The 72,089-nt window shown below is 42.2% G+C and overlaps 3 protein-coding genes across 3 annotated transcripts; all 3 read right to left on the reverse strand.

Annotated features, from left to right (window-relative positions):
• Positions 1 to 28,454: 28,454 nt before the first annotated feature.
• Positions 28,455 to 29,381, reverse strand: LOC137527241 (olfactory receptor 2AP1-like). Its single transcript, XM_068247747.1, has one exon. It carries the CDS (start codon positions 29,379 to 29,381, stop codon positions 28,455 to 28,457), a length of 927 nt encoding a protein of 308 aa, XP_068103848.1.
• A 12,329-nt stretch (positions 29,382 to 41,710) lies between these two features.
• Positions 41,711 to 42,658, reverse strand: LOC137527242 (olfactory receptor 6C3-like). Its single transcript, XM_068247749.1, has one exon. The coding sequence runs from the start codon at positions 42,656 to 42,658 to the stop codon at positions 41,711 to 41,713; it is 948 nt and encodes a 315-aa protein (XP_068103850.1).
• A 12,219-nt stretch (positions 42,659 to 54,877) lies between these two features.
• On the reverse strand, positions 54,878 to 55,795 carry LOC137527244 (olfactory receptor 6C1-like). Its single transcript, XM_068247750.1, has one exon. The coding sequence runs from the start codon at positions 55,793 to 55,795 to the stop codon at positions 54,878 to 54,880; it is 918 nt and encodes a 305-aa protein (XP_068103851.1).
• Between the last annotated feature and the right edge of the window lie 16,294 nt (positions 55,796 to 72,089).

Genomic DNA, 72,089 nt, shown 5'->3' on the forward strand with positions numbered 1-72,089 from the left:
GCCCAGTAATGTAGCCAGGAGTATATGTGCCCAGTATATGTAGGCAGGGGTATATGTGCCCAGTATATGTAGCCAGGGGTATATGTGCCCAGTATATGTAGCCAGAGGTATATGTGCCCAGTATATGAAGCCAGAGGTATATGTCCCAGTATATGTAGGCAGGGGTATATGTGCCCAGTATATGTAGCCAGGGGTATATGTGCCCAGTATATGTAGCCAGGGGTATATGTGCCCAGTATATGTAGGCAGAGGTATATGTGCCCAGTATATGTAGTCAGGGGTATATGTGCCCAGTATATGAAGCCAGAGGTATATGTAGCCAGAGGTATATGTGCCTAGTATATGTAGCCAGGGGTATATGTGCCCAGTATATGTAGCCAGGGGTATATGTGCCCAGTATATGTAGCCAGGGGTATATGTGCCCAGTATATGTAGCCATGGGTATATGTGCCCAGTATATGTAGCCAGGGGTATATGTGCCCAGTATATGTAGCCAGGGTTATATGTGCCCAGTATATGTAGCCAGGGTTATATGTGCCCAGTATATGTAGGCAGGGTTATATGTGCCCAGTATACAGTATGTAGGCAGGAGAAGGGTATATGTCCCCAGAATAAGTAGCCAGGTGTGCCCCTAGCAGGATAGGAGCAGCGCAGAGAAGAGGGAGAGCTATGGGCACAGTGGGGAAGGGCGGACGTCTCCCCCCCTTCCCTCACCTTAGGGGGCTCTCCCTCCCTTGCTGACCCCTCTGGAACGAAGTGTTGTGCAGTAGCTGGGCAGCGGGCGGAACTTACCTCCGTCTCGTTCAGGCGCCGGATGGATTTGCCGCTAGTCTGGTCTGGAACAGACCAGACAGCGGCACCAGAACTTCCGGCGCTGGATTGAGACGGAGGTGAGTTCCACCCGCTGCCCAGCTGCTGCACAACACTTTGTTCTGGAGGGGACAGCGAGGCAGTGAGAGCCCCCTAAGGTGAGGGAAGGGGGGGAGACGTCCGCCCTTCCCCACTGTGCCCATAGCTCTCCCTCTTCTCTGCGCTGCTCCTATCCTGCTGGCCGCACGAGCATGCGGCCAGGGGGGAGGGGGGCAGCGGGCGGCCAGGGTAGGGCAGACACCCGAATTTGCCATATTTTCGGACACCCATGGCCTGGGTGTGAAGGATAGTTGTCGATCTACTATGCTCTGGAGCACAGTCTGGTGCCGTAGAGGAGGTCCAGAGGGGAAGTGGTTTCCTGATGATATCCACCCTGATCTGATGGCCCTTTGTAGTTTGTGTCTGTCGCTGGTGGTGGAGGCAGCGTAGTAGACCAGGGTGGAAGAACAGAGGACAGATTCATTTGTGGCAGAGTAGAAGCTCACCAGAAGTTTCTGGCCCATTCCAACTTTTTCAGTTGGCGGAGGAAGAATAGCCTGAGCCCTGCAAAGCCCTGCAAACCTTTGGAAATAACTCACTGTGTCCATCTTGTGGAAAAATAAGGGAAGTACATATTTGGAAAGAACTAAAAGGGAATCCAATGCACAAAACCTGCAATCTATAAATATAGGAACAAAGGGAAATAGATATTTTTTATATACATACTGTATATTAATAGATTTTTTTACTGTTCAAAATATCATTTTAATTTGAAAAAGTCGCTGCCATACTGCCCCTCCTACAACGAATATGTATACTGTATCACTCTTCCTTACAAATATATATACAGTGGCGTGAAAAACTATTTGCCCCCTTCCTGATTTCTTATTCTTTTGCATGTTTGTCACAATTAAATGTTTCTTCTCATCAAAAACTGTTAACTATTAGTCAAAGATAACATAATTGAACACAAAATGCAGTTTTAAATGATGGTTTATATTATTTAGTTAGAAAAAAAACTCAAAACCTACATGGCCCTGTGTGAAAAAGAAATTGCCCCCTGAACCTAATAACTGGTTGGGCCACCCTTAGCAGCAATAACTGCAATCAAGTGTTTGCGATAACTTGCAACAAGTCTTTTACAGCGCTCTTGAGGAATTTTGGTCCACTCATCTTTGCAGAATTGTTGTAATTCAGCTTTAATTGAGGGTTTTCTAGCATGAACCGCCTTTTTAAGGTCATGCCACAACATCTCAATAGGATTCAGGTCAGGACTTTGACTAGGCCACTCCAAAGTCTTCATTTTGTTTTTCTTCAGCCATTCAGAGGTGTATTTGCTGGTGTGTTTTGGGTCATTGTCCTGCTGCAGCACCCAAGATCGCTTCAGCTTGAGTTGACGAACAGATGGTTGGACATTCTCCTTCAGGATTTTTTGGTAGACAGTAGAATTCATGGTTCCATCTATCACAGCAAGCCTTCCAGGTCCTGAAGCAGCAAAACAACCCCAGACCATCACACTACCACCACCATATTTTACTGTTGGTATGATGTTCTTTTGCTGAAATGCTGTGTTACTTCTACGCCAGATGTAACGGGACACGCACCTTCCAAAAAGTTCAACTTTTGTCTCGTCGGTCCACAAGATATTTTCCCAAATGTCTTGGCAATCATTGAGATGTTTTTTTTAGCAAAATTGAGACAAGCCTTAATGTTCTTTTTGCTTAAAAGTGGTTTGTGCCTTGGATATCTGCCATGCAGGCTGTTTTTTGCCCAGTCTCTTTCTTATGGTGGAGTCGTGAACACTGACCTTAATTGAGGCAAGTGAGGCCTGCAGTTCTTTAGATGTTGTCCTGGGGTCTTTTGTGGCCTCTCGGATGAGTTTTCTCTGCGCTCTTGGGGTAATTTTGGTCGGCCGGCCACTCCTGGGAAGGTTCATCACTGTTCCATGTTTTTGCCATTTGTGGATAATGGCTCTCACTGTGGTTTGCTGGAGTCCAAAAGCTTTAGAAATGGCTTTATAACCTTTACCAGACTGATAGATCTCAATTACAGTACTTTTGTTCTGATTTGTTCTTGAATTTCTTTGGATCTTGGCATGATGTCTAGCTTTTGAGGTGCTTTTGGTCTACTTCTCTGTGTCAGATAGCTCCTATTTAAGTGATTTCTTGATTGAAACAGGTGTGGCAGTAATCAGGCCTGGGGGTGACTACAGAAATTGAACTCAGGTGTGATAAACCACAGTTAAGTTATTTTTTAACAAGGGGGGCAATCACTTTTTCACACAGGGCCATGTAGATTTTGGGTTTTTTTTTCTCACTAAATAATAAAAACCATCATTTAAAACTGCATTTTGTGTTCAATTATGTTATCTTTGACTAATAGTTAACGTTTTTTGATGAGCAGAAACATTTAAGTGTGACAAACATGCAAAAGAATAAGAAATCAGTAAGGGGGCAAATCGTTTTTCACACCACTGTATAAAGACAATACTTCCTAAGGTGCAGCCTTCAATCCCCACCCCTTCTCAAAATGTGGCAAGCTTACTAAGGTACCCAGCATATCAACATGCTCTGCTGGTGCTGCCACGATAGCCTCTCTTTATAATCTTTCCACAAGATGGCCACAGTGAGTTATTTCCAAAGGTTTGGGATACATTGTGCACATATTGGTTTTTAATAACGTTTTTGGCCTCTTGGAACATACGGTTTTCAAAACTTTGAGCAGTGGTTTTGGTTAGGACCTTGGTTGCAACGCAACCACATGCAGATACATTAGCCGACGTACGTACCCTGCAGTGACGCTACACGTGCCTTTGTTGACACGCACTGCTAGTAGAAGCCAGAATTTTAATATGCAGTATAACGCTAGTGGGCTATTAGCTACACTATTGGTTGGAGGTGCAATGATGCACACCAACCAGGAAGTTCCTTGACACGCAGTTTCGTGGGTGGCGTAATGTGACGCAACTTGTTGGAGAGAATACAGGGTATAAATACACCCATTCTGTTGGTAATAGACAATGAGTTTTTTCAGCAGACTTACTACTCGATTGATTTTACGATTGATTTTCTGTTCACTTCAATGAGAAAATAAATCAGAAAAACGATTGAAATCAGATCGGATCTGTCAGAAATTATCTTTCAAGCCATCTATCTGCCAAAAAAGCTCATGGTGTATTCCCAGCATTAGGAATCATGTCCCACGCTGCAAAACCTTTAAAGAGGAACTCCAGTGAAAATAATGTAGTAAAAAAAGTGCTTCATTTTTTACCATAATTATGTATAAATGATTTAGTCAGTGTTTGCTCATTGTAAAATCTTTCCTCTGCCCGATTTACATTCTGACATGTATCACACGGTGACATTTTTACTGTGGGCAGGTTATGTAGCTGCTCCTAGCTGTTTTGGCTGTTAGAAACAGCTGTAAACAGCTAATTCCTGTCTGTGAACCTTGTTACATTGTAACAAACTGACAAAAGTACCGCGGTCCTCAGAGCTTCTTGTGGGAGGGGTTTCAGCACAAAATCGGTCATACAGCGCCCCCTGATGGTCTATTTGTGAAAAGCATTATATTTCTCATGTAAAAGGGGGTATCAGCTACTGATTGGGATACAGTTCAATTCTAGGTTGGAGTTTCTCTTTAAAGTCGCGGGACATGTGAAACATTTGTTATACAGGCCCACGCTGCCATGCTGCCCCACAGCCATATCGTTACATCTGATATGTCTACCCGTTTTTATGGATTTGTTGTACAGAATTATCAGCACTAAGCAGTATATAAAATAAAGCAGTTTTATGAGATCTGCGATGGTGCCAGACAGCTTTCTCTTTTGAATTTGTATTGATGCTTGTTTGCTGTTGTTTGCTGTCCTGAGCACATTCAACAACTCATTTATCTATATAGACTGCCAGATTACTGACTCCCTCCATCTAGTCCATTTTGGTTGTTGTTTTTTATGTTTATTGCAGTGCCAGCTTTGTGCTTCTTCTACAAAATGTATATGCTATTCGCTTACTATATGCCAGCGTTTCTGTATGTGTGTTTGACTTTTAGGAGCATAAAGAGATTATTTGCATGTTTGGTGGTGATAGAAGAAACCACACTTGCTCACTTCAAGCTGAATTATTGTAAACTAGTCGACCCATGCCGTTTAAAAACGGGCTCAAGGTCTGTTGTTTGACGTACGCCAGCACCCACCGCTCGTGCGCTCCCGTCCGCTGTGCACACGCACGCCTGCTTTACTGGCCCCATCCTCAAGTCCCAACGGCTGTCTGGGTCCGTGCTGTGCACATGCGCAGTAGCAAAAAGCATGGACCCAGCGACACAGAGACAGTGTACGCAGGGACACTTGTCTCTTATTAGGTAGGATATCTTCTGTTTCATAAAGACAATATTATATTCAACATTCCTGATTGTCTGTTTGCTGTATCTTCTTTAATTCACAACCTTTCCAAAATTAAACATGAGTAAAACAGAATTGATAACTTTTTCACCATCTCTATCTACTTTTTCTGCTTGATATAATGATTCATGTAAAGACAGTAAAACAAAACATGAAAAAAAAACCTTCAGTTTTCCAAGCACATTGCTTAAATTTGACTACTAATTCTCAGTTACTCCAGACATTCCCTCTCTAACCACAATCTGTCATCTCCAACTCAAGAACTTATCTTGCATACGAACATTTCTCAAACAGGACACCCCTAAAATGCTTCCGCTTTGACCACTTTAGTACCCTGCTCTTTGACCTATAAACCAACTGACAGCTATACTAAACTCATCTGCTCCACTCATCAAACTCTGTTTTCACTCTTCAACTTCTGTTCCTTTCTCTATTATATAATTAATGCGAGCAGAACTCTTATGTCAGCACAACTCCAAGGAGGAGGACTCACTGGAAAGCAAATTTAGAACAGCTTTATAAAGTACCAGTGAGTCCTGCATGTGCTTCGAAAAATTGTTTATTGATACAGACCCCCCCCCCCCACAGCAGCTGTTTATCCCCTTATCTAAAATCTTAAACACATAATGAGAACCGGAAGGAGCGCTCCTTCACACATTACCACCAATCCCCATTGGGTTATTGCAGACCACAGTCGCCCAGCCGAAGCCTATGCTAACTGCATCTGCCACCCTAATGGTTGGACTGTGTTTGGTCCCACCACTAACGCACACCAATGAGGCCTCTTGTAGAAAAAGCTGCAGCCGCTTGTGTGAATTGGAATCAGGTCCTCTCACCGTACATCTCCTCACTAGTTGTCAGATACCACCTCAACTATGACCTCCAATCTGCACACAATCTTCTCTCCTAGAATTACATTTTTGCACCTCCCATCCTCTGGATTTCCCTACCAAATGCATCCATCATTCTCATACCCTGGCAACATTTAAATGCAATCTTAAATACTTAACATCCGCCTCACGCCAATAGGAGTGAGCGGAGCGGCAGCCCCAGGACCACCTAATGCTGATTGGCGTGCAGTCCTGGGGGTGTGTTTTGCTGGGGATCGCACGCACCAATGCTCCGCTCTGTCATCAGTCTCCCAGCGGCGATCACCTGGTCAAGAGCGTCTTATAGTCCGAAAAATATGGTATATGACAGCACAGGAGTAATTTTTTTATGTGTAAAAAAAATCTGGCAAAAGAAGTTGGATAAAACTAGCAAGTGGTCTGATGTTTATAACTCTGATTTTGCATAGTTACATTTTAAATATCAAAATGATGTGTTGGTGGAAAACCTGTAATGGAAAAGATGAGTTATTTATATTTGAAGCACAAAATATTTACTTAATGGAAAGCTTATAAATTTAACCCTATCTGGGATACTGTACATGGAAAAACAGAACTCAATTCCCAATACCAGTTTAATTTCATAAATCGTTGTCTGTCCATTGCTATGGAAAATGTGCCTTTAGAACATGTTCTTAAAATATTTCATCTTTCGCCGTAGAGCTGTCTTCACATCATTATTTTTCAGGCTGTAGATGAAGGGGTTTAGCATGGGAACCACAGCTGTGTTGAGCAGAGACAAAAGCTTGGTGGACTTGAAGGTCCCACTTGGTGTGAGATATTGACATGTAAGACTTGTGTAGAGTAGAACAACAACAGTGAGGTGAGAGGAACATGTGTAGAAAGCTTTAGACCTCCCAGAACTAGACTTAATTCTCATTATGGTGGCAATTATGTGGACATAGGAGATAAAGGTGAGGAGAAAGGGAATTAAAAATGAAAGGGTCGCCAATGTGAAGATCTCCAGTTCTAAAATTGAGGTATCATTGCAAGTGATATTTTTTAAAATCATAATGTCACACAAGAAGTGGTTAATTGCGTTGGAAGTATAGCAAGAGAATTGTGATATAATTATCATTATAGGAAGAAACTCTAAAAGACCACTTGACCAGGAGAAAGTGGCCAAGCCAACACACACTCTACTGTTCATGACAGATGAATAATTCAACGGAATACAGATGGCAACATAACGGTCGTAGCCCATGGCTGTAAGCAATACCAGCTCATTACCACAAAACCACCCAAAACAAAGTACCTGTACTATGCAGTCTGTAAAATAAACTACATGATTTCCTGTTACAAAAATAACAAAGATTTTTTGTAGTGTAACCGTGGGAGTAAACATGTTTAAAATGGACAGGTTACACAGAAAGAAGTACATGGGAGTGTGGAGATGAGAGTCCAGGCAAACCAGGAGTAGTATGGCCATGTTACCACCGAGAGTGATGAGATAAATGAGAAGAACCAGGAGAGAGATCAGAAACTGCTCCTCTGGAACATCTGAAACTCCTTTAAGAATGAAATAGGTCACCATTGTGTTGTTTTTCATCTTATCCTCATTTATGTTCACCTGTGTATGCTGTAAAAATAAAATCACATGCCTTTTATGACAAACTAATCCTGGATTTGTACTCATTTATGTGAGTATACAAGTAAGGAAAATGTAGTGGTTTGTTTTATATATCATTATAAGGGACTGCATTAGATTTTAGATTAGTGATGAGTAGAAATTACGCCTATGCGTAATTACGCATCGTAATTCGCAATAACGCATCGTAGTCGTAATGCAAAATTTTGGGGTAAAGAGTAATTCATTTCATATGTAATTGTAAGCATTCGTAATTACGTATGAATTTACACGTCATTTTGTGCCGATTTTGGCTGTGAATAGCAAGGCGCCCATACATGCTATTTTTACCAAAATTGCTACACATGTTAAAGAGAATAGAGAGTACAATTTTAAAAATAGTTGTTCAAAAAGACCCTGTAGTTTTTGAGAAAATTGATTTTAAAAATACAAGAAAAATGGTTTTTAAACTGCCATGTTTCAGAGTTTAAAATAACATTTTTTTTTTGGGCATTTTTAAAATCGATTTTCTCAAAAACGACAAGGTCTTTTTGAAAAATTATGTAGCGATTTTGGTAGCAATAGCCTGTATGGGGGCTTTGCTATTCACTGCCAATGTTGGCACTCATAAATTACGCGTAAATTCAGCGTAATTGAGAATCATTTTACAAAATCAATTGAATTTAAGGGATACTTAAGTAAAAAAAAATGATTTTTACTCACCTGGGGCATCCCTCAGCCCCCTGGAGCTGTATGGTGCCCTCGCAGCCTCGCTCCAATCCTCCTGTCCCCGCCGGCGGCTACTTCTGGGTTCAGCGACAGCTGCCGACAAGCTGGGAACGCGAGTGATTCTCCGCGTTCCCAGCTGCTATTTCACCCTCTATGCTGCTATAGCGTATAACATATACGCTATAGCAGCATACAAGCTTATATAGCGGCTGGGAACGCAGAGAATCACTCGCGTTCCCAGCCTGTCGGCGGCTGTCGCCGAACTCAGAAGTATCCACCGGCGGGGACAGGAGGATCGGAGCGAGGCTGCGAGGGCACCATACAGCTCCAGGGGGCTGAGGGATGCCCAAGGTGAGTAAAAATCATTTTTTTACTTAAGTATCCCCTTAACAATTTGTAATTACGTATAGGCTTAATTGCAAAACTTTACGCAAAAGTTTGAGTAATCGCAATTTGTTGATTACAATCATCACTGTTTTAAATAAGCAGGACACCAGGTATACAGCAGTGACATGGTGAATTATTCAAGAGTATGTTATGAAAAACAGGTCGTTTTCAATGTGTTTTTTTTAATTCGGGCACCTTCTTAATAGAAGACTTCTCCTCAGTCCTAACCAATGTTGTTATTCCAGGATTATTTACAATATTACCGTATTTTTCGGACCATAAGACGCACACAGGTTTAGAGGACAAAAAACGGGGAAAAAATATTTACAAAACCTGGTGCAACCATGGTGCAGGGGCATCTTGTGGAGCTTCACCCCCTTGAGCCTTCTGTGTCTAAGCTACACTGCCCAGCTGTTTCAGCCCCTGCTGTCCCCACCAGCTTTACTAACTACCCTACACTTACCCCTGCTGCCCCAAAAGCTACACTTACTACCCTGCACTAATCCCTGGTGCCCCACCAGCTACACTAACTACCCGACATTAATCCCTACTGCTCCACCACCTACACTAACTACCCTACACAAATCCCTACTATCCCACCAGCAACACTATACTACAGTAACCTCTGCTGCCCCACCAGCTACAGTAAGACATGCTGCCCCTCATCTACACTAACACCTGCAGCTACACTAACCATTGCTGCCCCCACTACCTACACTAACTACCAGTGCGAAAGCCCTCACCTATCCTGGTGCGCTCTCTGTCCTCCAACTCCATCTCAATCCAGGTGTTCTCCATCTGCTCCTCTGTCTCTGGCGGAAGTGCTTTTTCCTCCACCGAGATTCACAGTCAGGAAAAGGGTCCCAGCATATACAGGTCAGTCCAGCTGATCAGCAAGGGCTTCCAGTGCTGGGGGATCAGTGCAGAGCATGCAGAATGCACATAGATGTCAGGTGTTCTAGTGCAGGCATGCAGTGCAGCACTGTGGCATTGGCACAGCTGTATCCTCCGGGTTCTTGAGTGGTGGAGGCTGCCTGCCCACCCCATGGGCAAAGCACCGAGAACATCATGGTCAAGGGGGGCACCTTGCGCTTGCAGGCAGTAGTAGTTCCAGGACTCATGGGGATGGCAGCGGCGACATCCAGAACTCCACGTGGGTGGCGGTAAACTGCCAAGTGCATGGAGGAAGACATGCTAGAGCACATGGACGGCGATGAAGTACAGGCAGCGGCGGCATCCAGAGCTCCACGTGGGTGGCCAAGTGCAATCAGAGACACTGGAGCATGTGGATGGCGATTCTGGTGGAGGGCTGAGTCTTGATCCTATGACAGGAGCACAGCGGGGCAAGCTGATTCTGAGCTGGTTGGAGCCGGAGCTTCCCGTGGGCGGCGTCTTACAGCAGTGACTGACGGGAGCCGACGGGAGCACTGATGGGAGCTGAGCTGGGTCACCTGTTCAGATTTGCTGAACCCGAAGTAGGAGTGCCGCTAGGCTGCGAGGCGGGCAGCCTGAACCTCAGGTTAGGGTCCCGATGTCAGGGGAGCCGGCCAGGGAACCACATGGGTAGTGGACTCAGGGCTCCCCACGTCAGGTGACATCACACAGTCTGGATGAGTGGCAGAGAGTCAGCCAATCCCTGGGTTGCTGAGGCCTGGCATGTCAGGGTGCGGGGATGCTGGAGCGTGATTGACGCCTTCTTGAGCCAATCACTAGAGTTCCGATAGCACCTCGGGCAGGCTCATCAAAGTCTGCTTTGTCTGTCACTATTGGTCACTAGACAGAGCACAGATCGTGACTGGAGTGTAGAGTAGACAGGTCTTAGAGCGCAGCAGGCTAAATAAGGGTTTCCCAGTGGACACTGCAGACTTACATTTGGACTATTAGATGCACTGACTTTTCCCCCCCTCTTTTGGGGGAGAAAAAGTGCATCTTATAGTCCGAAAAATACGGGATATCCAGGAAGTCAGAATACTTGGGTTCCTGTGGTAACAGACTACTACACAGCTTTCTAACCTGATTTAAAACTACTCCCAAATATTATCTGATAGCTGCATAGCTTTCAAGAGTTGGTCAACATTTCAATCTGCTGATAACTTATCTTACATTAAAAAAATTACCAAATCGTCAAAAGCTTTCCCCAGACGCACTCTTTGGCATTAGGTTGAGGGGAAACACACAGTCGGCCCACATTTAGTGCACATTTTGGCTTGAAGACGGGTGTAACTGCCTAAAACAGCTCCTGGCCAGTGTCTGTTGTTATTTAAAGGACACATGGGGCTTGTTTCACAAAGCGGTGCTAACCCAGTTAGCACGCCTAAAGACTTTGGGTGTGATAACTAGGGTGCTAACTGGGTTAGCACCGTTTTGAAAATCTGATCGCGTGCAAAGTCCAAAGCGCAAAACTTTGCATGCGCAAGGTGCGGTGCGCACGAAATGTCGCATCACGGTGCGACAGAAACAACGCACCCGATGCATGGTGTGACGTTAAGTTCGCACCCAATGCGACTTTATAGGTGCATCAGGAGCGCTGTTTTCATGCGCACCACGCCCTGCGCGCGCAAAGTTTTTTGCGCGTGGGACTTTGTGCGCGATCTCTATTTATCACGCCCAAACTGACTTTGGGCGTGATAAGGGCCTTTTCACAAGCGTGCTAACAGTTAGCACACTTTTGTGAATCAAGCCCATGGACTGTATGTTATAATTACGGGACTCATTAGCAACCACTTATCGCTTAATATATCCAGTTGGGCTCGGTGTATTGAATTGACTCTGGTTGCCATTGCTAACTATCTTTTTGCCAGGTTGCCCACTGGTTTGTCACTATTGTAAATTGTATTTGAAAATTTACTGGATGAAGTGAAATTTACTTTTCAGTTATAATATGAGCATACTGGTCTCTACCAAGCAAATAATAATAAAAAAAATAGCAATACAATTTAATTGAAAAAGTAAATGGATATATTCTTTTGGAGAGAAAATATGGAATAAAGTATTGGTCCATTATCCGGTTAAATTCATTCTTCCTATGCCAGCTGTAACAATTATGCAGTAACATCAGTTGCAACTGAACGTTGGCTGTAATATTATAGGATGTGCCTGTAACAGTGCAGGGGCTGCATTTAATAATCACAGATCCTTGAAGTAGATGAATGGTTTATATTCTCTTTGAAGGCCTGATAATACTGTAATTCCTTTGTGACCTCCCTTCCTTGAAGATCCTCCTGTGGTTGTTAATAATCATTTTCATTAATATTATTTGTCATTATCCTTATGGAATTCAGTGCAATGCTGTACACAGTGTTACTTAAAGTGGGATAAAACTCGGACAAAACATTCAATACAAATGTGTTTTCCTCCTTTTTATTACCCATACAGTTATCACATTTGCTTTTGTGCACAAGTAATATTGGCCTCAATTCACTAAGCTTATCTCCTGTCTTTAATAATGTTTCTAGAGTTATCACCATGGTGATGAGGCATGTAGTATTCAGGAAACATTTTACCTCAGGCAAACCTAAAGTTAACTCTTCTGTCTTTAAGTTAACTCTCCAATCCTTAAAATAATTCCAGAGTTAAAGACAGGCTGTTTATTAACTGCGTGTGAAAATAACTACAGAGGAGGTAACTTAACTACAGAGGAGGTAACTTAAAGGACTTAAGAGCCCAAATAGCGAAAAAAAGATAAGTACCTTAATCAGTTTTAAATGCACGGAGGACGCCGTCCGCGCCCTCCGTGCAGTTCCGCCGGGTCCCCGCAGTCTGATTGCCCCCCGTGCCGCAACCGACCCTACTGTGCGTGGATCGGGGGGAGGGTCCTAGAGCTGCGCAGCCGCACTAACGCGTATGCGGACTGCGCAGCCACGGCCGGCTCCGGCGGCCATCTTAGAGGAAGGGGAGCCTGACCCTGTCCGTGGGGTCGGGAGCGGCACGGGGGGCGATCAGACTGCGGGACCCGGCGGAACTGCACGGAGGGCGCGGACGGCGTCCTCCGTGCATTTAAAACTGATTAAGGTACTTATCTTTTTTTCGCTATATGGGCTCGTAAGTCCTTTAAGGAATGAAGAGATAAGATAACTTTCTTACTGTGTGGAGGTAAGTTTTCTCTTGCCTTATTATCTCCAGCATGATCTTAGTGAATTGAGGCCATTGTCTGCTTACAAATTACAAATTCCCAAGTACAATTTATCTGCTCTGAAAGCTGCCATTGCATTTAACTGCATAATTGCTGTATTTATATACAGGGTGAAACTCAAAAAATTAGAACATCATGCAAAAATCCATTTATTTTAGTAATTCAATTTATAAAGTGAATCCAATATATAAAATAGACTCACTACATGCAAAATGAGATACCCAAATTTTCTGGTGTATAAGACGACCCCCAACTTCTCCAGTTAAAATATACATTTTGGGATATACTTGCCATGTAAGACTATCTCTCTTGACTGTTGGACATTTGTATACTGTACAGTATGTACTGGTGCTATACTGTATAAACAGATACTGGTGCTATACCGTATGTGGTACCCAGTATACAACAACCAGCCAATCATGGCAAGCGATGTACATTACTGGTGATTGGCTGGTTGATGTATATGTTACTGGTCGGTCACCTGCAGCTTGCTCCGCCCTTCACCCACACCTCCCCAGTGAGGTGCCCCCTCACCTGGTCATCGAGACCATGTTAAGTCACTTCTTTTCAGGAATCCTGGTGAATGGATTTTCTTCTAGCATACTTGTACAGCACCGCCCTTTCTGCTTTCATACAGTCACTGCATACGGCAGGGATGCGGCCATGAACATTATTAAGCTCCCCCACAATATGTGGCAACTGCAGATACTCCAGTCCGGCTCGGAACTTTCAGCACCCGCCCTATAAGACGACGCCCTGCGTATAAAACGAATCCCAACTTTTAAGGAAATTTTCCTGGGTTAAAAAGTAGTCTTATATGCTAGAAAATACGTATTTCAAGCCTTTATTTGTTATTCTTTTGATGATTATGGCTTGTCAGCTTATGAGAATCCTAAGATCAAAATCTCGGACCATCCGACTATTCTTAAAATGTTCATTATTCTAGGTTTAAAGTGTCAGATTTTAATCAGCTAGTTCATCCAAAACACCTGCAAAGGGTTACTATTTCATATATTAGTTTCACCTTTTAAGCTGAATTACTAAAATAAATGGACTTTTGCATGATATTCTAATTTTTCGAGTTTCATCTGTATTATAATGTAGCCAGTGATCACTTCTCAGCTCTTTCTGGTTCTACAATGTGTGCAGTTCAGTGTCAGAATGCTGCTGGCTGGATACTATTTGTAGCAAACAGAGAAATGTAAACAAAAGACAATGTTATTACCTTTTTTGGATACAGCCAGAATGTAAGGGCCCATTCACACTAGCAATCACAAAATGCTAGAGCTTAGTGCTAGTGTTTTGCGTCTGTGATTTTACTGCGATTAGCTTGTAAAACCACTGTACACTATTGCGATTCTGGGGCAATCACGATCAGCGCATTTTTAAGCACTGTGTCACAATCTCTCCAGAGTCGCGGCAAAATGCTGCATGCAAAATGTTTTGCAATTGTCACTAATCGCAAATCACCCGCGATCAGCGGCAATTGCGGCAGTGAGATAACTGCCATTAAGTTTGCATTGTGCTAGCACTTTAAAAAGCGCTAGCACTTTCACCGATTAGTGGGATTCACCCGCTAATCGCCCAAGTGAGAACAGACCCTTAAGGAGCAAAGTGCTGTGTTTAACTGTTTGAATGCTGTTCTGCTACTTTTTTTGCTGCAGTAGATTTTATGCTGTAAATAATCTTTTAGAACAAAGAGGAAATCCAGGGTTTCATATCGCTTTCATGCATGTGGAATTGCAGTGTAGTAAATGATGGACATTGGGGAAGAAGACAATGAATGTTTATAATAATATTGACCCACACCTGGATTGAGAATAATAAAGTTTAGAGCTAGAGTCTAGTTGCAAATACCAGACAAATATTTAATCATCCAGATATTTTTCACAGATATAAGATTCCAATCATCTCTTCAGCACCTTACAGCTGCCTGCTTACTGCCAAATAGTCTCATCTGCTCCCACTTTAATTTAAAGAAACACTATCAATTAACATGTTTTTTTCAGTTGAGGTAGGAAATGTTTGGGAACTGCTGCTAAGTACTGGTGTATACATTTAAATCCTTATCTCTTTGTTCACTGTTATCTAATTCCTTTCGCATTTGTCTGCCGTAATCTGACACCAGAGTGATCCATGAAGGAAGGGGGAATTCCCTCACAGTGCCTCTGTTAAACCTGTGTGTGCAAAGAGCTCAGTCAGAGACAGGCAGAGCTTTCTCTCACAGAGAGCAAAGGATCTGTACTTTATGTGCAACATAAACATTTGTAATTGTGGGTGAAACCTGATACCTGACATGCTTTTCATATAACTCTGCTTCAATATTACACTGTTCTTAGCATGCCAGACTGCAGAGAGTCATACCTTTGTGAATGAGACATTTACAAGACATTAGACATTATTATTATGAGACATTATTTGTATATTGTCATTTTAGAACACTTGGTTTGATAGGGTTCCTTTAATATGCAGGCTAGGGAGGAGAGGAGTGATTGCTCTGCCTACTGAAGCCATGCCTTCCTGATGACTGAAAGCCAGCTGTGGCTACTATTAGGGAGGTGGAGTTTAAAAGATAACTGTCAAAGCTAACTAAAATTCTAAATGTCACATATATTTCCAGTAACTACTAGCAATACAAAGGCTTTTTCACCTTTTTCATATTTTATGTGAAGAAAATATGACATTTACAGAGAACAGTTTTCACTGTGGGCATTACTATGGAGGACTGTGTCCAGCACATTCAGCATACAGAAACAGTCCTCACTGGCTCTAATACTGTGACTGGAATCTGTTCATAATGACAGAAAGCAGAAATATAGCTTCAAATGTGTGTAAATAATCATCAGCTGCAGCTCTGTGTGCCTGATCCTGAAATCAGCATTTCCGAAAGAAAATCTGGAAATGGAAATACCGCAACTCGGAAATGTTAGCCCTATCACAGAACTCAGAAGCATTTTTCCAATCAGAGAATGCAGAAATTTTCAGCGAAAATTATATTACCACTGTAATTTGATATCAGCAGACTCGGATACTACCATGTATTACTAAGTATTGTGATTGGCCTAAAATGTCCCTGGTATTCCAATTCCATGGAAATTCAGCATTTTATGAACTCTGAAGTATGTGGCAAATCAAAGAATGCAAAAATGGCAATAAAAACTCTTTGGAAGTCAGAAAATTGCACATTGTAAAAAAATCGGAAACCAGTAAAAATCTGAAATTGGAAGAATAGAAATCGGAAAATCAGTAAATCGGCATTAGCGGAAATTGGATTTTTTGCAGAATCGGAAATCGCCATTTCCGACCATCTCTGTAAGAGTCATCCTCCTGGAGATTGTGTGCTACTGGATTGCCTAAATTATTGCAGTCCCTCTCCCAGAAGGAACATCAGAAATCAGAAAATCAAAAATTGAAAAATCAGAAAACAGAAAATCAGTCATTTGCATTCAATCCTATGCAGTGTATACACTAAAAACGCACTGGCGTATTTAGACGGGGGTTCCGGATGTATGGAACCCCCCCTGAGACTCCTGTACCTTAAAAAAAAATCCCTGAAATCGCTGAAGCGGGCAAGCTGGTAAATATACAAAGTTTAAAAGTTTTTGACAGTCTCTAAACTCCAGGAGGGCTGCCTGCAGCTTGTGTGAGAGGCTGACCATCCCTTACATCCTCCATACCCCTATGGATGGTATTCCCCTATTCCCACAATACTCCCCCCCCCCCCCCCCCACAAGTCTGCACCTGACTTATCACCTGTCTTCCTGCTGGGCAGGTAGGAAAACCCACTCTGTATCCAGGTGGAGTGAGAGGCCCACCAAAATCCTGGACTCATTTCCAGATACAGACAGAATTTAATGAGACCATACAATAAATGCAGGGGAATATACCTTCCATCCAGGACCTGTCCATGCAATCCTGTACAACAGTAAAAAGGAAGCACACTTTCCACCTTCAAATATTGTGCATAGAGAATGTTTGCCAGGGGCCGTGGGCGTGGCAAGAGAGGGCGTGCCATTGCTGCCTCAGCTTTTGGGCCTGGTCCATGGCCAGGGAGAGGTTGCTCAGCTGTAGGGGATGCAGCAGAGAGGCATCCATCAGCAGCACAGCTGATGCTGTTTTCACCCATTTTCAGCACCTTGGGTCGCCGTGTGGCCATTCAGGAGAGTCACTCACAGGCAATGATGGAGATCATGATGGAGGAGCAACCCATTACTTGTTCCCAGACCTCCACTGTGACCAGCAGTACTCCCAGCACCAGCAGCAGCCAATGGCCCCTGCTTGCTGTGACATCCACCCCAGCAGTCATTGGTCAGCCCTCCCTGGACGAGAGCATTCTGTCCCACAGTCCGGCGTCTGGGAGCATCTTAATGGCTGTGTATGATGAGGTCATGGGGCCAGATGGGGAGGAGGTTGGGAACAGGCCAGCACAAGCAGATTTTGAGGATGAGGAGGGGTCTGTGTCTGGGGATGTTGGGGCGGAAGAGGTGGTGAGAGGGTCAGGAGATGATATGTTTCTTGAGGACGAGGATGATTGGCAGGATCATTCTTATGAGTCTCCAAAGGCAGCTCAGAGGAGGATGAGGCACAGGAGTGTAGGCAATTGCATCGCCACATGTCAGGCAGCGGCAGGTCCAGCCCACTGCTTCAGCCGGCACCGCTATCAGCAGCAGCAGCACCACCACCACGCAACCCCCAACCAGAAGGAGAGGCACTGCACCCTCTTCACATTGGTGGGAGGTGTTTACGTCCCCAATATAGAATTTTTTTCATTTGTCCACCCTGGATGCAAGCTATGCAGTGTGTAACCCCTGCACTAAAACCTTGAGCCATGGACACAACGTGTCCAAGATGGGTACCTCTTCCCTCCAGACCCACCTGAAGAGCTATCACATTAAGGATTTTTCAAAGTTTAACAGGCTGAAGGACCAGGAAGGGGGTGGTCAGAGCAGGAGACCCACCGCACAGCATTCAGGAGCAGCAGCAGAATCATCCCTCCCTCATGGTCATCAAGCCGCCGCAGCAGCACGAAAATGCACTTCTCCCTCCCGGCGCCCTTGGCAGCTCATGCCACAGACATTGAGACTGGTGAGGCCAGCCAGTCCTCATTGGCCTCCTCTGCTCCTTCCTCAGCTTCCCATGCAGGACATTGGCAGACCATGCTGAGCGACAGCTTTCAAGGTTTGACAAAGCCCCTGCCTCCTGGCCACAGACGCATCCAGAAGCTGAATGACTTGCTGGCCCAGGCCATGTGTTCACAGCTTCTTCTGTACTCCCTGGTGCAGGAGGGGAGTGATATGTGCATGCTGCTCAGTTTGGGATCCCAGAGTGGCGGATCCCCAGCCACCACTTCTTTTCAATGACCGCAATCCCAGCTCTGCACAAGTTTGTGGTGGCAAACGTGGCCCATTCGCTCGACCATGCCATGGGAGAGCAGGTCCATATCACCATATCACCAATTTGGGACTGTCCATTACTGTGCACTGGGTGACATTGGTGGAAGAAGGTGAGAAAAACACAACAGCAGCTGGCAGCTGCCCAGCTTGGCCCACATCATCAATTTGGTGGTGCAGCCCTTCTTGTGCACCTACCCAGGGTTGGACGAGATGCTGGAAGATCTGTCAAAGCTGGTGTGTAATTTTCACAGCTCCGCCACTGCCTCTGCAACCCTGGCCGACCTGCAGCAGCACGAGGGCCTGCCATCACACCGCCTGATCATAGATGTCCGAACCCACTGGAACTCTACTCTGGCGATGTTGGAGCAGCTGTGGCAGCACAGGACGGCTCTTTGCAGGTACATCTGTGAAGAAACCGTCTACGGGACCAGCTCCACCAACCTGCAAATGATCACTGTTATAAACTGTTCTATATCACCTTGCTTCGATACCATTAACTTCTTACAGTTGCGTCTCACAGACTGTGAGACCACTTGACTCTCACCACAGCAAGCAGGAGATAGACTTTCTCAGGCTTCTTCAAGGTTTACGTTATTTATTCAAGAACAGAAATACAGATAGACACAGTTCATCATATCCTAGCCACGCCAATCTTCATGTTGCGTTACAAGCTTCTTGATTAGACTTCCTGCTGAAGTCAATCAGGTACCTTCTTTCTAACCTAAGTTACACTAGACTACCTATGTACAGCATACATTATATCAGATTACAGAAAGGAATTAACATACTTAGAGGTCCCAGTCAGCCTTGCGAGCTAGTGCGAAAGTAAGAAGCAGAGTGCGCTCTGAACGCCCACCTCGGTTTTAATACCGACTAGGAAAGAGTTAAATATGACATCATCTTCGCCATCCCCTAAATCAGACTATTGGTGGACCCACTCGTGGTGTCATCATACACACCTACTCGATTAATAATCAATGAGGCATTTGACATACATGTAGGAATGTGGATATTTACAAAACATGGCTGATGTTTATTGTTCCAGTGGCGGTACATGTCCAGGTCAGGAAGACCTGCGGCCTTGTCCATACAACAGCTTCCTGGTATGTTCTAGTTCTGCTGACAGAACTGCAGATTTTCTCTCTAAGAGAAAATCCCCTTAAAGGGCAGGTCTGCTCATCAAGCCTTTTTGACTAACTCAGTCCAAATAACTGAGGCCTACTTAAATTATAACAATCACTGCAGCTCAGTGGACAGAGACGCAGCAAGTGTGCCTGGTCTTGACTCCATTCCTACAGGGAACCAAAATGGTGAGCTGGGAGTTGGCATCTGTTTGTGAGTGGGTGCCCCTGGTTTGCCTGCTGGTCAGAGCGGTGTGTGATCTGATGGAAGAGGGGGAGGAAGCCCTGAGCCAGCTGGATCAGGAGCAGACAGCACAGTCCACCTTACAGGAGGAGGAGAATGATGACTTACAGGTAGTGGAGGAGGAGAAGTTGGAGGTCCCTAATCTGTATGCTGAAGGGGGAAGCAGAGCGCCACTACCATAGTGCGGGGGGTGGCAGTTTCAGGAGGACACAGTGCAGGAAGTTGAGGACAGGCATGTCCTCTCAGGGGACAACGACGAAGATGTGTCACAGTCTGCCCATGCCCGCCTCTTCCCCCATGGCTGCGCACATGTTGCGCTTCCTTCGCAGGGACCCCCGGGTGATCCACATGTGTGAAAGGGAGGACATCTGGATCACCTTGATCCTGGACCCGTGTCTGAAGGGGAAGCTGGGGCAATTTATGCAACCATCCACCACCAAGCCCCGCACAAGGGGGTTGCAGGATGTCTTTGTGTGCAGACTGCAGGAAGCATTCCCCCAACCTTCCACCCCCGCTGTTGCTGTTTTGCCAACCCAACAATAGGTGCCTGCAGCCACCAGCAGCAGCAGCAGCATCCGATGCCCCGGAGACCTGCTGAGCCTAACAAAGAGCCTGTATGCAGTGGAGCTTCCCGGAGCACAGGTGCCAGCCACAGCATCCTCCTCCAACCAGCACCAGCGACTGACCAGCATGGTGTCTGACTACATGGGGTCATTCAGTGGGCTTGACACAGAGTCTGACAACCCCATGGACCCCATGGAGTACTGCGTCAAGAGACTGGAGATCTGGAGGGAGCTTGCCCTGGAAGTCCTGTCCTGCCCCCCTTCCAGTGTCCTCTCCGAAAGATGCTTCAGTGCGGCCAGTGGTGTTGTCACCGAGAAGTGCTCTCGGCTGTCCATAGACTTTGTGGACAAACTCACCATCCTCAAAATTAACCAGGCTTGGGTGGAAGGTGTGTTCCAGGCCCCTGCTGTCGGCGACAGCGGGACATGAAGTGACTAGAGATTTTTATAATGTCTGCCTTTCCAACGCAAGTTAGAATATAGTACTCCTAATTGGCCTGGTTCATTTCATTTTTTGCTGTGGTGACACCCATCATGTCCCATGGCCTCATATGTTGCTGCTGCTGACACACATGGCTCCTCCTGCTGTGGCATTTCGCTACTGCAGTCTGTGTTTACATGCTTACATTTTTTAGGCAGAATTATCATGCTGTGGTACCACCAGTGAAGTGCCATGGTCTTCTGTGCTGTCACTGACTGCTTAGTCCTCCTCCTCCTGCTTCCACTGATGGTGTATTTTTTACTACTAAAGTCTGTGTTCCCACCACCAGGGTCCATGGATACTTACTATTTTTGGGCACAATTATCATGCTGTGGTGCCACCAGTGAGGTACCATGATCTTCTGTGCTGCTGAGTCCTTAGTCCTCCTCCTGCTGCATCTAATGTTGTATTTAACTACTAAAGTCTGTGTTCCCACCACCAGGGTCCACGGATACTTACTATTTTTGGGCACAATTATTGTGCCTGGGTATCACCACCAGGGAGGTGCCATAGTCTTCTGTGCTGCTGCTGAGTGCTGCTTAGTCCTCCTGCTGCTGCCTCTAATGTTGTCTTTAATGACTGCAGTCTGTGTACCCACGACAGGGTCCATGAATGCTACAAATTTTGGGATGATTTATCATGCCGTGGTACCTCCAGTGGGGTGCCATTGTCTTCTGTGCTGCCACAGAGTTCTGCTTTGTCCTCCTGCTGCTGCTTCTGATGTTGTATTTACAACAGCAGTCTGTGTACCTACGACATGGTCCACAGATTCTACAATTTTTGCGCTGATTTATCATGCTGTGGTGCCACCAGTGAGGTGACAAAGTCTTCTGTGCTGCTGCTGAGTGCTTCTTAGTCCTCCTGCTTCTGCCTCTGATGTTGTCTTTAACGACAGCAGTTTGTGTTCCCTCCGACAGTGTTCACGGACAACTCTGCTGCCATGTCATTCATTGCTATCACTGCAAAAAATAAATAAATAAATAAAAATGTTTTACAAAAACCTCTCTGGATGTTTGTGTGGTGTCGTGTACCAGTGGTACCTCCACCGCCAGGTGCCATTGGTACTCATCACCTTGAAGTATATTTCCTTGTTTAAAACCAATTATTACCAATTAATAGCCGCATTTAAATTGTCAATTTAATTTTATAATTGATTTTATCAAAAATTAAAAGTTATTTTTGTTTTTTTTGCTTTAAGTTGTAGCCACTTCTAACCTTTATAATCCATGCAATTTTGGTGATTGTACCATTTATGGGGGCTTTGCTATTAACGTTAAAAGTCTAATCCATGATCACGGCTGTGATCACGGAATCTAATGGTAATCACGGATAAAATTCGAAAGTCCATTTCAAATCTGGATCATGATCACAGCTTATCCGGATTTCGATACTACCGTGGTCGATTTACTCAAATCAGTGAACGGGGGTATCTGAACACCACTGATCACTGGTATGATGTGTTGCTAAAAAACCCATAATGGAAAAGATGAGTTATTTGTATTTGAAGCACAGTATACAGTATTTATTTAATCGAATACATATTTATAGCATGTAACTATATCAGGGATTAAATATTTGATGCATTATGATATCTGGGTCTCAACAACTATACATGGAGATGAAAAGTAGGGTCGATCATGCGTTTACATAGCTACTCGGTTTCATGCTACTCCCAGCTACTCTTTCGGGTTGAAGAAGGAAGCATGTGAGTGACGTGGAACGCTACGTGGGATGTGAATGGAGCGCATCATCTAAGGTGGACCCATTTCGTATGTTAACCTCCCCTCAGCCAAGGGCAGCCTGATCTCATATAAATTTTAATTCCGGGTAGCCATGTACTCGTAGCCAGTGGTGCTCAGCAAGATTTCAGATATCCGAACTACCCAGATAATCCAAACTTTTTCCACTATCCGAACTTTGAATAGCAATTCGGATATTTTTTAAAATCCGAATAGACTATCCGAGAAAACTCGGATTTCCCATCTCAAATCCGAAATCGGGGCGGATAGTTAGTTCAGATACCCGAGCAGAAGCCAAAATCACTTTGAATGGCAAAAATCCATTTCGAAGGCATCCAGGCCGAGAGAGAGGGAGAGAGAGAGAGAAAGAGAGGGAGAGAGAGAGACCACCAAAAGTTTTTTTTTTTGCCATTTTCAGGTCACTTCCGGTTTTCTATCCGGATATCAGAATCTGGACGGATACTGAGGTCAGATATCCGATTCGGATCCGGATTGGAAAATTTTAAACTCGGATATCTGACCCGGATTGGATATCTGGGTATCCGGATCCGAATTAGATCCAGATAGAGAAAAGTGGTATCTGAGCAGCACTGCTCGTAACTAATAAGTATAATCAACCCTAATTAAAAAAAAACAAAATATTGAAATTTAATACAGGATTAGTAAGGTACCATAAAAATATGCCTCAATACAAGCTATAAATATAACATACTAGCTGATTGCCCGGCGTTGCCCGGGTATGTATTTGGCTGGTGTTGGCTCCGCCCACTTTCTAACCCTAACGCACAAACACTCAATGACCAAGTTTGTGAGCTTTGGGGTCCTTGGCATCAATAATTTGTATATTCCCATAGAAATTAAACAAATCAGATTGGCTGTTTGTGGCTCCGCCCCTCTCCAGCATTTGAACCCCAGTCACCCAATGACCAACTGTAGCAGGTTTGAGGCATCTGCTATTAACAGTGTAAAAATAGCAGCAATTTAAATATTGCACTTGAAAATCAACAGGTGAATTTTGATTGGCTATTATAGGCTCCACCCACTTCCCTGAATATTAATCTGGGCAAAGTTTGGGAACCCTGCCATAAAATGTGTAAGAATGGCTGCAGTTTACATTTTCCCAGTGAAATTTCTTTTTGGCTTCACCCACTGTTTGCAACTTGGACACACAATCATTCAGTGACCAAGTTTGTGAGCTTTCGGGTCCTTGGCATCAATAATTTGTATTTTCCCCTTTTCTGAATTTGAACCCCAGTGACCCAATTACCAACTGTACCAGGTTTGAGGCTTGTGCCATGAACAGTGCAAGAATGGCAGCAATTGTAATATTCTCCTTGAAAAGCGACATGTAATTTTGGATTGGCATTTTTAAGCACCAGACACTTTTCTGAAGATTAATCCCAGTCTCCCAGTAACCAGCTGTGCAAAGTTTGAAAACCCTGCCATTAACAGTGAAGAAAGGCTGCAGTTTACAATTTCCCAGAAAAATCTGTTTTTAACTCCACCCACTTTTTTTAACCTTGACACACAGTCACTCAATGACCAAGTTTGTGAGCTTTTGAAAATTGTGTGACTGGAAGCAGTTTATCCAGCAAAGAAATCTGGATGTTTGTGGCTCCACCCCTTTACTGAATTTGAACCCCAGACACTTAACAACCAACTGTACCAGGTTTGAGGCCTCTGCCGTTAACAGTGTAAGAATGACTGCAGTTTCAATATTCCCCTTGAAAATCAATAGGTGAATTTTGATTGGCTACTGTAGGCTCCACCCACTTTAGCGAATATTAGTCCCAGTCATCCAGTGACCAACTGTGTCACCCACCCACCCAGTTTGAGAACCCTGCCAATAACAGAATGGCTGAAATCAATCTAACAAATCTGATTGGCTGTTTGTGGCTCCACCCCTTTAGTGAATTTGGACCCCAGTCACCCAATGACTAACTGTATCAGGTTTGAGGCTTCTGCCATTAACAGTGTAAGAATGGTAGCAATGTGAATATTCCCCTTGAAAATCAGTAGGAACATTTTGATTGGCTGTTGTAGGCTCCAAGTACATTTCTGAATATTCATCCCAGTCACCCAGTGGCCAATTGTGTCAAGTTTGGGAACCCTGCCATGTTAAAAATGTAGTTGTTGACACCGCCCACTTTTTCTAACCTTGACATACAGTCACTCAATTATCAAGTTTATCAGCTTTGGGGTCCTTGGTATCAATACTTTGTATATTCCCATTTAAAAATAAACAAGTAGTTTGACCCAGCACTCTCAATGGAGACAAGCGTGCTATAGCTGATCAGAACTTGTTGCTCATCAAGTTCAAAACTAGCAAAAAAGGGAATATCAGCAGCACCGCTACAGTGAAAAAGATAGCTCTTTTATTTGTGCAATAAAATCATGTAGCAAAATGGAGCTAGAGGCAACTACAGCCCGCTGTTTCGAAGCGACATGCTTCTTCTTCAAGTTGCAAGCTCATAAGGGCTGTAGTTGCCTCTAGCTCCATTTTGCTACATGATTTTATTGCACAAATAAAAGAGCTATCTTTTTCACTGTAGCGGTGCTGCTGATATTCCCTTTTTTGCCATTTAAAAATAAACAAATCTGGCTGTTTGAGGCTCCGCCCCCTTTCTGAATTTGAACCCCAGTCACCCAGTGACCAATTGTACCAGGTTTGAGGCATCTGCTATTAACAGTATAAGAGAATGGTAGAAGCTTAAATATTCCCTTTGAAAATCAAAAGGTGAATTTTGATTGGCTGTTGTAGGCTCCACCTACCTTCCAAAATCTTAATCTCATTCACCCAGTGACCAACTGTGCAAAGTTTGAGAGCCCTGCCATTAACGATGTAAGAATGGCTGCAGTTTATATTTTCCCAGGGAAATGTGTATTTGGCTCCACCCACTTTTTGTAACCTGGACACACAGTCACCCAATGACCAAGTTTGTGAGCTTTCAGGTTCCTGGCATCAAAAATGTGTGAATGGAAGCAGTTTATCCACCAAGGAAATCTGATTGGCTGTTTGTGGCCCCGCCCCTTTAGTGAATTTGGACCCCAGTCACCCAATGACCGACTGTAGCAAGTTTGAAGCCTCTGCCATTAAAAGTGTAAGAATAGCAGCAGTTTAAACATTCCTCTTGAAAATCAATAGGTGAATTTTAATTGGCTGTTGTAGGCTCCACCCACTTTCTTGAATCTTAATCGCATTCACCCAGTGACCAACTGTGGCAAGTTTGAGAACCCTGCAATTAACAGTCTAAGAATGGCTGCAGTTTACATTTTCCCATGTAAAATGAAAGGCTGATATTTGATTGGCTGTTTTATGCTCCGCCCACTTTTCCTGGATTTGTAACCTCGGTCACCAAGTGACCAACTGCGCCATGTGTGGGGACTCTGGCTTGATTACTGTTAGAATGGCAGCCTTTTACATTTTTTCCATTGACTTGAATGGGTGAAATATGATTTGCTGTTTGTAGCTCCGCCCACATGTCCAGGGGGGACGCGAGACCCCCAGAACATATCATCCCAGGTAGTAAGGGATCTGTGTACCAAGTTTCGTTCAAATCGGTCAAGCCGTTTTTGAGTGATCGTGGCACATACACACACACACACACACACACACACACACACACACATACATACATACAGGGCCGGCCTTTGACCTGAGCGACCGGAGCGATCGCTCAGGGCGCCGGCTTCCAGGGGGCGCTCCTGCCACCTGGCTGCATGTGGCTGCTGCGGCCCCGTCTGGGTCCGTCTCGCTCCGCCCCCTGGTGCCGCTGCTGGGGAGCAAACATGCGGCCGCCGTGATGGAGGGGGGAGCCGCGGGGAGGGCAGCCCGACCTCTCCCTCCCTTCCTCTCCGGGCCGCCCTCCGTGCTCCCCCCTCCGATGCAGAATCGGCAAGTTACGCACAGAGAACTCACCTCCCTGGTTCCGATCGCCGGCGCCTCTCACTTCCCGCTGTTCGCCTCTTCTACATTAGTTACTGATACACACTAAACTTCCTGCGAAGGATGAGGGGGGGGCACCTACCTACCTACCTACCTACCTACTCTAATCTATACTGGGGGCAGCTAACTATCTAACCTATACTGGGGGGCAGCTAACTATCTAACCTATACTGGGGGGCAGCTACCTATCTAATCTATACTGGGGGCAGCTACCTATCTAACCTATACTTGGGGGGCAACTACCTATCTAACCTATACTGGGGGGGCAGCTACCTATCTATACTGGGGGGCAGCTACCTATCTAATCTATACTGGGGGGCAGCTACCTATCTAACCTATACTGGGGGGCAGCTACCTATCTAATCTATACTGGAGGGCAGCTACCTATCTAACCTATACTGGGGGGCAGCTACCTATATATAACCTATACTGGGGGCAGCTACCTATCCAACTTATACTGGGGGCATTTACCTATCTAACCTATACTGGGGCAGCTACCTATCTAATCTATACTGGGGGCAGCTACTTATCTAATCTATACTGGGGGCAGCTACCTATCTAATCTATACTGGGGGCAGCTACCTATCTAACCTATACTGGGGGCAGATACCTATCTAACCTATACTGGGGGGCAGCTACCTATCGAATCTTTACTGGGGGCAGCTACCTATCTAGCCAATACTGGGGGCAGCTACCTATCTAATCTATACTGGGGGCAGCTACCTATCTAATCTATACTGGGGGCACCTATCTATCTAACCTATACTGGGGGCAGCTACCTATCTAATCTATACTGGGGGCACCTACCTATCTAACCTATACTGGGGGCAGCTACCTATCTAACCTATACTGGGGGCAGCTACCTATCTAACCTATACTGGGGGCAGCTACCTATCTAACCTATACTGGGGGGCAGCTACCTATCTAACCTTTATTGCGGGTACCTACCTATCTAACCTATACTGGGGGCAGCTACCTATCTAATCTATACTGGGGGCAGCTACCTATCTAGCCAATACTGGGGGCACCTACCTACCTATCTAATCTATACTGGGGCAGCTACCTATCTAATCTATACTGGGGGCAGCTACCTATCTAACCTATATTGCGGGTACCTACCTATCTAACCTATACTGGGGCAGTTACCTATCTAACCTATATTGCAGGTACCTACCTATCTAACCTATACTCTGGGGGCACCTACCTATCTAACCTGTACTGGGGGCACCTACCTATCTAACCTATAGCTGGGACAAATGCCTACCTAACCTATACTGGGGCAAGTATACTGGCTACCTATACTGTGGGCACCTACCTGGCTAACCTACTGTATACTGGGGGGGATCTATAGCTGGCTACCTTTACTGGGTAACCTATGCCTGGCTACCTATACTGGGGGGACTTATAGCTATATGTCAGAATCAGGATGGACGGAGGCGCGCTGAGCCTCAGGCTGCTGCAGAGAAGCGTGCAGCATGTCCTGAGTGACGACGAGTCCTCTCCTGCTCCCAGGATCCTGTCACCTACACTGACACTAAGTCTGCAGACTGCTCTGCAGACAGTAAGAAGAGAAGACTGACCAGCAAGAAGTAAGGCTCCCCAACCTCCCTACGCTAAAGGGGGGGAATATGCTTATGCTGCTAGAGTAGATACACTAATGGGGGGTCGGGGAGGATCTGCTGCCTAAATACACTAAAAGGGATCTGCGACTGCAAGACTAGTAGCCTAAGCCTATATACACTAAAGGAGGGATCTGCCCCCCCCTCTCCCCCCCATTATGTGTGTGTGTGCTCACACGCGAAGAGGATAAATGTGGGGGGGGGCACCAAAATCTGGTTACGCTCAGGGCGCTGTGAAACCTAAGGCCGGCCCTGCATACATACATCCGATTTTATATATATAGATTTATTTATACAAGTACAGTTTATTTTCATGTTGAAAAGCATCACCACGATAACAGTACCGGTTTAATTTCATAAATAAGTGTCTTTCCATCACCATGAAAATTGTATCTTCAGAACATGCTCCTTAAATATTTCATCTTTCGCTGTAGAGCTGTCTTCACATCAGTATTTTTCAGGCTGTAGATGAAGGGGTTTAGCATGGGAATCACAGCTGTGTTGAGCAAAGTCAAAAGCTTGGTGGAAATAAAGGTGCTGCTTGGTGTCAGATATTGACATACAAGACTTGTGTAGAGCAGACTAACAACAGTGAGGTGAGAGGAACATGTGTAGAAAGCTTTAGACCTCCCTGTAGTAGACTTAATTCTTAATATGGTAGCAATTATGATGACATAGGAGATAAAGGTAAGGAAAAAGGGTGTGAAAACGGAAAGAGCCCCCATTGTGAAGATCTCCAATTCTAAAATTGAGTTATCATTGCAAGTAATATTTTTTAAAATCATAATGTCACATAAGAAGTGGTTGATTACATTAGAAGCATAACAAGAGAACTGTAATAGGGTGATCATTATAGGAAGAAATTCTAAAAGACCAATTGACCAGGAGAAGGTGGTCAAGCCGGCACAGACTCTGCTGTTCATGACAGATGAATAATTCAACGGACTACAGATGGCAATATAACGGTCATAGCTCATGGCTGTGAGTAATATTAACTCATTGCCACCAAACCACCCAAAGCAATATACTTGTGTTGTGCAGTGTATAAAAGACATTACATTATTTCCTGTTACAAACATTACAAGAATCTTGTGCAGTGTAACAGTGGGAGTAAAAATGTTTAGAATGGACAGATTACACAGGAAGAAGTACATGGGAGTATGGAGATGAGAGTCCAGCCAAACCAGAAGTAGAATGGTCAGGTTTCCACCAAGAGTGATGAGATAAATCAGAAGAACCAAGAGAGAGATCACAATCTGCACCTCTGGGACATCTGAAACCCCTTTTAGAATGAAATAAGTCACCATTGTCTTGTTCTTCATCTTATCCTCAATTATGTATGTCTACCTGTCTATGCTGAAAACAATAAAGTTATGTGCCTTGTATACCAAACTAATTCTGGATTTGTACTTATTTTTGTCAGTTCACGAGTAAGGAAAATGTAGTGGTTCGTTTTATAAATTAGTATAAGGGACTGCATTAGATTTTAGATAAGCAGGTCACTAGGTATAAAGCAGTGACATGGGGAATTTGTCAAGCATTAGTAGTAGGTGATGAAAAACAGGTGGTTTTCATTGTGTTTTTTTGAGCACCTACTTAATAGGAGACTTCTCCTCAACAATGTCCTTATTCCTGGAACCTATAAAACCTGTCCGATCATTTTCAGTAATCTACTCTGTGAGTTAAAAACCAGGGTTCCTGTTGTAACAGACTACTTCACCCTATTGTAATCTGATTTAAAGAAAATCTGTATTGTTAAAATCGCACAAAAGTAAACATACCAGTGCGTTAGGGGACATCTCCTATTACCCTCTGACACAATTTTGCCGCTCCTCGCCGCATTAAAAGTGGTTAAAAACAGTTTTTAAAAGTTTGTTTATAAACAAACAAAATGGCCACCAAAACAGGAAGTAGGTTGATGTACAGTATGTCCACACATAGAAAATACATCCATACACAAGCAGGCTGTATACAGCCTTCCTTTTGAATCTCAAGAGATCATTTGTGTGTTTCTTTCCCCCTGTTCTCATGCACTGAAGTTTCAGGCTGCTTGTTTCTTCCTGCAAACAGCTTTGCCCTTGTCTGTAATTCTTCAGTATGTGAAAGCCCAGCCAGCTCAGAGGACGATTTATCCAGCTTGTAAAAGATAAGAGAGAAGAGAGAAGCTGCTCTAATCCTAAATAACACACAGGCAGTGTGCATAGAGGGGCCTGGAAGGGGGAGTTCATAGCAGAACCACAACACTGAAGAACTTGGCAGCCTTCCAGACACAGGCCGACAAGTCTGACAGGGGAAAGATACATTGATTTATTACAGAGACTGTGATAGTAGAAAGTGCTGCAGTAAGCCAGAACACATTAGAATAGCTTTTTGAACTTGTTGGATGATAAAAAACAGGATGCAATTTTTGTTACGGAGACTCTTTAAAACTACTCTCCAAATGTTGTCTGACTACACAGCTTCCAAAAGATAGTCAGCATTTCAATCTGCAGATTACTTATCTTTATTAAAACAAAATAGCAACACAATCAAATTAAAAATAATAAAATAAATAAATGGATATATTATGATTTCTACACTTTTGGAGAGGAACTGGAGCAGAATATATTGGTCCATTACCTGGTTAAATTATACGGTAATATCAGTTGCAACACAAGTTGGCTGCAAATTGTATACATTGTGTCTGTGAAAGTGCAGGGGCTGCATTAAATAATCACAGATCCTTGCTGTAGATACATTTTTATATTCTCTTAGAAAGACCTCATAACAAGTCCTTTGTGAACTCCCTTCCCTGAAGGCCAGCCTGTTTTTCTTAGTTATAATTTTCTAAATGATATTCCTAAAATCTCAACAGTCATTATCCATGTGGAATTCAGTGCAATGCTGTACATAGTGTTATTCAATAGATTGAGATGACACAGTGTATTAAATGATGGACATTGTGGCAGAAGTCAGTTAATGTTTATTATTATGTGAAGATAATGCGTTGGTTGTTATAATAAAAAATGTCAGTTAAATATGTCATATATGGGACACACACAATAATTGTTTAAATAAATTTAGGCCAATGTATACATTTGGGCACTGTTGTCATTTTATTGATTCCCAAACCTTAAACCATTAGTTTAAACCTTTAAACTAATTATTGGAACTCATATTGACTTGGTAAGCTCAGTGACCCCTAACCTACATACACAGGTGAATCCAATTATGAGAAAGAGTCTTTAAGGGGGTTAATTGTAAGTTTCCCTCCTCTTTTAATTTTCTCTGAAGAGTAGCAACATGGGGGTCTCAAAACAACTCTCAAATGACTCCCAAATGACAAAGATTGTTCACCATCATGGTTTAGGGGAAGGATACAGAAAGCTGGATCCTAGATTTCAGCTCTCTGTTTCCACAGTTAGGAACATATTAAGGAAACGGAAGACCACAGTTAAGGCTCGACGTGACAGACCAAGAAAAATCTTGGATAAACAGAAGTGACAAATGGTGAGAACAGTCAGAGTCAACCCACAGACCAGCACCAAAGACCTACAACATTATTGTGCTGCAGATAGAGTCACTGTGCATCGTTCAACAATTCGGCGCACTTTACACAAGGAGATGCTGTATACGAGAGTGACGCAGAGGAAGCCTTTTCTCCACCCACAGCACAAGCAGAGCTGCTTGAGGTATGCTAAAGCACATTTGGACAAGCCAGCTTCATTTTGGAATAAGTGATTGGTGTACAGAGGCGCCGATAGTATAAAAGTGGCTAAAACATTAAAAAGGTTTAGGTTGCGGTGGTGGACCAGCTAACCACAAACGGACGACAAGGCTGTCGAGTATCAACATATATAATTTATTCCAAAGCTCCCACTAAAATTCGCATTTTAGTGGGAGCGAATTTTAGTGGGAGCTTTGGAATAAATTATATATGTTGATACTCGACAGCCTTGTCGTCCGTTTGTGGTTAGCTGGTCCACCACCGCAACCTAAACCTTTTTAATGTTTTAGCCACTTTTATACTATCGGCGCCTCTGTACACCAATCACGTATCCAGAAGTCCACCCTTGGTGGAAGGGTGTTTTACCCTACTATTTCCTCTATCCTACGGAGAGCGACGTTTTATTCCTGAGTGGGGACAGGCTTGTTCTCCCCACCTGCTTTGACAGTGGTTGCTTCCGAGGCAACCCTGGTTTGTGAGTATAATATTTTTATTTGTTATACTTCCCATATCCTGCCATTGCATACTACACTATATTGGGCTCTCGGTCTTTTATCATTTCATTTTGGAATAAGGTGCTGTGGACTGATGAAACTAAGATTGAGTTATTTTGGCAAAACAAGGCTCATTATGCATGGAGGAAAAACAACACAGCATTCCAAGAAAAACACCTGCTACCTACAGAAAATTATGTGGGTGACTCCATCATGCTGTGGGGCTGTGTGGCCAGTGCAGGGACTGGGAATCTTGAAAAGTTGAGTGAAGCATGGATTCAACTCAGTATCAGCATATTCTGGAGACCAATGTCCAGGAATCAGTGACAAAGCTGAAGCTGCGTCGGGGCTTGATCCTTTTTTGGTAGCCAACAACCCAAAACACTGCTCAAAATCCACTAAGGCATTCATGCAGAGGAGCAAATACAACGTTCTGGAATGGCCATCTCAGTCCCCAGACCTAAATATAATTTAAAATCTGTGGTGTGAGTTAAAGAGAGCTGGCCATGCTCGGAAACCATCAAACCTGAATGAACTAGAGATGTTTTGTAAAGAGGAATGGTCCAAAATACCTTCAACTAGAATCCAGACTCTCATTGGAACCTACAGGAAGTGTTTAGAGGCTGTAATTTCTGCAAAAGCAGGATCTACGAAATATTGATTTTGTTTCTTTTTTGTGGTGCCCAAATTTATGCACCTGCCTAATTTTGTTTAAACAATTATTGCACACTTTCTGTAAATCCAATAAACTTCATTTCACTTCTCAAATATCACTGTGTGTTTCTCCTATATGATATATTTAACTGACATTTTTGATCGTAACAACCAACGATTTATACAGGAAAATCATTCATGACAATTAACAAGGTTGCCCAAACTTTCGCATCCCACTGTATATACAGTGCTACTCATAATTATCCATATGCCTGGCAAGTTTTGACTTAAAGTTACTTTTAATTAACCAGCAAGTAGTTTTTTTTTTGACGGGAAATGACATAGGTGTCTCCCAAGAGATAATATGATGATGAACAAGAGGCATTATTGTGGGAAAAAAAACATTTCTCAGCTTTTATTCACATTTGATCAAAAAGTGTCCAGTCCAAAATTATTCATACCCTTCACAAACTGTCACAGTCGGTGTGAAAATCCAAAGTTCTATACCATTCCAAATAGTCCAAGCTGTTCTAAAGCATCCTGATTATTTGGGAACAGCTGCTTTAATCAACTCAACATGTGGAAAACAGCAGCTCTCTGCAGTTGGTTTGTGGACAGTCATGGCTAAGACAAAGGAGCTCATTGAGGATCCGCGGCTGCGCATTGTGGCTGCTCACACGTCAGGAAAGGACTACAAGGTAATTTCTAAATGTTTTCAAGCTCCAGTGGCTAAAGTGCAAAGTATTATTAAAAAATACAAGATGTTCCGCACTGTGGAAAATCTCAGAGGATGTGGTTGGAAGCCAAAAGTCATGCCTGTGCTGGCCAGAAGGATAGTGAGAAAGTTGAAAAAATATCCAAGGATCACCACCAGATTCTGGTGAATCTGGGCTCTGCTGGTGGCAATGTCTCAAGGCAGACAATCCCACGGGCATGGCACACAGCTGGGTTCCAGGGATGCAGACCAAGGAGGACGCCACTTCTCCAGATAAAGCACACTAAAGCTCGCTTGGCCTTTGCAAATGCTCATCTGGAAAAAGAAGAAGACTTCTGGTCTTCCGTGTTATGGTCAGATGAAACAAAAATTGAATTGTTTGGTCACAATGATGTTTCCTTCATATAGCGTAAAAAAGGAGAAGCCTTCAACAAAAAGAACACCACCCCCACTGTCAAACAAGGTGGTGGAAACCTAATACTTTAGGGTGTTTTTCAGCCAATGGACCAGAGAACCTAATCACTGTAAACGACACCATGAAAAAAAGGTCAATACATGAGCATTCTCAACAACAACATCGGGCAGTCTGCAGAAAAACTTGGCCTTGGGCACCAGTGGACATTTCCGCATGGCAATGACCCAAAACACATCAAAAGTGGTGAGCAAATGGTTAGCAGACAACAACATCGATGTTTTGGAGTGGCCTAGCCAGAGTCCTGACTTAAAGAGGCACTTAAGCCAAACTTTTTTTTCACAGCAGATAGTGTGCACAATAGAGGGGGCTGGTAAGAGACTTACCGCTGTGTCTGTTCTCTTATCAAGTTCTTCGTTTCCCATAAATCTTTCCTGACAGTCGGCCCTGACGGCGCCTGGCGGCAAATGACCCAGGATTATAATCATGTAAATCTTCCCTCCCTCGCTGGGTCCTACTGCCGCTGGCGCCGCTGAATATACTATAAATATTTTTTTTTACCCAACAGATGTGGCTGGCTGTTGTTTCATCCTCGTTCGAGTGCTCTGCTATCTGAGGATTGCGAAACTCAGCCGGACACTAAATGAAGTGTCTGTGCATGCTCCGGCTATGCCTCGGGAACAGCGCTTTGTGGATACTATGCTCGTGCATTGAAACAGACAAGGCAGTGCATGAGGCAGGAAGAGACATGACGCTAACAAGTGCTGGCTGATCCGGAAATAGTTTCGGCCAGCAGCGCCATTTTGAATAAATTATAAATATTCAACCTGCCGGTAACAAAGAAAATAAACGCTCCACAGCGGCGCAACATAGGCGAAATTGCAGGGCTGATACACAGCTTTAAGGTAATATCTCCATATTGGAAAATGATCTTGGCTTAAGGTTCACTTTAAATCCAATTCAGAATCTGTGGAGGGAGCTAAAGATCAGGGTTATAGCAAGAAGACCCTCCAACCTGAAAGATTTGGAGCTCATTGCTAAGGATGAATGGGCAACAGTTCCTGTGGAGACATGCAAAAAGCTGAACTACAAAAACAAGAATGCCTAAAGAATACCGCACCAGACTAGTATAGGTGAATTAATGTTCATCTTTATTGACCAAAATGATATAAAAACAATTAAAATCAAAAAAGTATTCAAGGTAGAGCATGTAATTCCTAAAATTAGTATATATGCCAGTACAATAATAGTCCACAGGGGGTCCTCAGAGTACTAATTTAAGGTGCTGTTAGTGACACAAAGTGCTTGAACCAAATTTCAAATATAATTAATAATAATGCAATCAAACAAGGTGAAAAACACATGTATAGTATCAAACATTATGAACTAGAAAACGAGTGAAATGTCCTCCAATTAGACAACGTATTAATTGTCAAACTACAGGAGTCATTTGCTACTTTGTCCCTGCAGAAAGGTATAGACTACACACATGCTAAAAATATGCATTCCAAAACATTGGTCTACAATTCCACTAGCGGCGAGAGACTGGAAGGATGGTAAGAATCTTGGCTGATCATGCTCTCAAAGCCCATGGGGGCAACACTAGAGGTTGGTCAGTATTTGGCTTACAAAGGGTTCCTTTATCTCCTAAGAGGTGGTGACATCACTCAAACTTTATTAAGAAATGAAACGAGATGGATCTTTGACACGGGCTCATTACAACTGGTAGGTCTTAATGAAGACTTTACATTTATTGTTTTTTTTACAATAGATACATAGTGATCTATTGGGGTGGGCATGGGAGTAGTCCACACCCAATTCCAGTGGTGCATGCATATTTTTCCACTACACCGGATAAAATTGTTTGTGTGTTGCTTTTACACTATGATGTTTGGATTGACACAATTACTTTTCAGGCTATCCACGACCACAATTTGCTAGACACACTTTTCTGCAGGCACCACTGTATGCTTTTTCACTACTTATATTTTGTATCTGTACTGGTTGGTGGCCTTTGTGAGTAGGGCCTACTAATCAAGAGATTATTTATACTGTATATGGTTTCTCTGTTGTTCTCCCATTCACTTCAGTCTATATTGTATTCCAGCTTTCAAATATCTTTCTTCGTTATAGGAGAGCCTTTGTGAGTAGGGCCCTCTCCTTTGGAGCCTTTGTAAGTAGGGTCGTTGCATACTACATTTTTATGATGACCACTTTATTTGGATGTTACTCTTGATGTTGGCCATGCAATATCTATTGTAGGCTAGGCATATGCCCAATGAATCATTTATTGCTTTTTCCACATATTTCTAACAATTCTTTATTGTTCCTTCTCATGCTTTGCATACTGTTGTATGCGCACCTTAACATGGTGACCATTCTTATAAGATTTTCTTGTATCCCCTTTTTACAGGACTGTATACCTCATGTTTTTGGAGGGACCTTACCAAACTGTTTAAGCTATTCAAGAGTATGAAAATCTCTGGGACCAACATAAACCCCACAAGTGTCTATAGACTAGGATCATTTATTGTTATCTCAATAGGAGTTACAATTATTCTTAGATGTCATCATTAATACTGTTATTATATATATTTTTACATAGATCATTATGAAAGCATGAAAGCACTTCCACCAGTGTTTTTCTAGTATAGATTATACCCTTCGGAGTGTTAATAGTCACGGGCAGCCCCATACTAATTAATAATAATAATAATTATAATAATAATAATAATTATTATTATTCTAACAATTGTATAGTACTTTTTTTTTCCTTTTGAACTCAAAGCACTTGAGTGCTGCAACCACAAAGGGCATTCTCAGTAGGCCATCCTGAAGCATTAGAGAGTATTGCCCAATGCCTCCTTACTGAATAGGTACTGCCTTAATGAGCAGGAACAGCTGATAATCGAATGCTAGTCTTCTATGTCTATGTGTGTGTGTGTGTGTGTGTGTGTGTGTGTGTGTGTGTGTGTGTGTGTGTGTGTGTATATGTGTGTGTGTGTGTGTGTGTATATATGTGTGTGTGTGTGTGTGTGTGTATGTGTGTGTGTGTGTGTGTGTGTGTGTGTGTGTGTGTGTGTGTGTGTGTGTGTGTGTGTGTGTGTGTGTGTGTGTGTGTGTGTGTGTGTGTGTGTGTGTGTGAGTGTGTTATCTTGTTTTTATGTGCCGCATGCTATCCCACCACCACCCCTCTAAGCACTGAACGGTGAATAATAACATGCGTTCCCAAAGCCAATCAGTGCCTGTGAATGAATGATCATAGCTTCAGCCAGAAGCAAGTGATCATTCATCAAAATAAAAGTAAAATGCACACACTCACTTCCTGTGTACTGTTCTAAGTACACAGGATAAAGTGTGGGTACATCTAGCAAACAAAAATTAAAATAAAAATGCATTACAAAAATACATCCCCTATAGTTATTAACCCCCTCTGCCCCCCCCCCCCCCACACACACACACACTTGTAAAAAATACAAATAAAAAATAAGCCAAAAAGACAGTATTTAAATAAGTATATATAAATAGTAACCTTAGGGACTCTTAGAATTATTTTTAATATGCATGTCATGAGGGCATATTACTGTTATTTTTGCACATAAGGGTTTGTAATTATTAATGCAGTATAAACAAACACAAAATGGAAAAAATACACCTTTATTTCCAAAGAAAGTACTGTCACAATACATTGTACTGGGGGCATAATATACATGTTGTAATAACCAGGACACTTGGGCAAATAAAATGTGTGGGTTTTCTCTACTGGCAAATGAATGCATGGAATGGGAACATTTCTCAGTTTTTTAAAGGGAAATAGGGATTTAGTAGAGAAATGGTTATCCAGTACACTATCCAGCCACCAAATCAACCGGTAGCAGAGGTCTGGAAAACCTGGGATCTTCCAGAAAGAGGAAAAAAAGCAAAGGAGAGACCAGGAGCTGCTTATGGTGTAGTATATAATGCAAATGGTATAAATAACACCTATAAAAGTATTACCCACAAAGCCGGATTGTGGAACAGCAGTCACAGTATAAAAGCTTAAAGGGATACTGTAGGGGGTCGGGGGAAAATGAGTTGAACTTACCCAGGGCTTCTAATGGCCCCCCGCAGACATCCTGTGCCCGCGCAGCCACTCACCGATGCTCCGGTTCACTTCTGGAATTTCAGGCTTTAAAAACCACTGCGCCTGCGTTGCCATGTCCTCGCTTCCGCTGATGTCACCAGGAGTGTATTACACAAGCCCAGTATGGTCTTTGGTCTGCGCAGTATGCTCCTGGTGCCATCAGCGGGAGCGAGGACACGGCAATGCAGGCGCAGTGGTTTTCTGACTTTAAAGTCAGAAATTCCAGAAGTGAACTGGAGGCGGGGCCGGAGCATCGGTGAGTGGCTGCGCGGACACAGGATGTCTGTGGGGGGCCATTAGAAGCCCCGGGTAACTTCAACTCATTTTCCCCCGACCCCCCCTACAGTATCCCTTTAAACGACATCAACGTGACATGTGACATGATGAGATAGACGTGTGTATGTACAGTGCCAAGCACACAAATTAACTATGCTGTGTTCCTTTTTTCTTTCTCTGCCTGAAAGAGGTATGCACATAAAAGTTTCTGTCTGGTTCAGGACCGAGTCGAACTACAGAGTAACCCTCAGTGATAACACATTGTAGTCGTAAAACACTTTTCTTGCCTGTAAATGTATTCTGAGAGCAGGAAAGAGATAAAAAAAGGGTCAACATTTCATAGATTTTAGCTCTGGCATATAGTACTTCAATTAACCACTTAAAGGAATTCTATCAAACTTTCACTATTTCTGTAAGCATTATAAATCATTTTGCCAACAACAGTAAGAATGATCAAAGCATATATTTTTGCTGTGCAGCTTCTTCTGTCTTTATTTAACTTACTGTCTGTGTCCCCTGAGAAAACTGACGGCGACGGGGAATTGAGGCAGTTCATTATTCAAGAGGGGGATCCTCTTGCTGCGTACAGCCATGCTTTATTCTATTGTGATGCTCCTCACACAGCAGAGCGACTTATGCAGCACACGATCGGCTCATAAAGTTACTGAGGAGCCCTCTCTCGCTGCTAGACTGAAGTAGACTTCCCTGTTCTGAGCTGCGTAATTAGTTGTATCTACACAAAGGTAAACACATGAGCTGGAGGAGGGCGGGTCATTGCTCTGAAGAGGAGGTGTAGAGGAAGATTTATTATGATAATAAATCTTTCTCTACGGCTCTCTTCAGAGCAATGACGTGCCTTCCTCCAGCTCATGTTTACCTTTGTGTACGCAGCAAGAGGATCCCCCTCTTGAATAATGAACTGCCCCAATTCCAGTAAGTTAAATAAAGACAGAAGAAGCTGCACAGCAAAAATATAGGCTTTGATCATTCTTACTGTTGTTGGCAAATTGATTTATAATGCGTACAGAAATAGTGAAAGTTTGATAGAATTCCTTTAAGCTCTCAGTCGTTTTCACTTTATGCATCCGAGCAATGTTCACCTCCCATTCATTAGCCTATAACTTTATCACTACTTATCACAATGAACTGATCTATATCTTCTTTTTTCCGCAACCAATTAGGCTTTCTTTGGGGGGTACATTTTGCTAAGAGCTACCTTACTGTAAATGCATTTTAACAGTAAGAATAAGAAAGAAAATGAAAAAATGCATTATTTGTCAGTTTTCGGCCATTATAGTTTTAAAATAGCACATGCCTCCATAATTAAAACCCACGTATTGTATTTGCCCATTTGTCACGGTTATTTCACCATTTAAATTATGTCCCTATCACAATGTATCGCGACAATATTTTATTTGGAAATAAAAGAGCATTTTTTCTGTTTTGCATCCATCACTATTTACAAGCTTATAAAAAAAAATTGAGAGAAATATTTCATCTTTACATAGATATTTAAAAAGTTTAGACCCTTAGGTAAATATTTATGTGTTGTTTTTTTTTATAGTAATGTTTTTTGTTTTTTTTTATTAAACATTTTATGTGGGCATTTTTGGGAGGGTGGGATATAAATAGTGTTTTATTTGGGGAAATATTTGTGTATTGTAATGTTTTTTTACTTTTACTTGTAGTTTTACTTTTTGGCCACAAGATGGCAATCTTGATTTTGTTTACATGACGTCACTCTAAGCGTACAATGTACGCTTAGAGGGACATAGCTTCAGAAAAAGCGTAGCCTCCGAGAGAAGCTGTCGCTTTTTCAGCGGGGGAGAGGAATCAGTGATCGGGCACCATAGCCCGATACATTGATTCCTGGGCTACCAAATCTGTGGCTGGGAGTGCGCGTGCACGCGCGATCGGCTGCGGGAGCGTGCGGAAGCGCGCATGTCCTCCTTGACATTTTTATACGTCAAGGAGGACAAAGTGGTTAATGTGTAATTGAGAAGAGGCCAAACAAAACATAAAAAATAGATTTAGATATAAAATAAAACTGTGGGATAACTAAAAAAGTCATTTTTAGAAGAAGCAATAATAACCTCATTAGTTTATTTTCACCTCGGATGTCCTTTAAGAGTGTGCTATATCTGATCACACTTGCAGATGGACATGTCTTAACCTCCCTGGCGCTCTGATTTATTGCGGCGCAAGGCTGCGGGAGGGTTTTTTGAAGCTATTTTTTTTAACATGTAGCTAGCCTAGCGCTAGCTACATGCTTCCCCCCTCCCTTCGCTTTCCCATCCACCCCTCCGATCGCCGCCAGCGCAAACACCCAACAAGAAATCTCGTTCTGAACGGGATTTCCTGTATGGGCTTCCCCCATCGCCATGGCGACGATCGCGATGACGTCATTGACATCAGGGGGAGTCCCTATCCACCCCATAGCGCAGCCTGGCGGTGATTGGCCAGGCTGCGCAAGGGGTCTGCGGGGGGGCCTCTTTCAGGGCGGGTAGCGGCAGATCAGCGGTGAGCAACGGCGATCACAACAAACACACAGCTAGCAAAGTGCTAGCTGTGTGTTTGAAAAATAAATTGTGCAAATCGGCTCACTAGGACCTGAGCAGTGCACTTCGGCTTTACTGGACGAGCTGAGCTCGTCCGTAATGCCCAGGAGGTTAAAACGGTTAGGTCACTCTCCAGAAAAAGTGTAGTTAGGATCACCAAAGGAGAAGACCATTAGTGGCCCAAATGAATAACCTTACCCGCAATGAGTCATAATGTAACCCTTTTTTTACCCTAAATTATGTGTCACTATGTTCCTCTTACCTTTTAAACTGTTTTTAAGTTTTTTATACTTTTGTGGGTCCATCTCTCCCTCCGAAATCAACCTAAATGTCCAATTACCATCACAGTTTTATTAATGAGAGCCTTTCCATTGTCGTTGAAAACATCAACTTCAAATGGTACAGAAAAACATGGCACCAATCCACCTCAATCACGTTTTATTCCTCCAGTGTCAGCACATAAAAGATCCAGCAAGTAACAAAAGCACCAGCCAAACAGCCATTTTGTGGGTTTTTCCCAGACCATAATGGAAAAGTGCTTTTGTCACTTGCTGGCTCTTTTATATGCTGGTACTGAAGGAATAAAATGTGATCAGTATGGCTTGCAACCCTGTACCATTTGAAGTCATTGCAATTGTTCTGCCAAGGGTAGCACACCACTACTACACATCCGGTGTAACTCTGCTTTTATTGCGTTGGGTGTCAGCTTTTATCTACTTTGTTATTGTTGTTGAAATCATGCTTTTAAAATGCTTCATCTTTCGCTGTAGAGCTGTCTTCACATCATTGTTTTTCAGGCTGTAAATGAAGGGGTTTAGCATTGGAATCACAGCTGTGTTTATTAAAGAGAAGAATTTGGTGGACTTGAAGGTCCCACTTGGTGTAAGATATTGACATACTAAAGTTATGTAGAGCAGACTAACAACGGTGAGGTGAGAAGAGCAAGTGTAGAAAGCTTTAGACCTCCTTGTGCTAGACTTAATTCTCAATATGGTGGAAATGATAAAGACGTAAGATATGAATGTGAGGAGAAATGGACTGAAAGTTGAAATTAAACCCCCCTGCATGAAGATCACCAATTCTAAAATGGAAGTGTCACTACAAGACATACTCATCAAAATCATAATGTCACATAAGAAGTGGTTAATTACGTTGGACGTGTAGCAAGAGAATTGTTGTAGTATGACCACTGGAGGAAGTACTTGTAAAAAGCTAAATGACCAGCAGAATGTGGCCAAGCCGGCACAAACTTTACCATTCATAAAAGTAGAATAGTGCAGTGGATTGCAAATGGCGACATAGCGGTCGTAACTCATGGCCGTAAGCAATATTAACTCATTGCCACAAAACCATGTGAAGAAATACACCTGTGCCATGCAGTCTGTGAAGGACACTACATTATTTCCTGTTACAAAGATGACAAGGATCTTGTTTAGTGAGACTGTGGAAGAAGAAATGTTGAGGACAGACAGATTGCACAGGAAGAAGTACATGGGAGTGTGGAGATGAGAGTCCAGCCAAACCAGTAGCAGCATGGTCATGTTACCACCAAGAGTGATGAGATAAATGAGAAGAACCAACACAGAGAACAGAACATGGAACTCTGGCATATCTGAAATCCCTTTAAGAAGGAAGTAGGTCAACATTGTCTTGTTCTTCATCGTATTCTCTTTTTTTTCTGTAACTATTATGCCGAAAACTCACCCTCACAATGTATTCATTTATGCTGATGTAGGAAAAATGTTGTGGTTGGCTTTATACATTGTCATAAGGGACTGCATTTGACATTAGATAAGAATTCAAAGGATGTCCCGCTGCACCAGATGATAGAGTGAAAAAAAATCTTTATTCTAAATCCAACATCAGAGTTGCAATTAAAAGCTCACGAGAATCGGAGCAAGAGATGGCTCCTTAATCATAGCTTTAGACATTAGATAAGCAGTAGTCCAGCTAAGAACCTATTACTGTTCAATAAACTATTGTGTTGAGAAAAAAGAAGTCTTATCCTCACCAGGGACTTTATACCAGGGATGGTCGTAGTTACCCAACTTCGCTACGCTGTAACTACGAGTAGTTTTATGCAATTACGCTTCGCCAAACTACGGCTCCGAAATCAAATATTCGCTACGTACGCATTTCGTAGTCTAAGCGTTAAAATACGCAATTATGCGTAGTGCGAAGCATAGTGTATGCGGCCGCTTTTGCCCTTATGCAGAAAAATTTCCGCATTAATACCCTTTTAAATGCCTTTGCCGGGACCTATTCTATGGGTACATTCCCCTTTCCAATGCGTAATTTTGTATGCATTTGGGCATGCGCAAGCGTAAGTTTGATCCATACGTGGCAAATTATACGCGATTACCGCATTCACACTGTACTTCGCAATACACATGTTAACTATGTACTATGTACTTCGCTACGCGTAAATGCGTAAGTGTAGTTTTGAAACTTCGTCTATGCACTACGATGCGTAGATACAAAATATGATGCGTAAATTTGCACTGGCGTAGTTTCTGCTCATCCCTGCTTTATACCAATACCAGTAAGAGCAGGATCATCCACTAGGCAACTTGGGAAGGTGCTTGGGTCCCGGTTGGCGTCAATGGGCCCACTTGCCTCCGTCTTCGATCTCTCTCCACTTCAGCTTACCAAAAGGAGGGCCCCAAGATTACTATCTTGTCTAGGGCTCCATTACAGCTTAATCCATCTCTGATACCAGTGCACTAATACCAGACACTGGGAATGCAGAGACTTTGTCACATTATTTGCAGTGGTCTATCTGGTAAATTAGCAAGGGTTTTGTTGTAACCTGAATTAAAACTATTTTTGTATTATTGTCTGAGGACTGCATAGCATCTAAAAGAAGATCAGCATGTCAATGTACCAATAACTCTTCTTCTTCTTTAAATGATGGAATATAAAATTAAAAGGATGTGTTAATCTTTTTGAGAAGGAACTATCTAATAAAGTAGTGCTGCGTAATATGTTGGCACTTTATAAACACAATAAATACATGTATAAACTAAATATTAAATTCCTACTCCAGAAGATGTCAGCTGTAATATTTACACTGTAACATAAGATGTAAACACACATCAGTTGCAATATTCTAAAACGTGCTGTGACATTGCGGTGGGAACCTGCTATAGCCACAGATCCTTTCCGTAGATAAAGGTTTTATATTCTCTTGGAAGGCCTGATAACAAGTCTCTTGTGAACTCCCTTCCCTGAAGGCCATCCTGTGGTTGTTACTGATGATTTTCAAGATAATGTTACTAAAATCTCAACAGTCATTATCCATGTGGAATTCAGTGCAATGCTGTGCATAGTGTTCAGATGATATACTGTATTAAATGTCAGACTTTCTGCCTCTTTAACAGTGGGACGTTGCGTTTTGATGCAACGTTAAAGTCGCACTGCAAACTTACAACGCAGCGCGCCCCAAAAAGTCGTAATGCAGCGTTACCAACGCATACAGCTTATACAGTAGAAAATACAGGCAATGAAAAGTATGTCTCCAAGTCAGTACTGAGCATGTGCAAACAGTCTAACGCAGCTGATAACGTGTATAAAACACTACATGCAGTACTTTCACTTAACCCTCTGGGCGATACAATTATATCGCCCAGGAGGTGGCGCAGCACTATTTTTTTAAATTTTTTATTTTTTAAATCATGTAGCGAGCCCAGGGCTCGCTACATGATAGCCGCTGAGCAGCGGCATCCCCCCACCCACTCCGATCGCCTTCGGCGATCAGAGTAAGCAGGAAATCCCGTTCAGAACGGGATTTCCTGCTGGGCTTCCCCGGTCGCCATGGCGACGGGGCGGGATGACGTCACCGACGTCATGGACGTCGTGACATGAGAGGGAGTCCCGATCCACCCCTCAGCGCTGCCTGGCATTGATTGGCCAGGCTGCGCAAGGGGTCGGGTAGGGGGGGGGCTGCGCGGCACGGCGAGCGGCGGCGGATCGGCGGCGAGCGGCGGCGATCGGAAGTTACACGCAGCTAGCAAAGTGCTAGCTGCGTGTAACAAAAAAAAATATGCAAATCGGCCCACCAGGGCCTGAGAAATCCTCCTGCGCAATATACCCCGAGCTCAGCTCGGGATTATCGCTCAGGAGGTTAACGTGCGGTGTTAGACACCAACGCAACGTGTGCACTGTGAACGGGGCATTGATTTTTCGTTGCAGTGCGTTATTCTCCATGAAATGTTTTTTTTTTTAACGTGCGGCTTTAACGTCGCACTGTGAAAGAGGCCTTAAAGGGAAACTAATGTGATAATAAATGTATGATATACTGTAATTAAATGAATGTGTAGTCTAGCTAAGCAATAGAACATCAGTAGCACAGATATGAGTCTCATTTTTTGTATTACAACAAGGGTTAAAAAAACTTCAGGAATCTATGCAAATCAGCTCTCCAACTAATTTAGTCAGTGAGCTAAGTGCAATTTCAGAAGCACTTATATATCAAAGAAACAGTGAAAGACAACTTCAGATAAGATTTTACTGTAGGGAAGTTCAAAGGATCATTAGCTCTGCTCTGTTTCATAGTTTAAAATGCAGAGTGTAATTTGTTAACTGTAAGTAAAAGCGAATGATGCAATATTATAACACAAAAAAGCTATATAACTGAAAATAAGAATATGAGAGTCTTTTCTTTGCTACTAATGCTTTATTATTTAATTATACATACTACACATACAATTCATTATATCATAATTTTTTTTCACTTCAGTGTCACCTTAAAGTAGAAGTCAATGACCCATATGTTTCTCTCCTGAGTTTTCTCCTGGGTGATATTTTCAAAATTGTCTATAAAATTCCTTTAAAAGCAACAGCAAACAAGAAAATACTCAGAATAATTTTACGGTACTTTTTCACCAACTTTTTGGTACTTTTTCGATTGTAAAATGGTAAAAAGTTATTTTAAAGAGGTTGTCAAAATTATCTCTTAGGAGGTAACCGAGGAGAAAAAAGTCAATTGCATATGTGCCAATGAATGTTCATTAAAGTTTTGACCACCAGCCAGAGTGGGGATAATGACATTTAAGGCACCAGTCTCTGAAGCGGGTCATTTTGACTTGTGTTCTTCCCCGCACACCATTTATACCACGCAGCAGTGTAAACAGTGTAATTCCGGTGCCGCGATAGCCGGACCCCAAATTACTTCTCCTTCCGAGTTGCCACAACCCAGAGTGGGAATAGTAATTGATGCTGCCCGGTATTTTAGCAGCAGCAGGGTGAGCAGTCATTAGGCTCACAGTGCACCCAACTGACTAGGCAGCCAGATCACATGTACGATATATGCCCAGTCCTGGCACCGTTTAAAAAAAAAATTCAAATAAATTTACCAGAGGAGTATTTTGTTTTACTGTATATACTGGAGTACAAGTCGACCTCATGCATAAGTCACCTCCAATATTCAACCCTCTTAAGCTGGAGTTTTTATTGACTCAAGTATAAGTCTACCCAGCAAAGTTAAAGGCTGCATTTGGGGACCATACAGTATGCATACAGTATTGCAGCATTAACCCCTCTTGTCCTTTAAGTGCAGCCAATACCTCCCTCCGGGCCCCCAAGTGCTGCAATTATTCACCCTCCTTCCTGCAGCCCAGTATTTTCCCACCTGGCCCTTTCCTTGTTAATTTTTGTGGCCAGGACTTTCACATCTGTGTTTTCTTGGCATTTACTTTATTTTATTTATTTATTGTATTTATAAAGCGCCAACATATTATGCAGCGCTGGACATTAGTTAAGGTTACAGACAATATGTAGGGGGGACATACAGCAATAAGACAATACAGGAATACATGCAAACCAGATCACACAGCACAGTATAAGTACAAGGTAATGCTTAGTCAGTCACTGGATGGGAGCATGGATATTAGGCAAGTTAGGTTCACTCAGATATATAGGATGGGTGTATGGTAATGGAGGTGCGTGATCAAGTAGGAGACATAAGGAGGAGAATCCTGCCCAAAGGCTTACAATCTAGAGGGAGAGGTGGGGACACAAAAGGTAGGGGACCAGAGAGGGAGACCAGATAGAAGGGCATTGCAGTAGTCAAAACGTAAAATTATGAGGGCATGGATGAGGAGTTTGGTGGTGGCAGAGGTCAGGAAAGGGCGAATCTTGCAGATGTTACTGAGGTGGAAGTTGCATGACTTTGTGAGGTTTTGGATGTGGGGGGTGGAGGAGAGTGAAGAGTCTAGGGTGACACCCAAAGAGTGGGCTTGAGAGGTAAGGTAAATGGTAGTGTATCAAAGTATCACTTACCAGTGGGTAAATTGCTGCAAATGGGAATGTCACTATTAGTACACACATTACTCAATGTGCTCAGTGTTACCAGTGACTCGTGTATAAGTCGACCTCTATACTTTTATTAAGTGAATCAAACCTACATTTCTTGACTTATACTTGAGTATATACAGTATTTATACATAAGGTAATTTGTAAAAACTAAGTATTGTTTTTTATAAATCCAAAAATTTAAAATACATGCGGCACCAAGTGAAAGAGTCATATCTTCTCATCAGTAACTTACAGCTGCCTGCTAGATCTCAATCATTTTGAAACAATCACACATTAGTCACATGAGATTGAAGGGAGAAGGACAGTGATTGCCGTGTCAGACAAAGCTTGACCTTCCTGTTAACTGAAAGGCCTTTTGAGACGACTGGTAGAGAAATGTGGCTTTAGCTCAATTGGGAGGGTAAGTAAGCAGACTGGAGGAGGTCACTAAGGCCCATTGAGTTGGTACAACAGATATTTTACTGTTTTTTTTTTGAGGTGAGGTCAGAGAAAGGGCGGAAGTACCACAAGGGTACTACCGCTGAACCGCCCGCTGCCCGGCCTCAACGCGTCACTCTCCTAGTCGGACTCCTCCTCCTCACTCACTCTACTGCCAGCCACCGGTACTATTTAACTTTCATCAAACTTTTTTTATGGGGAAGCGGGCAGAGGGGGGAGCGCTAGTGGAGGAGGTGGGGGGAATTTCCGACCCCCCCCCCCGCGATCGGGGCATGCTCCCCCCTTATGCCTGCGACCCCATAGGGGAGCCGTATTCGGGCGAACAGGGCCCTGTTCGGCCGAACAGGGGCCCTGTTCGGCGGGCATTCAGTAGTTCGGGCGAACCCGAACTAAAAAGACCGAACACCATCAGGTGTTCGGCCGAACTCGAACATCACCCGAACAGGGTGATGTTCTGCAGAACCCGAACAGTGGCGAACACTGTTCGCCCAACACTAGTGCCGGCAGACAATACTAGCTAGCGTAGTGCTAGCTAGTATCTAAAGGACATATTATAACTAATAGATGAATTCTGGGTGGTCCCAATCACCAGCAAAACCTCTGCAGCGGCATGCCCAACACAGTGTTGGGCATACCGCTAAGGAGGCTAAAAGACTTCCAATGAGATGAAAATTAACTGGATTTTACTCACCTGGGGGTTCTTCCAGCCCATAGCAGCCATCTCATTTCCTTTCCGCAGCCCCGCTCCACCTCGTTGTCCCGCTGGCCGCCCATGAAGATCACGACTCTGCCCGTGGGTCGGGTCTTCTGTGCTTGTGTGGGAATTTCTGCCCCTTGCATCCATGTCCTCTGGTGTGTACTATACTGTGCAGTTGTTGTGGGCAGGCCCAGTATGCACCAGATGACCTGGACGCGAGGGAAAGGAATGCTCGCGCAGGCGCAGAAGACCTGACTCGCCGGCGGGGTCACAATCTTCATGGGCGGCTAGCGAGACAACGAGGAGGACCAGGGCTGCAGCGAGGGCACAAGATGGCTGCTATGGACTGGAAGAAGCCCAAGGTGAGTAAAATCAGTATACATTTCATTGCATCAGAAGTCCTTAAAGTGGATCAGAGGTGAACTTTTACTCATTGCATAATTGTGTTCCTTTCCTATTGTTTATAGGGCATTCCTCAAGCCAAATAGTTTTTTGTTTTTGTTTTAATACTGTCATTCCCTATAAACTAAATAAACCACGCCCACAGGTTTTAAGAGAGCCTTGGCAGTAGCAAGGGCTCATGGGAGCTCAGTCTGGGCAGGGGGAGGAGGAGGTGTTACTAGCCATTGATTTCAGAGGCAGAGGGGAGGAGGGGGATTAGGTTTTTTTCACAGTCTGAGTGCTGATGGTGCAGATAAGCCTGCCTCTGTGTAATGTTTACAAACAACATGGCTGCTGTCATTGTATCACAGGAAGAAATAATCATTTTCTATTAAATCTGTTTGCAGCTAGATTTCCTGTGTAAACTATCTAAACTTTAGATAAGATATATAGACAAGTTACTTGTTATAGTTCGTTTTTCATCTCGGATCCGCTTTAAGAGAACCACTATAGTGAACAATTTTACAATTTAAAATACATGAAAACACATTTCTCCCAGATTAAAATGTGCTATAAACTACTTCCCTCCTATGTTGCTGTCACTTACAGTGGGTAGTGGAAATCTGACAGAACTGAAAGGTTTTGGACTAGCCCTTCTCCTCATGAAGGATTCTTAGTGTTTTCTTTATTCTCAAAAGCACGTAGTGAATGGCAGTTGCTCAATGCAACTTCCAGAATAGTGTGCAAACGGGTAAGGGGCGGCCTGCATCTTTATATAGATCTTTTCCAGGCAGTGCTTTTGTAAGGAATAAATTAAGAAATTAAGAAATAATAATGCATTGGAGTGGTTCTGTGCCTGTAACTGAATGAGGCAACAGCAGTAGTGTGCACACAGCTCTGGGTGTCAGGGGGCTGTGGAGTGTCACACACAAAACAAACACGGGAGACCGATGTGCTAGCCCTCAAAAGGGCTGTTTGAAGTGCGTTCACAGCAAGTGAGGAACAAAAACACAGGCCTAGCTAATGCTTTCCCTAACTATCTGCAACAAGTCTGACCCTGCTCTCACTAAGTCTGCAGCCAGCAGGGAATTTATCCAATATGGCCACTGCAACTCCTTTTTTAACAGGGGGGGGGGGGGTCCAGGAAGGGGTGCTAGCTGATTGGCTGCCATGTGTCTGCTGACTGTGAGGTAAGGGGTCAAAGTTTACCTCAATGATGATGTATAGGAGGCGAATCAAAATCGCAAAATGTTCGCTGTTTACCGTGAATGCGAACTGCCGATGTTCACAGAATACTGTGGCCATCTTTAATGATGTAGGATGTTATGGTAAAAATAGTATAAATAAGACCAATAAAAGTGGTGCTCAGAAACCTGGGTTGTGGAAAGACAATCAAGGTATATAAGCATTGGGTATTCGATCACAATTGCGGACGTTGACATCTTGAAATGGTTTGGTTGCTCTCCAGGAAAAGTGTAGTTAGGGTCACCAAAGGGGGGACTGTTAGCATCCAGAACTGATAACAACCCCTATGGAGTTGTAATGTAAATTGGAAGGGAGGTGCCCCAAAAAGTTAAAAAAACACTTAAAAACATTATAAAAGATATGAGGACCTCAGGATGACACATTCTTTAGGGTAAAAAAATAGGCAGTCTATTTGTAGAGTCAACCCACCTCTTCAGGTCATTAAATAGTGTCTTTGGGCAAGTATTGTATAGCTTGGAGCACCTATAGTGTGCCAACAGGCGCCCCAGGTCCATGTGATACTGGCCCTCACACACTATTTACAGACTTCAGGTTGACTCCCATGAAAAGTGTTGTTTCTACAAACTACCTCTTTTCTACCCTAAACTATGTATCATCCTGAGGTAAGTTCCTCTTTCTTTTTAAACTGTTTTTAAGTGTTTTGATACTTTTTTAAGTGTCCCCCTCCTTTCAAATTCATGGGAAACTGTACTTGCTCACTTACAGCTGAAATATTGCACATAACTTGTTTTTTTAAGAGGGCAAAATTAATTGTAGCATCACTTTGTTTTAGTAAGAGGTATTTTTGGTCTCTTTTTGACACCTACAGTGGCTTGCAAAAGTATTCGGCCCCCTTGAAGTTTTCCACGTTTTGTCACATTACTGCCACAAACATGAATATGTGAATATATATATATATATACAACCATTAAAGGCTAAATGCACAACTATGGCATAGTGTTGCCTGCTGTTTGCAGTTTTCTGCATCTTGTCACATTACTGCCACAAACATGAATCAATTTTATTGGAATTCCACGTGAACGACCAATACAATGAGAAGTGGAACGAAAATCATACATGATTCCAAACATTTTTTACAAATCAATAACTGCAAAGTGGGGTGTGCGTTTTGGTCTGAGTGCAGTCAGTTGCCCATAGACATTGCCTGATGAGTGCTAATGACTAAATAGAGTGCACCTGTGTGTAATCTAATGTTGGTACAAATACAGCTGCTCTGTGAAGGCCTCAGAGGTTGTCAAAGAGAATATTGGGAGCAACAACACCATGAAGTCCAAAGAACACACCAAACAGGTTAGGGATAAAGTTATTGAGAAATTTAAAGCAGGCTTAGGCTACAAAAAGATTTCCAAAGCCTTGAACATCCCATGGAGCACTGTTCAAGCGATCATTCAGAAATGGAAGGAGTATGGCACAACTGTAAACCTACCAAGACAAGGCCGTCCACCTAAACTCACAGGCCGAACAAGGAGAGTGCTCAAGAGGCCCATGGTGACTCTGGACGAGCTGCAGAGATCTACAGCTCAGATGGGGGAATCTGTCCATAGGACAACTATTAGTTGTGCACTGCACAAAGTTGGCCTTTATGGAAGAGTGGCAAAAAGAAAGCCATTGGTAACAGAAAAGCATAAGAAGTCTCATTTGCAGTTTGCCACAAGCCATGTGAGGAACACAGCTACCATGTGGAAGAAGGTGCTCTGGTCAGATGAGACCAAAATGGAACTTTTTGGCCAAAATGCAAAACGCTATGTGTGGCGGAAAACTAACACTGCAGATCACTCAAAACACACCATCCCCACTGTCAAATATGGTGGTGGCAGCATCATGCTCGGGGGGTGCTTCTCTTCAGCAGGGACAGGGAAGCTGGTCAGAGTTGATGGGAAGATGAATGGAGCCAAATACAGGGCAATCTTGGGAGAAAACCTCTTGGAGTCTGCAAAAGACTTAAGACTGGGGCAGAGGTTCACCTTCCAGCAGGACAACAACCCTAAACATAAAGCCAGGGCAACAATGGAATGGTTAAAAACATATCCATGTGTTAGAATGGCCCAGTCAAAGTCCAGATCTTAATCTAATCGAGAATCTGTGGCAAGATCTGAAAACTGCTGTTCACAAACGCGGTCCATCTAATCTGACTGAGCTGGAGCTGTTTTGCAAAGAAGAATGGGCAAGGATTTCAGTCTCTAGATGTGCAAAGCTGGTAGAGACATACCCTAAAAGATTGGCAGCTGTAATTGCAGCAAAAGGTGGTTCTACAAAGTATTGACTCAGGGGGCCGAATAATTACGCGCACCCCACTTTGCAGTTATTTATTTGTAAAAAAAAATTTGGAATCATGTATGATTTACGTTCCACTTCTCATGTGTACACCACTTTGTATTGGTCTGTCACGTGGAATTCCAATAAACTTAATTCATGGTTGTGGCAGTAATGTGACAAGACGCAGAAAACTTCAAGGGGGCCGAATACTTTTGCAAGCCACTGTATACTCCCCTAGTGTTTTCGGATCACAATGATCTCTATTGCTACACTGCAGCAAACAGCAGGCAACACTATGCCATAATTGTGCATTTAGCCTTTAATGATTATATATATAGTATTTTCTGGCATGTAAGACACGGGAGTCTCTGCATCTTATATGCCAAATACAAGGAGTCCTCGACTGAAGAATGCCCGCTGACATGAACCACCGACCCACAGAAGGACACACATTGGGGACACATGGGGGATACAGGGGCTCACAGGAGGACACACATTGGGGACACAGGAGGACACGTGGGGTATACAGGGGCACGCAGGAGGACACACATTGGGGACACATGGGGGATACAGGGGCACACAGAAGGACACACATTGGGGACACATGAGGGATACAGGGGCACACAGGAGGACACACATTGGGGACACATGGGGGATACAGGGGCACACAGGAGGACACACATTGGGGACACAGGAGGACACGTTCGGAGCATCTTATAGGCTGAAAAATACAGCATATGTGTGTGAAAATATCAACTAGGAGAAAACGTGATTTTAATAAGGGTCATATGCTCTCTTTAGACATTTGTAGGCAGCCCCATACTAATGCAACTTAAGTTCCAATTACCAACCCAGTTTTATTCATAGGTGTCTTTTAATTGTTGTTGAAAACATCAACTTTAAACGGGGGATAAAAAACGTGGCTATTGTATATCATTACACTGTATATCTCAATCTCGCTTCAATTGCTGCTTGTAGACCGCCTCCAACCAAGCTGGCGGGAGTGACATCAAGAATTAACCAAGTATTCTAATTGACAACAACAAAGTGCCATCACTCAGTGTATAAGCAAAATGAAAAAAGGCCAACTTTAATTCAATTAGGCGTGTACACCAATCATAACATACAAAATAGGCCACTGCAGCTTTAAGGGTTTGCTGCAGGGCCACACAACACAGCACACAAGTGATGTCCCCCTCCTTTTCTGCCCACCAACAAAGCACTCTGTTGGTGGGCTGTTATTGCACCTCATTTGTTTATTTATTTTTACAAATATTTATTTTAATAAAATAACAATACATTTCTTCACTTTTTTATGATATAATTATCCCTCCCCCCACTAGCCAATCAGTGTGATCGGTTGTCATAGGCCTCAGCCTATGACAGCGGATCACTTCCCTGGCTCCAGAGGGGACAGCCGTGTCACACGGCTGTCCCCAGTACAGTGCTGCATTAGATCACAGTTCAGCATGTGATCCCCTGTAATCACCGCTCCCAGCCATTCACGCCAAGGACGCGTGGAGTGGTCCTGGGGCCAATCGGCGTGGAGCAGTCATTAGTCATTGCAGCATCTGTTTTAATGGGAGCACGCCGCTACTACACACCCAGTGTGATTCTACCTTTATTGCGTTGGTTGCCAACCCATATCTACTTTGAGATTTCTGTTGAAAACATGCTTTTAACCCTTAGACTGCCATGAACATCTACAGGTGTTTTGTGTTTCTGCATCCATATGCCACAGATGTCTAAATGCATTTTAATACAACACTGCTTTTTCCTGCGCTGGACACTGCCTGCGTTTTTGTTTCCCCATATTCCTGTGTCATGGACGTCTAAAAGGTGTTTAGTGCAGAGTTTTTTGCTTATTGCCAACTTCCTACTTTACTTGAAATATGCAAATTATACCAAGATGATGCATTCTGCATCATCTTGGTATAATTTGCATATTTCAAGTAAAGTAGGAAGTTGGCAATAAGCAAAAAACTGCAAATATTCGTGCAAATCTATGTGGCTTGAAAATGGACCAATCAAATGCTTTCACTGGATGTTGTAAGATTTGATTAGTCCATTTTACCATAGATTTTCATAATAATTAGCATAAGTCTCAATCATCTCAAATGTATTTGCACCTGCTGATTAATGTGCACTTTGGTACATGTAGATTTGTGCAAGACATTTAATAAACACAATTCAAACATAGCTGGCAGTGTAATGTTGAATTGTAAATGTTAATTTTTGATTTTGGGAAAATATTCGTGAATGGCGAAAATTCACAAGAAACATGGAAAACTATTTTTACCATGAAAATTTGTGAAAAGGCGCAAAATCGTTTATTTTATTGCACAAAAATTCCCGAAAAATTTGTAAAATCACAAACTTATTACAAAATGCTTTTTGATGGCATTTTTCTCAAAAGTTAAATTTAACCTTATTTTCGCCAAAATGTGAAAACAATATCGGTATTTTCACTCGTCATCACTAATAGCTGGTACTGGAATGTTGCTTTTTTTAAACATTAGCTGGCAGTCTAAGGGTTAAATCTCTTCATCTTTCGCTGTAGAGCTGTCTTTACATCATTATTTTTCAGGCTGTAGATGAAGGGGTTTAGCATGGGAACCACAGCTGTGTTGAGCAGAGACAACAGTTTGGTAGACTTGAAGGTCCCACTTGGTGTGAGATATTGACACACTAGAGTTGTGTAGAGCAGAATTACAACAGTGAGGTGAGAGGAACATGTGTAGAACGCTTTAGATCTTCCTTCACTAGACTTAATCCTCAATATGGTGGAAATTATGAAGACATAAGAGATGAATGTGAGGAGAAATGGACTGAAATTAAACCCGCCCTGTGTGAAAATCACCATTTCTAAAATGGATGTATCACTACAAGAAATATTCATCAAACTCTTAAAATCACATAAGAAGTGGTTAATTATGTTAGAAGTGTAGCAAGATAATTGTAACAGTATGATCACTGCAGGAAGTCCTTGTAAAAAACTAAATGACCAGCAGAATGTGGCCAAGCCGGCACAAACCTTACCACTCATAAGAGTAGAATAATGCAGTGGATTGCAGATGGCGACATAGCGGTCGTAACTCATGGCCGTAAGCAATACTAACTCATTACCACAAAACCATGTGAAGAAGTACAACTGTGCTATGCAGTTTGTAAAGGACACTACATTATTTCCTGTTACAAAGATGACAAGAATCTTGTTCACTGAGACAGTGGAAGAAGAAATGTTGAGAGCAGACAGGTTGCACAGGAAGAAGTACATGGGAGTATGGAGATAGACATCCAGGCAAACCAGTAGAAGAATGGTCAGGTTACCACCAAGAGTGATGAGATAAATGAGAAGAACCAACACAGAGATCAGAACATAAAATTCTGGCATATCTGAAATCCCTTTAAGAAAGAAGTAGGTCACCATGGTCTTGTTCTTCATTGTATGCTCTTCTATTGCTTAAAGTAAACCTGTAAGTTAATAAAATAATACATTTAAATACTTACCTCGGGAGCGGGAAGCCTTTGGATCCTCCAGTGCCATCCCTCATCTCACTCCACCTTGCAGTTTCAGCTCTGAGACCCCCGCACTGTACCTTCGCAGAAGCATGGACCTGCTCGGACTTTGACAGAAAGAGCCGAGCCTGATTTGGTCTGTGCTACTGTGCATGTGCGAGCTGTCAACAAGGGCTTGTCAATGGTTTTGCACAGAGGACAGCGCTGGCACAGGCCATTGGAGGAGAATGGGGGAAGCTTCTTGATTATCCAGAGGATTCCCTCTATTAACATGAGTACCCATTTGGGGCACTATTTTTACGTACAGGTACACTTTAACTCTATGGGGTTTTATTCACTATAACAGATAGCATGCCTGATCAGAGTTATCATGCCTTGTCGGAGTCAACACGCCTTATCAGAGTAGCATAGTGAGTGCTATGAACTTATGCCTGCTAATTGGCAATGACGAGAGCTCCACTCATCCTGCCCTGGAGCTCTCGTCATTGCCAATTAGCAGGCATAGGTTCGTAGCACTCGCTATGCTACTCTGATAAGGCATGCTTTTGTTATAGTGAATGAACCCCCATGTGCTGAAAAGAAGGATGTGCATCCATTTTACACCAAACTAACTCACACAACCTATTCATTTATGTTAATGTAGCAAAACATGTTGTGGTTGGCTTTATCAATGATCAGAAGAGACTGCATTAGATCTTAGATAAGTAGAACCCCAGCTATGAAGCAGTGACATCATGGAAGTATTCAAGCAATTTCGCTATGCGGAATTTATGATGGCCTACCCACCTCCTACCACACAGTAACTCTCTACTGAATATTTAACAGCCCCACCTAGTGTTTCCAGCCCACCCTTTAGATTGTAAGCCTCTAGCAGGGTCCTCCATTCCCTAGTGCAATCTACAGGATCATGTCTTCTGTCCTATGACAGCCTGTACTTGTATTACTGGGCCTACCTAACCAGCCCAATTTGCATGATCGTGTATTTTGTACACTTTGCATGTATAACTTTGTTCTATGTTGTATAACCTTGTTATGTCTGTCAACCTTGTATTATTGTATATATTTATTGTCCAGCGCTGCGTAATATGTTGGCGCCAGGGCCGGGCCGAGGCATAGGCTGGAGAGGCTCCAGCCTCAGGGTGCAGTGTAGGAGGGGGCACAGAATTCATTCAGCTGTCATTCCCAGAAAGAAATAAGAAAAGGGGATACATGGCAGTGACAAGTGCAAGCCAGATAACTAAAGATTAAGGTGTTAGGTAAATTGTGGGCCCTGTGGCACCTCTTAGTCTAATAGCAATCAATGTGTGATGGCTGGGGTGGCAGGAATGGAGGGGCGCACTTTGGTGTCTCAGCCTTGGGTGCTGGAGGACCTTGTCCCGGCTCTGGTTGGCGCTTTATAAATTCAATAAATAATAATAATAATAATGTTAAAAAAATGTTAGTAGCTATCAATATGCCTGTTCGAGTATCTACTTAGAAGTCTTCTTCTCACCAACAGTGATGGTCATGTCTAGGGGAACCCATGAAGATGCATATGATTTGTTAGATCAGTTAATAGATTCTGCTTTAGCACATGATCATGACTACTAAATCAGAGACTTACATGTCTATCACCAAGCCAAACCGATGCTTTTCCATGAGACCTCCTAGACATGATCGTCATTACTCTCCAAAGACCTAATACCAGGCACTGGGAACATGGAGACTGGAGTCAAATTATTTCCAGTGGTCTATCTCTATCCTGTAAATGAACAAACCTAGGGTTCTGCTATAGCTGCAATGCATTGTAACCTGAAATTAAACTATTTATAATTACTGTCTGATGATTGCATAGATTCTGAAAGGAGATCAACATTTCAATGTCCTAATTACCTTTCTCCTTTAAATAATGAGCTATAATGGAATGTAAAGAAAAAAGTTTTTAGAGAAGGAACTATCCAATAAAGTAGTGTTCCATTGTCATATTAAATCCATGATGCAGAAAATGTCAGCTGTAATAATTACACAGTAACATAAGTCGTTAACAGTAACACACGTCAGTTGCAATATTCTAAGACGTGTTTGTGACAGTGCGGTGGGAACTTTTTAAAGTCACAGATCCTTGCCGTAGATGAGTGTTTTATATTCTCTTGTAAAGTCTCATAACAAGTCCTTTGAGAACCCTTTTCCCCGAAGGCCATCTTATGGTTGTTAGTGATAATTAGTAATCATTTTCAAAATAATGTTGCTAAAGTCTCAACAGTCATTATCCATATGGCAATCAGTGCAATACCATGCAAAATATTACTCAATGGACTGAGATGACATACTGTATTAAAGAGGAACTGTAACCAAAATAACATAATTAATAAAATTGCTTATTTTTATTTTTTTTAACACTATTTACTTGCAGATTCTATAGTCGGTGTTTGCCCTTTGTAAAATATTACCTCTTCCTGATTTACTTTCTGAAATTTACCACACGTGAGTGATCTTTGTGGATCTCGTTTACTGGGAGTTCTAAAGCCAGTATAAAAACATAGCTGGCCTCCCAGAATGCTGGGCTTTGGGTGATTGGTAATTCAGTATAATAAACCCTAAGATGAACGTCGGGCTACATACCAATATGCAGCAATGTACAGTAAAAGGAAGTGTTTCTGATGCTGAAACCATTATATTTAACATAAGTAAGTATCCTGAATAATTTAGGGCATTCTACTACATTCACTTAGGCCTGGAATCCACTACAAAGCGTAAATTGCTAAGGCAATTGCTAGCTTTTTTAATGAGTGTTTTGTAAGCGATTTCATGAGCGTTTTCTGGCGATTTTGGTAGCGATTTTAAAAAGTGTAAGCTTTTTGCCAGCGATTGTGTAGCGATTTTCCAATTAGCATTTTTTAATTCTGATTGGTCCTTTCAATTCATTTTAAAAATTTTTACAGTGTGCAGTAATTTAAAACCTCTAGGAAATCGCTCTGGATAGCGATTCATGAGCGATTACACCAGCGTTTATATACTTTATATTACAGAAACGATAATGCCACCAAAATGCTGCTGTCCTGCCATAGCGATTTTGCTAATCGCAATAATCACTCCAGTCGAAATTAGCTCATCCATTAACATTAGCTGAGCATTTAGGGAAATCACTAGCATTTTGAATCGCTCCCTAAACACTCATATACAGGGACACAGATACATGTGTATGCAGGGACACTTGTCCATTATTAGGTAGGATGCTTGATACAGTGATATGGCATTATAAGGAGCATGCTACCGAGTTTCTAAAGACAGCTTTGTCAGAATAGCAGAAGATTAAAACTGAAAATTGAAAACCCAAAATTAAAAATGTGGTGGTCGCCCGCACTGCACCTTTAAAAATTAGGAATTAACTATACATATACAGTACAGACCAAAAGTTTAGACACACCTTCTCATTCAAAGAGTTTTCTTTATTTTCATGACTATGAACATTGTAGATTCACACTGAAGGCATCCAAACTATGAATTAGCACATGTGAAAGTGTAGTACATCAGTGCTGTTCGAATACCCCTTTTCAAAATCCGGATCCGATTCGGATCCGGATACCCAGATATCCGATCCGGGTCGGATATCCGGTTTCAAAATTTTCCAATCCGAATCGTATATCCGACCTCAGTATCCGGGGTATCCGGGAGCATTCGAATATTCGGACAGAAAAAACGGAAGTGGCCTTTAAATTGCTTTAAAAACGTTTTTTAGGGTAAGTGAGGCATGTAGCATCATTATTTTTTAAAGCGGAATACTAATTGATGATATGGGGACCTAAATCCCCCCCCCCCCCCCCCCCCCCCAAAAAAAAGGCTGTCAACATTAGGACTAGGTTCCAGACAGCGGTCGTGCAGCCCACATTGTGTCTAAAGTCCAACCGCACAACTGGGACATGACAGTTTTCAGCCAAGACACCTCCAAAACATTATGCAGCAATTGTGTTTAGGGTTAAACATAGGTGGTATCAGCACAGCAGCAGTGGCCTGTGGCACCCTGGCGGTGTGAGCAGCACAGGCAGCAGGAGCAGGGCAATGCAGCAGCAGGTGTAACGTGTGCCAGGAGCATGCCAGATGAGTCACGTGGCACTTGGCACGTGTCACATGGCACTTGGCACGTGTCACGTGGCACTTGGCACTAGAAGACAGACTGTTAGGTCAACTCGAAGATACAGTGCTAAGACAGAATTAATTTTATGTATAACTTTACTCCAGAGATTACCGTAGCTACAATAGGACAAGTCCACCATATATAGAGTACCTTTATTTGAACATCCCCTGAAGCAGAGCTCACATCTGTCAGGATAAAAACTGTGTATTTTTTCCGGGACCATATAGGATCTATGCAAACGCTTTACAGATACCACCATATCTATCACTTATAAACTGCCCTTGGAAAGGGTGTCAAAGGATTGGGACCATTGTTCATTATCTAACATAATGCGAGTATCTCTTTCCCAGTCTAGTTGAAATTGAAATGTAACATCTTCAGGGTCAGCATTCATCATTAAGTGAAGTAGAGACAGGGATCCCTTGTGTAATGGCTCAGGCATACAGATGCTTTCTAGGGTTGACACCTTCATCTCTTACCGTAAGGGGCCAAGGATAAGGTGTAATGATGAAGCTGGTGGGCCCGGTAATGCTCAGACTGTGGTATGGAATGCTCCTCTAGGAGTTTTCGCAAGGAACAAAGCTGCCCAATGCGAAGAAATTGTTTTAGATTTGTGAGGCCATTCCGGGTCCACCAGGGATATGCCAATTAAATTATGCCCATTGGAAAATCGGGGTTACCAAAGAATTCCACCAATCCGGAAGGTCATGATTGCAGTTTGTATTTGAATCTTCTGCTGGGTACACACTATGAGATTTTCTGGCCAATTTTCTGTCAGATCGATTATTTCCAGCATGTCCGCTTTGCTTTCCGATCGATTTCTGAGAATTTTCCGATCCATTCCCTATTAAAGTTATCGGAAATCGATCGGAAAATGCTCAGAGATAGATCGGAAAGCAAATCGGATATGTTGGAAATAATCGATCTGACAGTAAATCGGCCATAAAATCTCATAGTGTGTACCCAGCATTACTCTTTTCCAGATAAGCAGGGTACGGAAAGAGAGTGAAGATAAAGGTTTAATAGCATTAAGATGCCCACATTGAGACCACAGTACCTCCTTCCAATTTAGGAAATCTAGGCTGTCATTTTCCAGGTCAACCCAGCGTGGAACATGTGTTCCTGCATATCACATAAGTGAAAGCCAGCTGAGCTAAATAATATTTATATAAATTTGGGACAGAAGCAACATAGTGCTACGGTTAATATGAGGTCTCCTACATGGAAACAGTAAATTCGGGCGCCTGAGGCTAGTGGACAAATCGGGCGCCGCCATTCACTCCTATAATAAATATCGTTTAATGGGCGCCCGATAGGAAAAAAGGGCGCCGGTGAAAAATAACGTTTTAAAAGCGGCGCCCGGAGACTTAATGTTTTATTACTGCTTCTCATGATTACACATTATTTAATGATTTATACATTTTTAAATATTATTTTTAAACGAAAAACAGTACAATATTTTTTTTCAAACATTATTTTTAAACGAAAAACAGTACATTTTTTTTTTACATTATTTTTAAACGAAAAAACCAACAGGGGGGTCTTAGGTTTAGGCACCAACAGGGGGGTCTTAGGTTTAGGCACCAACAGGGGGGGTCTTAGGTTTAGGCACCAACAGGGGGTCTTAGGTTTAGGCACCAAAAGGGGGGTCTTAGGTTTAGGCACCAACAGGGGGGTCTTAGGTTTAGGCACCAACAGGGGGGTCTTAGGTTTAGGCACCAACAGGGGGGTCTTAGGTTTAGGCACCAACAGGGGGGTCTTAGGTTTAGGCACTAACAGGGGGGTCTAGGGGTTAGGGGTAGGTACAGGGAGGGTTACTTAGGCACCAACAGGGGGGGTCTTAGGTTTAGGCATCAACAGGGGGATCTAGGGGTTAGGGGTAGGTACAGGGAGGGTTACTTAGTAATTTTTTTTTTTTTAACGTTATTATACGTTTCAGTATTTAAACGAAAGATTAACGTTTTTACAATTGCCGATTTAATGCACATTATTTAATGATTTATAACTTTAAAAAACATTAATTTTAAACGAAATACAGTACAATACATTTTTAAACGTTATCCATGCTTATCGTTAAAAACCCGGCGCCCTTTTTTCCCAGCGCCCCTTTTTAACGTACGCCTCTTACATGCCCAGAAAAACTGAAAGATTTTTTTTTTTAAGTGGAGCCAATGATTTTTTTAGTCACGGCTACAGGTAAAGTACGAAAATAATACATTAATTTGGGTCGGAGCATCATCTTAACCGCTGTTACTAGGCCATTCCAAGAGATATTGTAAGACATCCAAGACTGTAAAAGCTTGGGAAGGGTCTTAACCTCCTGAACGTTACGCCGCTCAGGAGGTTTTGTTACTTTGTGCCCGATTTTAAAATAATTGTACCTAATGACTGTAAATCCTCTAGCTAGCACTAGGCTAGCTAGAAGAAGTCTCCGGAACCCCCCCATCGCTGCCGCTCTCCCGATATATACATTACTGAGCCTGGATCCAGAGATCGGCGCAGCTTCCAGGGACAGCTCCGGTCTTCTCTATAGGGAGGATCGCACATGACGTCATGACGTTGCCGACATCATGACATCATGCGCAAACCCGATCCTCCCCATAGAGAGACCGGAGCTGTGCCGGGGGGCTGCGCAATCGCTGGATCCAGGGGGGTAATGTATAAACGGGGATCGCGGGGGATCGGCGGCGATCAGGGGGTGCCCGACACTTGCACTAGCTAGCCTAGTGCTAGCTAGATGATTTACAGCCATTAGGGACAATTATTTATTTATGGGGGATCCTGGGGCCACACAACGGTATGCCCGACACAGTGTTGGGCATACCGCTAAGGAGGTTAAACATAGGGATATAGTGGGGAATGTTAACCCCCAGATAATTGAGATTATTAGGCTGATATTTAAATCTGAAGAGGCTACATATATAATTACCCATATCCTTTTTTACCATGATTTAGAGTTTAACGTTTTATAACCATCTAAATGTACACTAGACCCTTACTTGACACATTTTGGTGAGTTACAGGCAAACATTTTGTGAAAGTTAATATAACTAATATTTAATATATGCACTACATCAGAACAGAAATCCAGCAGAAATTGAATGCCAGGAAGGTTAAAATAATGTTTTGCTTATTATAAAAATTTGTGTAGTAAGAAAGTCTAAATATTTTTAAACCACAGTTATGATTACATAAAGGGCCATGCGCAATTAAAAGTGATAAGAAGCAGTGATGAGTGAAAATGCCAATATTTTTTTCGCATTCGTTTTCGCAAAAATAATGTAAAATGTGACTTTCGAGTGAAAAATGCCATCAAAAATCATTTTGTAATACATTTGTGATTTTTAAAATTTTTTATGAATTTTCGTGTTTAAAATAAACAATTTTGCTCTTTGCTCCAAATCTTGTAGCAAAATAATAGATTTTTTTGTGGTTTACGCAAATTTTCGCATCTAAAATAAAAATGTGTTTCCTTTGACCACATTGCGAAAATACAATGTATTTTAGGGAATATTTTCTCCAAATCTAAAATAGCATTTTCGAATCAAAAATGACTGGGTGAAAATTTGCAAGCAACACTGGTAAGAAGCTTGCAGTGTGCGAGGCTCTTGCCTTATATTATAGGCTCTGGTGGTGGTCGTTTGCTGGTCCTATTTATCTGTTTTGCAAGTCAGCACTTTCTCTCTCTTCCACTGCTGCTTTTTAGCAAGTTGCACTCAGGTCTCCGAGCTACTCCTGCAGGGGGTTGCTTATGGTTATTACACAATTGATTTGTGCATTTTTGGTTAATTTTTGGTTCATTTTATTATACTTTTTTATACGTGATATTTGGACAGTCTGTGTATTTTGCACTATGGATATATATTATATGGGATCTATTTAGGTGCATCAGTGTTTACAGTATATATCTATGAATTTATTCTTTTTATGTATTATTATTAAATTAAATTATTGATATTGATTATTATGTGTACTGTAATTTTTGGATGAGTTGGACCCTCTGTAATATGATGAATCATAATCAATATTAAATATTCATTATGGACACTACCACTTCACCTGTTGGTGATGTTTTTAATTGATTTTATTGTTATTATGCAAATTATTTGTCAATAAAATTGTGTTCCTAATCTAATCAATATTTGATCAGTGTGGTGCTGTTTTGGATACTTTCCCTCCTTGTGCTTTTTTTTTTTTATATAATTGACATTTTGGCCGTCAGCACACTCGGTATCTATTATTTTTGATTTAATATTGCATGTATGGTGCTGGTTATATAGATGTGCTATTCAAGTTATCCAAATTATATATCAGGGGAGGATACGGTTTATCGTCGTTTTAAGTGGTTTATATGTGTTTGATTTTTTTCACCTAATAAATAATGTTGTACTGTACATTTATACAACAGGTGGTGCTGATGAGCCATGTTTTCTATTTTCTGAATGCAACTTGTAGTTATATAAAATATTTTTTCTCCTGAGTCAATTGGTGAGATTTTTAAAACGTAAAATGACAGTGCACATTTTTTTAACCACTTCGGCCTGCGGGTTGGTTTCACCTTAAGGATGGAAGCAATTTTCCCCTGCAGTGCTCCTCCCATTCTTTTACCAACTTTATCACTACTTATCACACCTAAATAATCTATAACTTGTTTTTTTGCCAAGTATTAGGCTTTTTGAAGGTGACACTTGTTTTCAGTAAATACTTTATTTTCTATGCATTTTATAGAGAAATACAAGAAAAAAAATTAAAAATACACAATTTCTCCAATTCTATCCCCTATAGTTTTAAAATAAACAATGCTACTATAGAAACAACACACACATTTTATTTGCCCATTAGTCCTGGCTATCACAACATTAAAATGATGTTCCTAGTACAATGTATGGCGACAATATATTATTCGGAAATAAAGGTGCATTTTTCTGATTGTAACCTATCAAAAATTACAAGACCCTTATTTGCGAAAATAACAGTAATATACCCTCATTACATACATATTAAAAGAGCCCAGACGCTAAGGTAACTACCTATGTGTTTTCTTAACTGTAATTTTTTTCAACATTAGTTTATCTATGGTAACTATAGATTTTATGCATGAGGTAAATTATCAAACGTTTGATAAAGTGTTTGATAAAGCTTAGTGAATTGAGGCCAATATCTTGTTTTTTTCCGGCCAAATTAGGCCTTTTGTGAGTGATTTTTTTTTAAAGTAATTACTTTATTTTTTATGCATTTTAAAGGGAAAAACAATTGTAAAGATGGAAAAAATACACTATTTTTCCATTTCCATCCACTATAGTTTTAAAATGAACAATGCATTAGGTAAAGCCCACACATTTTATTTGCCCATTTTTCTTGGATACTACAATATTTAAATTATGTTCCTAATATAATGTATGGGGGACAAGATGTTGTTTGAAAATAAAGGTGTATTTTTTAGCTTTTTCATTGTACTCTATCAAAAATGACAACCCCTTATTTTCAAAAATAACTGTAATATACCCCCATGACATGCATATTTAAAAAGCTGAGTTCCTAAGGTAACAAATATGTTTTTTTTTCTTTCCCAAGTGTTTTACTTTGGCACAGAGTATATGAAAATAACAATGTTGCTTTTTTTATTCAATTTGTCACTAAAATAAATATCAGAAGGCATCAACACTAAAAGATCCTAACATCTATTCTACTACTTATTTTATCATGGTTAAAATGATACCACATATGTCTCAGTTTATAGCTACTGTATCTAAACATTTAGCAGGCCATTAACCTTGAAGTGTGCTTATGGCTTTCTACAGACCATTTTTTTGTGTGCAAAGAATTGTAGAGCCATTCTTTGTTTGTATGGCTCTCAGGAACAGGCACAACATTAGAAATAGGTCAAAAATGTCACCATTATAGAAAGCTAGAAACCAGGGCTATTCAAAAATGGGTGTTTTGTATGACTTGTGTAGTTTTGAAACTACTGAAAGTTCTGAAACTTTCCCAAGTTTGATCATGATTATTTATATTTAAAAACAACATTTTTGTTAGAATGAGGAATCAAGTTTGTCCCTACTTATTTTTATGTGACATGAGGTCATAAGATACATCAAAATGTATTCTACAGCTTATTTTGAATAAAATGAGGTCACATGTAAAACATTTGATTACAAACTTGATGCACAGCAATACATTATTTTCAAGATATACCTATGACTTTTTTGCAGGTCGGTTTTTTTGCACTAATTGTTACAGCACCATGCTTTGCTTGCATAGTCCCAGGAGAGTCAGGAAATCAGAAAAAGGCCACAAATGTTTTGTAAGCTACCGACTTGTGTCGTTTTGTTGACATTTTCCCAAGTTTGATCATAATTTTTAAAATTACATTTTTTAATGATGGATTGAGTTTTTCCCTACCTATTTTTTATGTGACATGGTCCCAATCTATAAAACGCATCAATGTATTCTACAACTAATTTCCAAATGAGGTCACATATAAAACATTTGAATAAAAACTGGGTGCATCATTCTCAAGGTGTGCCTATGGCTTTTTTGCAGGCTTTTTATTTTTTTTTCTCTAATTGTTACAGCGCCGTTCTTTGTTTGCATAGCCCCAGTCAGGACATCAAAAAAGGATACAAATGTCACCATTATGGAAAGCTAACAACCAGTGCTATTCAAAAGTGCTTGTTTTGCAAATGACTCTCATAGATTTTGTTGAAACTTTTTCAAGTTTGACCATAATTTAAAAAATGTAATGTTTTTCAAAATGGATTGAGCTTGTCCCTACTTATTTTTATGTGGCATGATTCCAAACTGTAACAAAGAGTCAAAAATTTACTCTGCGACTCATTTAGATTAATGCTGGGAATACACGTTAAGTTTTTACTTTAGATAGATGGGTTCGATAGATAAATTCCAACCTGTTGGATCTGGTCGATTCTACTTTCGTTTCGATTCTCCTCATTCAAGTGAATGTAATTGATAAGAAAAGATAAGGAATCGAGAGGGGAATCGAGCAGTGAATGGAGAGTAGAATCGATCGAAAGCGAAAACGACGGCAAAAACGAACGCAAAAACGCATCGTGTATTCCCAGCATAAGGCTTGTTTCCCACCAGGACGTTGCGTTTTAGGGGATGTTATAGGTCGCATAACGTGCCCCTAACGCAACGCCTGGTGGTGTTGTAGGAGGACGCTACCAAGAGCCGCATTATGCAGCTCTTGGTGCGCCTTTTTTGTGCCATGCAATGTGAAGACCACGTGATCCGCATCACGTGGTCCCACCGGCCAATCGCCGCACAGAGCGGCCGCTCCAGGAAGTAAACACTGCACGTCACTGAGTGCAGTGAATATTAATTAGCCATGTGGCTGGCCGAGGAGGAGGAGGGGAGACCTCCTCCTGAAACATTACTAAGCATGTGCAAACAGTCTAACGTGACTTAGCCACGTATAACGCACAGCATGCAGCACTTTGTTTGACCGTGCTGCATTACAATGTAACGCAACGTGGGCACTCTGAACAGCACATTGATTTTTCATTGCTGTGCGGTGGGCTGCGTTACAGGCTGCTCTAACGTGCACCTGTAACGTCTTACTGTGAAAGCAGCCTAAAACGAGGTCCCATACACCTCATTTAATAACAAACTGGATACACAGCAATCAAATATTCTATAGGTGCACCTATGGCTTTTCTGCACTAATTGCTATGGCACCATTCTTTGTATGAATATCTGTACCTTCCTTCTGAATCTTCAAACAACAGCAATATTAACCCATTCGCGTTCCGTCGTTTTCATTTTAGAAATGTTCACCTCCCATGTATTAGCCTATAACTTTATCACTACTTATCACAATGAACTGATCTATATCTTGTTTTTTCCGCCACCAATTAGGCTTTCTTTGGGGGGTACATTTTGCTAAGAGCCACTTTACTGTAAATGCATTTTAACAGGAAGAATAAGAAAAAAACAGAAAAAATCATTATTTCTCAGTTTTCAGCCATTATAGTTTTAAAATAATACATGCCTCCATAATTAAAACTCACGTATTGTATTTGCCCATATGTCCCGGTTATTACACCATTAAAATTATGTCCCTATCACAATGTATGGCGACAATATTTTATTTGGAAATAAAGGTGCATTTTTTCCGTTTTGCATCTATCACTATTTACAAGTTTAAAATAAAAAAAATATAGAAATATTTCATCTTTACATTGATATTTAAAAAGTTTAGACCCTTAGGTAAATATTTACATGTTTTTTTTATTGTAATGGTTTTTTTTATATTAAACATTTTATTTGGGTATTTTTGGGAGGGTGGGATGTAAACTATAGTTTTATAATGTAATTGTTTGTTGTTTTTAATTTTTTTTTACTTTTAGTTGTAGTTTTACTTTTTGGCCACAAGATGGCGGCCATGAGTTTGTTTACATGACGTCACTCTAAGCGTAATACACGTTTAGAGTGGCGCAGGGGGGAGGCAACGGCCAGAAAAAGCACAGCTTCCGAGAGAAGCTGTCACTTTTTCAGCGGGGGAGAGCAATCAGTGATCGGGCTCCATAGCCCGATACATTGATTCCGTGGCTTCCGAATCCGCGGCCGGGAGTGCGCGTGCACGCGCGCGATCAGCCGTGGGAGCGCGCGGTAGCGCGCATGGTTCCTGAACTGAATTTGCAGGAAGTTTACCCCACTATGCATCATGGGTAAATATTGACTCTCAGTTGTTCTGGTTTTCTGTAATATCATTGGGTACTTTTGGTGCTTCTTATTGTATTAGCAGTGGTCAATAGTAAAAATAGCAACTATACTTAACCAAAGTCAGCTGAAAGTGGCCCTGAACTCTTGCACAGGACGGAAGGTAAACAGAAATGCACCCTGTATGTATTTAGAGAGTTTAGCCTGTATACTTCCCCCTCGTCTGTGACTAATCACAACTGTAATGTGATCTCTCAGCTGTGTCAACACAGGAATCTGGCAGAGCAGTTTATTTGTAAACACAGGAAGTTAACAATCTTCCATGAAAGCAGGAAGTAGACACACTGCAGATTTATTGCAGGATTTGTATCAGCTGTAACAAAGAAATATTTTCTTAATAGATTATTATGATGCTGCTTATCTTTTAGGACAGAGAGGAAGTTGTGAGTTCAGGTCTGCTTTAACACCAATAGCAAAACAAATGTAAGCAAAAATAGGAGTTTCATGTTCACATTGTCTACATAATGAGCCATATGCAATTCACCTTTTCTCCTGAGTTTTCTCCTATGTGATATCCTTACACTTTGTCAATAAAATGCTTTTTAAGCCACAAGCATGCAACAAAATACTCAAAAAAATTTTGGTACTTCTTCAGAGTATTGAAATATTATTTTAACCCCTTGCCGATCACTCCACGCCAAGTGGCGGGAACGCGGCGGCAGCCCCAGGACCAGTCCACGTCGATTGGAGTGAATGGCGCGGATTGAAAGAGATCACAAGCACTGATGGGTGCGCATCTCTGCATGAGTTACGGAGCTCCGCTCCGCCTTCAGTCTCCCAGCGGCAATAGTCTATTAACAGTGTACAGCACTGCGATCTACAGCAGTGCTGTACTGGGGACAGCCGTGTGACACGCCTGTCCCCCTGGCACTCACAGAAGTGATCCGCTGTCATAGGTTGAAGCCTATGACAGCCGATCATGCTGATTGGCTGGCCAAGGGAGAGGGAGGCTGATAATATAAACAAAAACATAACTACATTTATTAAAAAAAATAATGTAATAAATATCTTTAAAGGAAAGGTTCAAGCAAAATAAAAAATTGAGTTTCACTTACCTGGGGCTTCTACCAGCCCCATGCAGCCATCCTGTGCCCTCGTAGTCACTCACAACTGCTCCAGTCCCCCACTGGCAGCATGCCGACCTCGGAGGTCGGCGGGCCGAATTGCGTATATTTTTACGCATTCCCGCTAGTGCAGGAACATTAACACATACATTTTTACGTATTACTGGTTCAATGCGTACAAATTTACGCATTGAACCAGTAACGTGTAAATATGTATGTGTTAATGTTCCTGCACTGGCGGGAATGCGTAAAAATGTACGCAATGCGGCCCTAGCTGCCAGCGGGGGACTGGAGCAGCAGTGAGTGACTACGAGGGCACAGGATGGCTGCATGGGGCTGGTAGAAGCCCCAGGTAAGTGAGACTCATTTTTTATTTTGCTTGAACCTTTCCTTTAAAAAACAAACAAACATTGTGGGAGCGATCAGACCCCACCAGCAGAGAGCTCTGTTGGTGGGGAGAAAAGGGAAGAGAGGGAATCACTTGTGTGCTGTGTTGTGCGGCCCTGCAGCAAGCCCTTAAAGCTGCAGTGGCCCAATTAGGTAAAAATGGCCTGGTCACTAGGGGGGTTTGGCACCGCAGCCCTCAAGTGGTTAAAACGAAGATGAAAACTTATTTCCTAGGAGGATACTCATGAGAAAAGGTGAATTCCCTATGGGCCAAATGGGCCATATGCAGTTTACTTTTTCTCCTGAGTTTTCTCCTGGGTGATATATTCAAATTTGTCAATAAAGTGCCCTTTAAACCATCAGCAAGCAAGAAAATGCTCAAAATAATTTTGATAGTACTTTCTCAGCAACGCTTTGGTACTTTTTCAGTTGCAAAGTGTTCAAAGTTATTTTAAATAGAAGATGAAAACAAATCTCCTGGGAGAAAACTCAGGTGAAAAAGTTAATTGCATATGGTCCAATGTGCCTATAACTCATGACAGACACACTTTGTAGTCAAATGGAACACATCACACCCTTATCACTTTTCATTTCCTTTTGTCCTGTCACTCCTAGTTCAGATTTTTACATAGGGATAGATTATTATAATTATAACAATGTTATAATCATGATAATTATTTACATTATAATTCTTGTATTTTATGTATAAGTGCCATCATATTACACAACACTGGAAACAATTAACTTTCAGATACTATGCTACATGAAATTTGAGCTCTGCAAATCATTTTCACCTTACAACCACCATAAGGACCTCTTCTTACTGCTACTTACAGGACATCTCATCATGTTTATCTTGTTTATCTTTCTTTTGAATTATTAGCATAACATAAACCCTCCCCTCAGCAGCAAGCATATAACCTGGCCTAGGCCACTTTGGCCAGTACTGGCCCAGCAATGTTTCCCTCTAAATTTTGCATCAAGGCACATGGAGATTGATGCATGAAGCAGGAGTCATATTGCTGAGCACAGAGAGCCCATGGCAATATTACCACTGCTACCGCCAACAGTGTATCGTAAAAGTCATGCTGTTAGCACAATGCTCGGGTCTTGAGTACTGCGAGCATTACTACGGTAAGGGGCATTACTGTAGCAATGCTCATGTTACTGAAGTACCACAGGTTGCGCTAATAACCTAGTACACTAGTACACTGCTGGCAGTAGCAGCGGTAGCGGTACATCGGTGCTTTGTGTGTAAACCACAATTCAATGTATCAATACATTTTCTGTTTTAAACATTAATACATTTCTGTGTCTACTTGGAGGAGGTAAGTCCACTACTGCCTCCCCATGCTTTATGTATTTTTACTCTTTTAGCGCCTCTGTTCACCTTGTACTAAGAAAAACAAAAAGACAACAACAACAACAACTATATACATGAATAGAAAAGAAAGTATATGAAAAAACAAATGTCAGTTTATATGTGGAACAAGAAAAAAAAAGATAAAACAAGTTATGGCTCCAGGTGTTTATCACCCATATTTGGTAAAATTATAATTTGTATATTAAATCAAATGGCCCTTTTTGAATTCACTTGTTCTCCTAAAGGAGGTGGTATTAGTTGAAAAGGGCGCCTGAGCCATCTGTATAAAGAGGGTGCCAGATATAGCTAAGATTTTTTTTGGTTATAAAGGTACACCGGATATAGTCGAGATCTTTCAGCTATAAAAGGGCGTGGGATATAGCTGAGATTTTTTCTAGGCTATAAAAGGGTACCGGATATAACTGATTTTTTTCTGGCTATAAAAGGGCGCCGGATATAGCCAATATTTTTTTGGGTCTATAAAAGGACCCTGGATATAGCTTAGATTTTTACAGCTATAAGGAGGATGTCTAAAGATTTGTTATTTCAA

The sequence above is a fragment of the Hyperolius riggenbachi genome, chromosome 8, assembly GCF_040937935.1.
Source record: "Hyperolius riggenbachi isolate aHypRig1 chromosome 8, aHypRig1.pri, whole genome shotgun sequence".
Taxonomy (NCBI): Eukaryota; Metazoa; Chordata; class Amphibia; order Anura; family Hyperoliidae; genus Hyperolius; species Hyperolius riggenbachi.

Bases quoted from the DNA above. Each gene is read 5' to 3' on its own strand.
- LOC137527241 (XM_068247747.1), bottom strand. From the start codon at position 29,381: ATGAAGAACAAGACAATGGTGACTTATTTCATTCTAAAAGGGGTTTCA.
- LOC137527242 (XM_068247749.1), bottom strand. From the start codon at position 42,658: ATGAAGAACAAGACAATGTTGACCTACTTCCTTCTTAAAGGGATTTCA.
- LOC137527244 (XM_068247750.1), bottom strand. From the start codon at position 55,795: ATGAAGAACAAGACCATGGTGACCTACTTCTTTCTTAAAGGGATTTCA.